This window comes from Gymnodraco acuticeps, unplaced genomic scaffold (assembly GCF_902827175.1).
Source record: "Gymnodraco acuticeps unplaced genomic scaffold, fGymAcu1.1, whole genome shotgun sequence".
Taxonomy (NCBI): Eukaryota; Metazoa; Chordata; class Actinopteri; order Perciformes; family Bathydraconidae; genus Gymnodraco; species Gymnodraco acuticeps.
This window is the reverse complement of record NW_022990432.1, coordinates 122,731-194,819: the sequence shown is the minus strand read 5'-3', so window position 1 is coordinate 194,819 and position 72,089 is coordinate 122,731. Positions and strand designations below refer to the sequence as shown.

Sequence of the window (72,089 nt, the reverse complement as noted above, 5' to 3'; positions counted from 1 at the left end):
TGATAGGAGGGATTATAATACACACACACACTTTAATGGTACTTCACTCCCACACAACATCCTCACTTTGGTTACACCACCCACTCACTTCGATGGTACCACACACACATTCACATGCACACACATACATACACCACCCACTCATTCCGATGATATTGCAGATTGAATAAACAGAGTGAGGGTGGAGGGGATCGAGGTAGAGATGGAAATAGTGAGAGCTATGTGCACATATTGCTTTAAGGCAACTGCTCATTTGGAGTATTGCAACTGCCAAATCGCTAAACAAAACACACACAAACACACCCTCACACAGATCTGTTACTAAAAAAACGTAACTGAACCCTATCCAACCATATGACCTTTACCATACCATCGCAAAAATCAAACCAAATCAAACCGTCAAGTTTAGGGACAGAGAGAAAATGTCCAAAAATACAGATATATCACTTGAAGCAGATTTTTTAAAGTAAAACATTTCAACCATATTCTATGCAATCTTTGGAGAAGGAGGGATACTCACACTTTCCATGATGACGCTGTACATATTAGTGAAATTAATAATGATATTGATACGACAATAAAATGTGTACTTACAATATGCTCAAGTATATTCAATAAAACAAACCTAAAGCAAAAAAAGAAAATGGTTCCCCGAGGATTAATCGCACCACTTGTTTTCATATTCACTTTGATTTTGCGGTCACTAACAGTTTTTTTCTGTGCACATTTATCTTAACTAGTAACTAAAGCACATGACGTCAACACTGATGCAAAAGTAATCCAATTCACTGGTTTTGTCACTGGAGTTTTAAGGAGGGCCAGACGACCCTGAAAAAGCGAGCACTTGTTGGTGTAATAAGTTGGAAACAGTTTTTCCGGGGTTGCTAACAGACACCAGAAGACCAAATATTTGAAATGTTCATGGTGTTATTTATTTAATAGGATCCATTACATTTCAATGACTTGTGCAACCCTGGTTCTTACTTATAATAACAAAATAAAAGCACTGATTACATAACATTTAACTTAGCTGACTCACAATAAGTGCATTCAACGATGAAGAAACACTCATGTCATTTCCTATCTCTAAACCCAACCAGATTAAGTGCTACTGCATTAGCTTCACTTCGAGCCAAATCCTTTGTAAGTGTTAAGATCTTTTTTTCTGTAGGCACAATTACTGTGTGAGAATCGAACAGCTGCAGGTTCTGGTGTCTGCTGTGCTCTGAACTGAAACTGTCTGTCCAGTTTTGGAAGATGCCTCCCCCTCTGCCCTCTTGATGCCCTCATATACTCATCTCAGGCTGACTCTGGTGGAGCTGGTGCGCTGCCAATGTGCCTTAATTATTTATAGTATACATTAAATATCCATGGAAAGCAAACACGCACACAAATGGTTTGATATACATAACACTGGGAACATTTCTCCACATCTTTCTCTGTCATGTTCACCGGTTTGTCTTTTCTATCTCTCCCTTTCTCATCGCTGTGGCAGTGTCCTGGACTCATCATGTTACTGCTGAGGTCAGCAGCCATGTAGTGTACCTGTGGAATCTACCTGTAACAGCGGCTGAGCATTAAGTTACACTACAGGCTGCAGTTAGCACCTCACAGATCTTCTCATGCTGTGTGTTCATTCAGTTACTTACTCCCTTTCATGTCGTGCATTATGAAAACTTGCACACTGTATACATGTCAACTGCGTATAGTCTCAAATCGCATTCAGCTGCTGTGCGCTCTCTGGAAGTGACAATTACTGCTGTTGGCTAGCTATCAAAGGTATTGTTAATTCTACCAAATCAAATGCAGTTTGCTCAATTGAACCATTCAAATGAACAATGGACTTTTTTGGACACAAATATAGTAGTTTGTGTATAAAAAACAAATAAACACATGTTTACTCTAACTTTTATTTGTATATTTCAGTTACATAGCAACGATTGTTGAGTGTGAGACGTAACCATCTGGGTATTCATAATGCATTTTGCCATAGTTTGCATTTGGCTTCACCTATGGCCTCAAAAAAGCACACAAAAGTCTAGAAGTCTGCCAATTGAGACACAGCATGAGCCAACAGGAGCTATCACAGTCAATGTAGTTGGACTGAGAAGGATTAATTGGGCTGCTGAACGATACAAGTTGACACAGAAATTGTTCAATAACCTGCCTTACAATGGCTTTTATGTTAATTCAGTTTCTGCAGAAAAAGTCCCTGAACGTCTCCGACTGCCATCTATTTCTCCGTAATGTTGTGAGCCGTTTTACCACCTATGCAAGTCTTTACATGTTCTCCAATAAACAGTCATTTTCCCAGGACCGAGCATGTACCTGCATGCACAGTTACTTCTGTGGTCCACATGATTCTCTCCTTTACATTTTACAGCTTACATGTACAGTAAAATAACAGGGAAACATTCAGAGCTGTCGATAATATTCATTTTCTAGACTGTCAAATGAGGATTTGCTGATTTGCTGTGTGTGTGTGTGTGTGTGTGTGTGTGTGTGTGTGTGTGTGTGTGTGTGTGTGTGAGAGAGATAGCTGTACAAAGATGTCCCCGATTTAGATACTGTCAAATTCAGTGGCAAGGTCCAATGCTTCAATATATGGAGTGTCTAGTTAGTCATATGTATTAATCTGTAGCTGTAGTAGAACATCACCTATACACACACACACACACACACACACACACACACACACACACACACACACACACACACACACACACACACACACACACACACACACACACACACACACACACACACACACACACACACACACACACACACACACACACACACACACACACACACACACACACACACAGAGATTATTCTCGCAGAACTAAATAAATACACGGGTCTGGGGTAGAGATCTTGAGAATTGATTTGGCATCTCAACCTCCAAATAAACAGTCAGTGTTTGCCATCAAAGTTCCGGCTCTCCTCGTGTCTCTCTGAGTCCTGTTTGCAAATGCTTCAGAAGTTGCCATCACAGTTGGACTGGTGATTGTGTACATGCAATTAAAAACACTGACTGATTGACTGACTTTTTGGCAATTTGAATTATGACCAATGAGAGCCATGGTTACATCTGCTTGAAACAACCATAACTACAGCTGGGTTGGATGGAGGGTTACGCTGCGTCCACACTACAGCTTCGACAGCTTCAAAAACGGTTTCCAACGCGTCTGCCCATTCACTTTGAATGGGGTGACGTCACGTTGCCTCGCTTTTCGCCGAACTGAATTGTGGGTAGCATAGCGGTCCGTCTCCGGCGTCTCCGGCGTCAGAAGTTGAACATTGTTCAACTTCTGACGCCGAACAATGTTCAACTTCTGACGCCGAACAATGTTCAACTTCTGACGCCGAACAATGTTCAACTTCTGACGCCGAACAATGTTCAACTTCTGACGCCGGAGTAGCCAGCGTCAGCCAATCAAATCCCGTTTCTGAAAATCTGACAGCTCAAGCCCTAGCCAATCAAACCGCGTCGAAGCTGGGAGAGATATCCCGCCGTTCATTTCTATATTTCAAAAAAAGATGGAGGAGAAACTATTTATCGCCGTAGCAAATCACCCGGTTTTGTATGACCAGACCCTCTTCACCTACCGGGATACAACCCGGAGGAATCAGGCATGGAGGGAGGTGGCAGAGACAGTGGGTGAAACTGGTAGGTTTTCACCTGTTTGGGGAGTTTATATATATATATATATTGCTCGCATAAAATCCCCGGGGTTTTTTGCTTTGTATGTCGGGGGCGGGAGATTCATGTGATTGGTTGTTGGTCGCGTTGCTCGAATAAAATCCCCAAGCTTCAGACACGCCCAGCTCCAAGATTTTTTTGAAGCTGTAGTGTGGACGGGCCGTTAGGGTACGACTCTACAGTCAGTCACTTCACGTCTTCATATACGTCATTTATTCACTATGTCTGTTTCCATTACTTTGTTGCCTTTATCAATACACCATGTGTCTGTTTATATTTTTCCATGTATTACTTTCCCAGGTGAGATTGATGTGTGTTTTTGATGTTGGTTTGTCTAGGAATTTACCAGAGATGACTTTTTCTTTGATTACTCTCTACCTCCCCTGATTGCATGTGTCACTTGGATACATCCGATACAGCCGTTATCTCATTGGCTGCGTTTTGAAAGGTTGACTGCTTCCAAAGTCAAAGTTAAAATGATTTGGCCTTTAAGCAAAATGAGTCTCGTGCAGAGTGCCATGCCAACAGCTATACCTTTTGCCTAGTCGGGGCTAGTAGTGGATCCGTAGGAGAAAACAGCCAGCACAGAGCAGTTTGATTGTTCATCAGGAGGCTTGAGTTGCTGTAATGCACCCATGATGCGGGAGGCTCGTTCAGCCTCTCATTTGATTTTATACACAATGACACAATGTGAGCAGTGCGTTGGACACAAAACCTGTAACCTGAAAATCAGGACACTGCAAAAGCATAGCTAAGCCATTGAGATTAATAGCAGTGCTATTTATATTACTGTGTGTTTAATGTGCTTACTTTCTTATTGTACTCCCATTGTGTTATTTCATATTGTAGTTATTGCCTGTACAGCACTTTGGTCAACTGAAGGTTGTTTTAAATGTGCTATATAAATAAATAAAGATTGAGATTGAGATACTTTCTGAATAACAAGATCAGCTGTTTTCACACTACTGACTTGACTACATCCTTGAGACCTTCTCCCTGACCACATCCTGGCAGACCTGGCACAGTGTTTAAACAGCGTGGAGAGAGAAAGGTATGGGCGAGCAAGACTACAGTTCCTGATTCTTGCTCTTCCTACTGTCCCTGTGAATAGAACACATCCTGATGAGTGGGGTGAGAGACTTAAAGAAGCAGCTGATGCCACAGAAGGAAGACAAGAAGAAGAGTAGATAAATAAAATCAATAATCTGAACAAAACACGCCATTCACCTTGGGCACCTCCCTTTGTGTGTGTGCATGTGTCTGTAAGGGCTTATATAAGGGGGTTAAACAAGCCTACGCCAAAGTAAAAATACCCACGATGCCGATCTCCAGAGAATCAGGGAGTAGGGTCAGGGAGTGAGTCAGCACACCCATATCACTCCTCCTCTTTTCCATCAATCCATCCTCTCTTCATCTGCTCGATCCTCCTGCTACAGCGACACATCATGTGTCATGCTGTTACAGTGTGTCTCTTCATGGGATTTCACTTGGCCGGCACTCTATGACCTCCAGTGTGAGATGATCGTAAGCGAGCGTAAACAAAACAATCAATTACGCTCGCAAAAAAGACTTTTTAAAAAATGGCACTACTTTGATGTAGAGGTTTTCAGAAGATATGTCATGTTGAATTTTTGTTAAAAGCATTTAAGATTGAAGAACTAGAGTTCTTTAAGGTTTTGTTTTTTTGTCAATGAGTCCATCTGTTCCTTCAGTTGTCACTGTGTTTTTTCATTTCAGAATGGCCCGGAGCACAGAAACGAGGAACACTTGCACATTTCATCTCACTCCTCTCATGACACACTGTTGACACGGACAGACGACATGCAGTATGTTCATTGCTGGTTTGTGGTGGAGTACAGCCTGGATGATGACCAGCGAGTCAGATTTACGTGGTTCTCCTGTGACAAAAATTGTTTCGATTTCTCTCAAAATCTTAGTTATTACATTACATTACATTACATGTCACTTGTTAGACTCTTTTATCCAAAGCGACTTACATACTCAATACTGTGGGCAATCCCCACAGGAGCAATTTGGGGTGAAGTGTCTCAGGGACACAACGACATGCTGACTGCAGTGGGGTTTGAACCTGTGACCTCCTGATCCGAATACCAACTCACAACCCACTGCACCACACGCCTTATGATATATGATTTCCCCAATTGATCATCTCGTTAAAAAAAAGGGGACCTGTTGTGCTTTTTGGGGTTTTTCCTTTCCTGTAGTGTGTAGGATTGTATTAGGGTTGCACGATATATCGTATCGTGACGATCGCGTGGATGTGCGATTTTTGTTATTTAAAAAAAAAAAAAAAAGGAGGCAAATTAACTCAAAACACGTCATGTTACAATTATTTTGCTGCTTGCTTCAAAAGGAAAACTCGCACGGCTCTCATGTCAGGGGTACTTGAGTGAGTGACAGCAAACCACCAATCACAATCACATCTCCAAAGCAACCGGACCCGGTGATTAAAGGTAAAAACACTTAATAAAGTAGTTTCATGTGTTTCTCCAGGGCATGCTAACCGAGCTAGCTCAGCTTGCTGCTCTGATAACTTAAGATCCAGATGTCCGTGACTAAAATCCTTCATCCGGTTAAATATAGGTAATAATATATAAAATACCAATTGTATAGCACTAAAGTTCAAGAAAGGATGGTTTGCGGAAAAAAAAACTGTATTTTCTTCAATTCCTGTATGTTTTCATATCGCAATATCCCAGGGGGTGAAAAAATCACAATGTCAGTTTTTTCCAATATCGTGCAGCCCTAGATTGTATGCATGTAAATGGTCTGCAAAGGCTAAAATCCCAAAGTTTCTCTCCCACCTTCTGCCCCCTCAGCCTGAAACACCTCTGTTTACTTCTCTAACATAGACATCACTCTGTAACACTTGCCCTTCTGTTGGCTAGCGCTCCAACACATTTTACGTGATAGAGATGTCCCGCCCCTTAGCCTAAGTGGTTGACCAATCACAACAGAGCCGGCCAGCTAACCAATCAGAGCAGACTGGGCTCTGGTTTCAGACAGAGGGTGAAAAGAGGTGCTGTAGCACAGGCAGCATGAGAAAAAGCAAGTCAGCACGTCATACAAGGTGCCACTTGCTCAGGGAAACTCAAATTCACACACCATCGGCCTTGCCATCTGGAGCAAATTGGGGTTAAGGACACTTCGTTATGTTGACCGGGATCTAACCAACAACCTTGTGATCGGAGGACAATCTTCTACATCCTGAGCCACAGGCGCCACAAGTATAATCTAGTCCAGGGGTGGGGAACCTCCGGCCTCCGGGCCGTGTACGGACCGCGAAAACATTTTATACGGCCCTCGAGGTAATTTATAAAACACACACAAAAAAGAAAAACATTAAAGAAATCTAGACCGCAACATAATTAAACAAGCGAGTGCCTGTTTGTCCTGGCCAAGCTCAGGGTCCATGAACACAACACTTCGACACGAGCCTAACGTGTCATCACGTGGTATATGTCTCGTCTGACAGGCGTGTAGTTCTGACGGAGAGCACCACAATGTCGCTCCGGGCCGGGACTTCACAAATGGCAGTACCCATAAGGAGCCGTACACATGCTGCAGATTTTGCGTGGCTGTGTCTTTAGTTGAAAGCCCAGTGGCGATCTGTTCATCTGACATTCTGATCATACAGTCAATAACTTTGTTGTTATTAGCATCTGGTTAGCTAGCTATGCTAACAGATAGAAGCTTTTTCTCCAACCAGTGAGGTAAAGGCACATCTTTATATGATCATTATAGTCATAAAAAAATAAGAGAATAAAGTAAACAGGTATAAAATACTATATGACAGTAAAACAAGAATACAGTTTGAAAGGAGAGTGATTTGTAAAATATCCATAAAGACAAATTAAATCTGTTAACAGGTCAGTTTCAAATGGGTGTTGAGAGATGTATCCATAGATCTCCTAACGTTGCTCTCAAAGTGCACCAGATTGATGCTTTTAACTTCAACATTTAAAAACAAATATCTTCCCGGGGGAGCATGCCCCCGGACCCCCCAAGAGGAGGTTAGGTCCCCCCCCACTTAAATCATGTTCACATGGATAGGAAACTAAATACATTTGCACACATCTTGTGTCCAATATCTTTCTGTTGTGGTGTTCATGCCACACCGTGCACGTGCACGTGCGAGTCATGGTGAGATATCTGGATTAAGAGGTAGCTTTTTCTTTGCACAGCATGAAAGAAAGACGAAATTAATGGGCTGTGATTTTAGTTTTTTTAAGCAGAGGTCAATCATTTGTACGGCCCTCGGAGGATGTTGAAAAAATGTAAATGGCCCTTGAGAGGAAAAAGGTTCCCCACCCCTGATCTAGTCCATACATTTGATTTCAGAAAATATATTATCACTAAATTGACAGCTGTTTTAAATATTGTTTCCACATTTCTAACATGGGTGTTTGCTATGACATCCAATACTGTAGCTAGCTAACACAATAGATAACCGGTGAAGAATGAGTGATGAGGTTTGACTTGGAATCTGACATACAGACCTCGAGTCAAAAGTAAAAAATCACGTCTTTGAAGCAATGCAGAATTGTCGGCTGGCAAAGAGCCACAACCCAGCACAGAAGAAGAGGAGGAGGAAAGTGGAGAAGGAAGCAGGGTCAAGTCAAAATCTGACAATATGTGCAACAAACGCTGCCAGAAAAAGGATGTTTGTCTGAACTATTTACTACTAACATCTATTCAACATAATGCATTCACATCTTCAGTATTCCTGTTTAGGAATCCAAATAATTATACAGAAAGTATACTGTACTTATTTTTTATTTTGACTGATCATTTTTGACTTAAGGTCACAATCTATTTGCAAATGAAAATTAGAAAGGTGACCAAGCTAATCACTTTCTGTGAAACTGAATATCAAATATATAATTACATAATAGTAGAGTAAAGATAGGAAGATACAGGACTTTGTTATAGTGTTTGGACCTCTTCATGGCCCGTGAACATCAGTTAATACAGTATGTTACTCCTCTAAATAGTGTACCATCTTACATTCAGTTAGAAAACCAGGAGACAGTCTGTCTGGCTTCACGCTGCTTTCAGTCTCTTCACTGTGCCAGCACTGTGGAGGAATTCTGGCACAAAGCGATTTTACGTGGTCCAACATACACCTCCACCCTTATCCTCTCTCTCATTCACAGCATGCCTCTCACTGTCTCTCATTCACTCCATCTCCATGTTTCTGTCCATCATAGGCATGTCTCTGTCTTTAGTCTTCTCTCTGTCCGAATGTTTTATCCTGTCACTTTTAATTCCATTTCCCTCCTCTCGTTATCACTGGCTGTATCCATTAGTCTCCTGTTCTGTCTCATCTTTTGTGTTTTTTGTCAGCATAGATTAAAACTCACCAATAAAAACATTCAGACTTAATAGCAGCCCTTTGCCTATAGGCACAATGATCCAACTTGAAAGAGACAGTAAGTCCATTTCTGTTTCTTCCAAATGTGCTGAGGGAACAAAACTCGCAACCTTAGCTCACTCTGTAAATATGTACGATATAAAAGTTTGTACAAAAGATCAAATCCAACAGTTGATGAGATATTTCAGCGGTTGACCCTAAAGTAGTACCCTAAAACATGTTGAATTGATGATTACTTTTTAGCTCTACTGTATATGCCAGATTTCTGGTACTTGATTACTTTCGATTCTCTGTACTAAACACATGTTTTGTCTCTATCCCCAAAAGTATACAGATGTTCAATATCCAGTCCTCTTGTATCATTATTTGTAAAGAGTAATAAAATGATGGCTAAAAAACACCACTTGATCTTTGCAACAACAGTGGTTTTCAGTTCTCTGTGTCCTTCTCTCAGTGTGTGTGTGTGTGTGTGTGTGTGTGTGTGTGTGTGTGTGTGTGTGTGTGTGTGTGTGTGTGTGTGTGTGTGTGTGTGTGTGTGTGTCTTTGTGTTTGTGGAGGGCCCTTAGTCTCCTCTCAGAGAAGTACATCTACCTCCACAGTATGACCTGAACGAAAACACACACACTTACACACACACACTTACAGACAACCCTGTACTGTACATCAACTCTCCTTCCCTCCTTCCCCCCTTCACTGCCACTTTCTCTCTCTTAACTCCCCCACAAACAAGATCTGCTGTTTTAGTCCAGACAGCAGGAAATATAACGTGGAAGCGATTTTGTTAGAGAAACAGAAAGCCTAAGTGCACACATTAAACATGTATGACTGTTGACTGCATTTCATTTGCTGAAGAGCATGATCATTCTCCTTGATGTGCAGCTTTATCTGTTCTCCTGATTACCTCATTAATGCAGAGAGAGGGAGAGAGGAGGCATGAGGAGGATGAGTGAGAGAGAGTGGGAGAGAGGACAGAGGGGTGAGAGTGAAGAGCTGCAGATATTGACGAGAGAGTCCATGAGACTAACAGGTTTGAATACCAAATAATGAACCAAATTCAATGTAAAAACGCAAGCCTTCATTTAAACAAATGGGTTGTCTTCTGCAAAGACACTCACTAGATGTGTAGAATCATTCCAGTATACCATTTTGCAATAACTACTGAGTGAAAACCTAATGTTTTCTGAGTAAAAGGGGGGTGGGAAAAGGTGGAGTATTTTTGAGGATCTTATGTTGTTGTTACCGTCAGAGATGGGGTCGTTACTAAAAAAAAGTAATATATTACATATTACTTTAAAAAAAAGTAATATATTACACTACTTCGTTACTCTCTGCATAAAGTAACTCGTTACTTTACTCGCAGGGCCGGCCCGCCCCTCCCTACAGGCAGATCACGCAGACTGCGGCGCACCTACAGTGTAAACGCGCCACAGTTTTGCCTCTGCAAGACTCCACTTGCACCCCAATTACTATTGCATTAAGGAAGACATAACACATGTCTTTCTTTTTATATGCTCTAAAATAGGCTACCAGCCACACAACAAGCTCACAGTCTGTGAAACGTCAAGACACTAATTAATGAAACCAGTTCAAGACGCATTATCCTAATTACTTATTTAGTATTCTATAACTTAGTAACAGAGGTCAAACTAAAGTGGTAGAGACATGGCAGAATTCCTACAATGAAGCGGGACATTGAACTGTTCACCCGTGAGAGGGCGATCAACAAAAGAGAGCGAGCGGCCCCGTTGAGGGAGTTTACAGATGAAAAGACTCAGCCATGTTTATGCAGCACTGCACGTGGAGTTGTGGTCTCGCAAGTCGCGCAGATTACATAGGCCTACGTGTATATAAACCTGCAGCGGGAACCCCTCTTGTCTGTCAGTGAGTGTGATTATTTTATAAAAGTAACGAAGTAACGCGTGTCGGGGCAATGTTAGTAACTGTGTGATTACTGAATTATAAAAGTAACGCGTTACACTACTCCGTTACCGACAGGAGTAATATTATTATTACACCCAACTCTGGTTACCGTGCACGATTTGAAAAACAAAACGCCATTATTTTTGACTGATATTGCGATATAACTATTTACTGTAGGAGCTGCTCTCGACTCTGCTCAAGCTTCTCTTCCATCACTAACAGTAGTCCCCTTTGTGAAAGCTTCTTTTGAAAATGTCCTCATCGAAAAAGCAGTTGTCATTTCTTTGAGGTCCTGCAGCACAAAGTGATGCATTATGGGCTGCATTTCTCCAGTGCCTTCAACCAAAGCGCTGTCAAATTTCCTCTTTTCGACACACCACAATAAAACACCGATGGCATTGAGCTACCGACCTAACCATCAGTGTCTTTCTGAGGACACCTCATCAGGTGGAGAACCAAGTTGTTGGGACTACTGAAGCAGTAGTCGCTGGGGTTGCATAGAAACCATATTCAATACAATTCTCTAATCAATAGGCCTGCACAACTATTTGAAATGTTATTGAAATCTCCCTTCGGACTAGTGACATTTTCTCAAAAGAAGAAATGAAAGAATTGGTAATGGCTAAATATGGTTTAAAATAAAATTGTTAGCTAAGTATTGGTGATCTGCAGAGATATCCCATTCTATAAGAAAAAAGTGGAATCACAGGTGTGTGTAGCTCTATTTTATAATGTTACAATTCAGACTTGTTTGCCGTGTGTGTGTGTGTGTGCGTGTGTGCGTGTGTGCGTGCGTGCGTGCGTGTGGCCTAGCATTACTATACTTGTGGGGACCTAAATCTGTTTACAGTCACGTGTGGGGACTCACCTCCCTTATGGGGACAAATTGGAGGTCCCCTTGAGGGGAATCATTAATTTTAGGGTGAAGACTTGGTTAGGTTAAGGATCAGGGTTAGGGTAAGGTTAAGGGTTCAATTCAATTCAATTCAAAACCTTTATTTATCCAGGTAAAATCCCATTGAGATCAATGATCTCTTTTTCAAGGGAGACCTGCAGAGGTTAGGGTTAGGCATGTGTTGGTTAAGGTTAGGATAATACTCCAGGAAATGCATGTAAGTCAATGTAATGTCCCCTGAAGTGATGTATACATGGTATGTGTGTGTGTGTGTGTGTGTGTGTGTGTGTGTGTGCGCGCGTGTGTGTGCGCTCAATGCTTGGCAACAGACCATTCCTGCCAGACTGCGTGTTATGCTCTCTACAGTACATGTGCAGACATACACATAAACATATTTTGACAACAGATGTAGTCTTGTTTACTCTACCCTTTCTAAGAAATAAATGGTGGAACATGAGAAACATCATTATGGATAATTATAATCATGAATATGTGATGAAACAACAGATAATTATGTTAGATTGAAGATACAGTACAGCGGATGGATGACTTTCAAATAATACACACTCTAAGAGCACATAAAGCCTCCAACTCAACAATTATATTGGCAAACAGACAAATGGATGGATGACATGAAGGAATAAAAGGAAAGTAATGAGGGACGAGGAAGCACTGCAGTTAGAATGGAAGAGGAACTTATTGTTCCCCAGTAAGTGCACTGGACGTTGAAGCAAATGTTCTTAGTGGCCAAATGATGATACTACAACTTCGGTGTCATTCACGTGACATCATCAGACCCCGAAACTCCATTCCTGCAACTGCGAGTCTAACTGCAAGTGCCATCGGACCTCTGCAGCCAATTCAGAATTCAGCAGCGTCATTGGTTTTCAACCTACCAAAGTTCTCCCTCAATACACCGCTCCCCCACTTCCTTCAATGGCTGCCAGTGGCTGGCTGACATCTCTTCAAGACATTGGTACTGTTCTACCATGCTGAGTGTGAAGGGATCTAGTTCTTTCTAAACCAAGGACATGGATAAACCATACACTCCAGCATGTGCACTTCAGTCTGCATCGGCCAATCGGCTTGTTACTTCCTCACTGGGAGTTGGACCCATGTTCCCCTCGCCAAAATCACACCTGTGACACAAGCTCTCTATTGATATCTGGACTGCAGAAAGTCTACATATCTTTGTCTCAAACTACTGAAAACCAACACCTTTCCCTTGTACAGTACCTTGGCCATTAGAATCCAAATTAAAACAAATAAAACGCCCATTTGAAACTAATGCAGCAGCACTTTAATGGTTGAAGCTGACAGAGCCGAAAGAGGAAAAGTGAGAGATGTGACATTAAAAGTGCAAAAATAATTTTAAAAAACAGGACATCCAGTAAAGATGGAGGGATAGAAAAACAGGTCTGAGATCACTGCTCTCCAGTCGGCTCGTGTCCCTGTTGCTAGGTTACCATCTATAGATGAATGGGTTCAAGTATCTCAGGAGTAACAGTGACATAGTTATCTGCTCTTCATCAAACACAAATCACACAGAGACACTGACAAAGAAAAATCAACCCCTTTTTAGATTTATGATTTACTGACGAGTATTGAATACTACGACATTTGTTAAACTTCAAATACCTCATCCAGCTCTGTACAGTAGCCATTTTCGCACCCGTATTATATGGTTCAGTAAACAATTGCTGCTTTTTCTTTATACCAAACCAGTTCTTTATGTGTGGTGTATGCAGTTTGCAGAGAAGAAACTGAAGCACTACAGATGCCTGGGTAAAAATAGACCTTTGCAACCTTGTCTAAGAAACAGACGGTAAAATATATATCCTTAATGGAGGAAACCGATTTAAAAGTCATCCTCATTCTGCGCTCTTTAGTCCACCAAGAAACTCGATGACCTTTTGTTTAAGAAATGATATGGCTGTACATTTTCAAACCCACATCAGCAGCCTCTCTCCCCCCGCAGTTAGTAATCCAGGTGGGCCGCTCCACCTACACATCGTGATTCACGTTTTAGACATTTCGCATATCTCGTCATTTGTTCAAATGGCCACAAGTGCAACAGATCAGGTTCAATGTGTTGATTCTCGCCATTACAAACAACACATACAGAGCGGGGCAAAGGTCATGTGATAGCGGTCATGGAGGAGACAAGTGTTGAGAGAGTGAATAATGACTGAACGGTGAACATAATGTATTAGCGTGGTGAGAGCAACGTGGGTGGAACAGTCAGAAACACACCTTTGGCATCTTTACTGAGACTGAAGTGGTGCGGCAGATTTACACAATCACACAGTATACTGTAACTACAAATGTGTCAGAGTTTGAATGCAAGGCAAAAACATTTAAAATAAAATGTGTATTGAGGTTATGGTGTTAGGAATTACATTGACGTATGAGGAGTATTACCAAATTTGAAGTGGTGTCCAACAAAACCATTGTTACAAGAGCTATTTCGTAAAGAAGAGAAACCAAATGAAGAGGAAACTCATCAGTAAAGTCATGCCACCACGACATCTATCGATCACACACAATCATTTTATTCTTTTAGAAAGTGCTAAAGCAGGGGTGTCAAACTCAAGGCCCGGGGGCCAAATCCGGACCGCGACTTCATTTCATGTGGCCCGCAAGAGCTCTGAAAGAATGTAATATGTTTATTATACGGTTACAGGCCGATTTACAGATGCACGATGTCCATAAACTACATGTCCCACAATGCATCTTACATTAGATTTTATTTTTTTATTTAACTGTAACTTTTTTTCAGAATTTGGCTTTTCTTTTAAAATAATTTTGTGACATTCTCACTGAAGAGACTTGCACTTATTTGCCCTAGACTTCTTCTTTCAGACGTAGTTATGAAGCTTTTACCCTATCCGATAATAATCCAATGCAGAGGCAATAAAGTAATATAATACATTATTTTAAATATATTAAATATTTATATATGTATTTTTATATACTCTTAAAGTTACAACCGGCCCTTTGAGTGCAACCATAATGCTGATGTGGCCCGTGATGAAATTGAGTTTGACCCCCCTGTGCTAAAGGATACTACATTTAGCATCTTGTGGTTGTAAGCCTCTGCCAATTTGCAGTTTACATCCATGACTGTCAAAATGTGTAATTTGACCCTGTAAGATACTTGAAATTGTCATGTTGACCGTATTTGACCACCAAATAATCATAATTATCATCCTCGATGTGATGAAGCTAAAGCGTAGGTTCAATTAGGAAGACTAGCTTTACATTCATTCTCTCTTCAACTACATGTTATAAGCTGATTACGGGCGTCCACTGTAACCAATTACATTTTACCAATCACCAGCAGCCAATCATCGCGCTGCACTCAAACTTTAAACCAGTTCTCCTCTCTCCTGCAGTCAGCTGTCATTTTTTGTAATGCTGCAGCCCTCCGCCACCTCCAGTCATCATATCTAGCACCCAGGTCTAGCTCATCAGAGGTCCAGTCCTTATCAAATCCAGATCCTCTTCATCCCTTCTCCTCATTCAATCCAATCCTATCAACATCACCACCAGTGTCTAGACCCCAGGAGGGTTCCCTATTATGGCTGCACCTCCACCCGAAGATATCACGATTGGGGTCTAATCGCCAAAGACCATTCAAATTTCATTCATCTTGTGCACATCAACAAAATGTTTTATAAGTCTCTCCTGATTGAAATGATATTGAAGGTGAGCTTAGTCTTTCTGTGCTGAACAAAAAGCACCTCGTCAGAAAGATGTCTTTTGTTTTTTGCATCTTATTAGTTAAACCCTAAATTACTTATTAGGCGCGTTCACACCGGAGTACTTTTCCCGTTTAGTTCCGTTAGTACCCCTTATGTCGCGTTCACATCAAAAAGCGTACTTAGTGCCGGGAACTTTTACCCCCATTTTTAGTGCCTGCTGAGAGGTGGTACTCTCCTGGGGGAAAAAAGTGCCCCAGTTCTGATTGGCTGGTCGAATTGCGAACCACGCCCCGTAAAACTCTGAAATGTTTTGTAGAGCCGCCATTTTATTATCCTCGCATTAGCATTATTAGCATTAGCCCAGCGCACAAACGCAGAGAGACTAACTTATGGCAACACAAAAGAAAACATGGGAGCTGAGGAGGTGTCGGCGTTCTGGCGATTTACTCGGAAGGCTCCGAGGACTTCCGGCCGGGGACTTCGGGTGGCAGTATACGCCGTGAAGTTGTTTGCGGCCTGCCAGTAAACCCAAAGCAGAAGAAGAAGAAGCGACGTCATCGGCTCATTTGCGTAATCTTCCCTCAGGGAACTTATTCCGGTGTGAACGCGATCGGCTCTTAATTCCATAGGGGAACTAAGTGCTGGGAACTAAGTACGGCAAAGTACTTGGTGTGAACGCGGCTCTTGTACTTTCTATTATAATACTTTTGGTTGTGGTCATGCGGTCAGTGTCTTTGTTGATGCTGTATGGAATATGTGCCTTCTTGCTTGCCGATAGTGATTTTGTTTCAACTCGCATAGTAAATAAAGATATATTACATGTGCTATGGTGACCCTTTGAGAAAAAACAGCACTGCAGTTCCAATTGTGGTGCTACTCATCCTAACTCTGGGTGTCACCAAGTCCGGAAACGTTCACATTTGACTCATAGGGGCTTTAATGATGTCAGCTGGAGGGGCTGGTGTCGGCCACAAGCAGAATGAACCATTCCCCCGCTGTCCTGCAGGGAGGCAGCTTTTCACAGAGTTAAGTGAAGGTGATGGTTCTCTCTGGGACTGACACAGTTTCACAACGAGCATCTATTAAAGTGCTGCGGCTATGGAAAACTTATAAACAGCCGACTAGACATTGGTTTAATGAGCTGACATTTCCTGACTCCACATTTCTTTAAATAAGGACTTTGTTAACTCTGACAAATAAGCCAACTATAACACAGGAGACACAAGCTAAAAGTCAGAAGTCAACTGCTGCAGGCTGATTATAGAAATAGGTCCTTTTTTTGTGTTTTTTAGATACAAGATGACTCGTATGACTTCACAAGCTATCTTACAGCAGTGTGTTGTTGATGGCACACAAGGTGCTGGCTTTCTCGATCTTTGCTTTTCAGTCATATTACGGGGTTGGGTCTTAAGGGGTAGCAAAGTAGCTCTGTCAGTGGGTTGGTTGAACCATCATAAACGTGCACATTTGTTTTACTTTAGTGCCAAAAGTAAAGATTTTTCAATATGTTGTGCCCAAAATTATTACAAAACTAATGTTGTTTACAAATAGACACACAAGCTCTATGATGGCAGCTGTGGTTCATCCAATATATCCAGAGTGATAAATCATCAAAGACTTCACAATGTGTACCTATAAGTACATGTACATAAGTGTCACACATTTATCAACATTATATCATAATCACTTCTCATCCACATTCAATAATATTGCAGAGGAAAATATGCATTAGATTGTGTCGTTTTTTTTAATTGTTGCGTCAGTATCTAGAAAAATAAACCATTTCCTGTTGACCTCAGATAAACATGCCTGCAGACTTAAAGTCAGATTCCATGTGATAGTTCAAATAATATCTTCCTTCAAATTATTTAAGTGATACTTCACACTTTGCCTACTTCTATATTTAGTTACTGATGGCTTGTTGCATCTACCAGTGTGTGTGTGTGTGTGTGTGTGTGTGTGTGTGTGTGTGTGTGTGTGTGTGTGTGTGTGTGTGCCTTGACACATTGGCTGTCTGATCTGAAGAAGATAGTCTGCAAATGTGTAACTGAAAGTGAGCACAGGACCACAGGACCACACACACGTGTTGCGTGATCAGACTCTTCAGATGTGTGAAAGTAGAATGGAGAAAAAAAAGGAGAAGATGCCCTCACTTACAAGTTAAATTAGACTTTAACACACACACACACACACACACACACACACACACAATAAAACATTTTTTTTTAAAGTGAAAAGTGTAATTAACTCGCTTATATTTCTACACATATACTAAACAAGTCATACACTAATATGCTCTATACCTCAAACATGTTCACACACTGACAGATATTACACACTCACACACATGACAGCTCTTTGACACCCTCCACTTTAAACTGAGAAGAGGTAATGTGAGGAAACACACACTGGGTGTTACTGTCAGGAAAACTACTATAACACACACACACATAAACACTCAGTTTGCTTGGCATGAGTGGCCCAAACTGAAAATGAATAAATACAATTAGTTTTGACTTGCAACTGCACTTCTCAAATTCCTCTTTTCAAATTGTAGCTTCAGATTCACGCTGTATAACATGGTGTTAAATATGGAGCTTCAGATGGTTACAGCAATCAATTTAAATTCATCCTACACAGTGGCGTGGTGTAATCACAATGAGCAAACTCACCGAAAACCTATGATTCATATTATGCTGCTGTGTGCCCTGAGCGCATGCTGTTTAGGATGCAAGTTTGTTGTGTCTGAAAAGCAGCGAGGGGTTGTAGGAAAAATCAATGCACTATAATGCTGCAATATTTCCAGCCCCATCAATAAAGCCGGCTGCGGTTCACTATCAGAGTTGTTCTAGCTCTACAGTGGCGTGGAATGAAAGACTGCAGAGCGCTGTTGTATAACATGGACTCTTGAAAACGCTGGAAATAAAGTCCTTGAAAAAGTGATTGGGCAAAGTCCATGCAACACTGAAAACATCAGGATTTAGAGAGCTCCAAAGTTATTAAATAAGAGCTTTTAGTGCAGACCGTAATGAAGTACATTTACTCAAGTATTGTGCTTTTTTTTGTATAGGTATACTTTATACTCTATAATCCTACTGAACTACATTTGGAAGAAAATATTGTATTTTATTACTACATTACATTTAGTTACTTTATAGAACAAGATTGATACAAAATATAAATCTACTAATATATTAAAAAGGTAAATATATCCAGCAGCAGTATATAAAGAAATTAAAATGAGCTCCAACTTACAGGATGCGACACATTTGTGCATCAAAAATCGTAAATTGCAATTATGACGGATACAATTTTGATGCCAATAATCGTGTATTTAATTACGATTTTAAATGAAGGACTTTCACTTATAACATAGTATTTCTACAAATTTGTATTGATACTTATACTTAAGTAAAAGATCTGAAAACTTCTTCCATCCCATGAGCATTTTTTTAAAACGGGTTTCAAAAGTCTGTTGGTTGTTTGTCGTTAGGACAGAAATATCCAACAACTGTTTTCATGGATGCTGAAACAAGTTATGAGAGATGTTCATAGTAGTGACGTTTCCTGTAACCCCAACATAAGGTTGGATGAATTTGTCAAATCTCCTACTGACATTGTTTTCCTCCTCAGGATGAACTAAAATCACTTAGTTCATCTCTAGTGTTGTTTTAACTTGAGCCATTGTCAGGTCAAATGTTGTGCAGTGCTTTGTTTTAGGACCAAACACCAGTAAGACTATGACCTTCCCTCCTGGAAGATGTATAATAGATGTCTAAATGTGCCAACGACTGTTTTCAAAATCTTCTCAAAAATGTAATAATTCCCAACAATGAATATTTTAGCTAACATGATGGAGAACTATTCTTAATCATTCTTCCTATCTTTAAAATGTTAGATCTCTGTTGCAGTAGTACACATTAGGGGTGTAACGGTTCTCAGAATTCACAGTTCGGTACGGGTTCGGTACAACAAGAAAAACCAAAAAAAAGTCCCAAATGCATAATTCCAGGTTTGTTATTTATTTTTGAACAGTAGTGCAAGTTTCAGTTTACAAATAAGGAACTCATTTTTGAATAATTAACTGTATTACACTGCTAAAAACAAACCACAAACAGCACCACACACACTCAGATGGCCATATTATCTATAATGGCTGATGTCAAACAAAAAGGTTCAATAAGCTGTTAAACTAAAAAGAATGTCTTGAAAATATTACATCATAAATAATAATAAAGTGTTTCAAGAGCGCATAGCCGTTGAAATATATATGCCAATAGCTTCCGTTATTTATTTTGGCCTCTCGGCTCTCACGTCTCTTGGCTTCTTAAAAACAGCGGGGATCAGCTGTTGAACTGCTGCCGGGCTCCGGTGATTGGCAAATCTGGGTGATGCCTTCTGATATGATTTAGCATGTTTGGCTTGTGTTACCATTAGCATACCGCACCGCTGTCTAACAACGCCGACACACCGTCCTCGTCCGATCCACCACTCGCACTCCATCTGTAAAGGAATATTTTAGTCTGATGTCTTTGTTCTGTCTTGGCGGTCCTGAGAAACTTCACATGAGTGACTACTCTTTTCCTGTGTGGGGGAAGGGTTTACTGCCCGACGCCTTTACGGGACAGAGCATCTTTTGTTTGTTCATCTGGAATCGATTGGGGTAAAGGCCCGCGTTTCTAGGCTCCGCCCCTTCTTAGAGACCAGGTTCGAGCGGTTCCGTCTTTGTGTGGGCAGAGTTAATTTGGCAGCTTGCATTCAACAGTGCGAGTTGCTTTGTTAATCCTCCGGCCGTTTTGTCTCTCAATAAATATCAGTGTATTGACTAAGGCGAATCCAGTTTCCCTCATTTCATGATTGGCTCAACATTGCTGCAAAGAAGGTGGTTCTAGCTCCTGTGTGTTATCTGAAATCGCCATACTAACTTTTCTTCTTCTTGTATTTTGTTCGTTTTGTTGTTGTGTTTCTTCTTGTTCTTCATTTGTTGTTTAAGGGCGGCTGGCAAACAGCTTTTAGGCGCAATACCGCCCCCTGGATTATAAATAGTGTAGTGGATACTGCCCTGAATGACACTTTTTTCCCACTCATAAAAAAAGGCGTATTCGTCGCGTGACTGCATGTGCCGAACCGTGACGTCCGAACCATGACGGTACGGGACGAATACGGATACCGTTACACCCCTAGTACACATGTATTCCATAGAAAGAGAAAGCTAATTATTATACAAGATATTTAAAAGTACATTATTTAAACCTGCGGCCTCTAAAAGCCCACAGTTTCGTATCTTTATTCTCGATCTGTTCTCTCTGTTATAACACCTTTTGTCTGCCTCTGTTGCTTTTCAATCCTTTTTTTTATCCTTTCTGGCAATTTCCAATGTTCTCCCTTCACACCTACACACTCCCTCCTCTTCCATCCCCCTCTCAACTCCCCCATCCATCTACCCATCCATCCATCCATCCCATTTGGTGGTGCTCTCAGTGGAACACTTGGGCTATTTATAAAAGCATCAAAGCCCACAGCTTCCAACACACAGCCACTAGAGGGGCCGAGGGGGAGAAGGAGAGTGAGGTGGAGGGAGAAGTGTGGAGCTAGGAATGGTGGAAGGATGAGAGAGAAGGAACTGAGACGAAGGAAGGACAGACGGAGGAGAGAAACATTAAGAAAGACGGAAGAAATGAAGGGTGAGAAAAGGGAATAACGGGCAGGAAGGTGGAGAGGAAGTGGAGAAGATGTGGAAGAAAGAGAAAAGACAGGAGGTCAACAGATATCGGGGATACAAAGAGAACACGGGAGGTGTTCAAACAAAAGACTGGATGACACAATCAGATACGTTTGATCCATTTCCCTTTGGATCTGAGTGATTCACCTCTACATCAGTGTGTGTGTGTGTGTGTGTGTGTGTGTGTGTGTGTGTGTGTGTGTGTGTGTGTGTGTGTGTGTGTGTGTGTGGATACCAGTTTGTTTGTGTGTGTGTCGGTGTGTAGGAGGCAGGGTTTTGGATCCCGAGACCTCTCCACCCACACAGGTTGGAATTACCGAAGCACCTGAGCTGCGTTCGCCACCGCCAACAGACGCAGATGTTTTGCAAATGTTTACTAAGTCATTTGAACCTGAATAGGCGGAAAAGCGTATCATGTGAATACAGAGGAGCTGTGGGCACGGTGCCCAACAGCAGCTGGTGAAAGCGAGAGACACTCGATTAAACCGGCACAGAAAAGATGCCAGGAGTCAAAGAGAAGCTGGGAAATACAAGTCTTGAATTGTGCTTTTTATTTCAAAGAAGAAGTGCTAATAGCTACAGCCAGCAACACCTTTATGGGCTTGTTTTAGGTGCAATCTACTTTCCATGCCTACACCATTTTATCTCCTCTCTCTTGTCTGTTTTTTCCTGTCCATTATCTCCTCTGCATGGCGGACACATCTCACCCACCACCTCTCTGCTCGAGTGCCGCTCCACAATACCTTTGTGGTTCATTTTCAACCAGCTGCCTTGTTTAATATATTCCATTTTATTTCACTGTCCTCTGGCTGCAGGAATGTACCATACATTCAGCTTCTCTTGAACATGGTTGAATAGATTAAAAGCAAACAGACTGCAAAAAGATGCAGCCATTTGTCTTGATGGCGTCATCAGCGGCATGTTTTCATAAGAAGGCCTCATATACATTATAAAAGGATTATATTTAGGATGCTGAACAGAATACATTATGGAGAACTTACTCTCATTTCTGTCCCAATTTAGCCTTCCTCAATCCTGCATGATTTCCTCTTTTTTTAAAGCAAAGCCAGGCCTGTCTTCTCTGTATCCTGTTACTATAGACTGTATGTTTCATATTACACCAGGCTGCATGACAAGCCAACAGAGGAAACAGAACGTCTCTAAGGACGTTCCTTTCATCCTCCCGTTTTTCCTATCAGCTGCTTCCATTGGAATTTCCTAGGATATCACATGAAATCCTTTCCTTCCTACACACTTCCCACTCACTTTCTCCCTCTTCCTCCTCCCCCTATGAATTCAACCTTCACTTTGCTTCTCCCTCCTCATCTCACCATCCTTATATGTGTGCGTCGAAATTCCTTTTTGCCCTATTTGCCACGTTTCCCACACTTCCTGCCTCTCAGTCCCCTCTCAAGCTCTCTGAGGGGATCATTTGTCCATTATGCAAAGTGTGTGAGGAGAGATTTGGAGGACACTCGACAGCCTGTTACACGCTGAAACCCAACTCATTATTAACACACTCAATTAGGAACATGTGCATAAACACACACAGAAAAAACCGACCGTTTGGAAGAACTAGAGCACAAACAACCGCCTTTAACAAAACACGAGCTCATTAAAATGAACACAAGCTCATACCGACACACAGAAACCTAAAAACTCTCACACATATTTCTTAGAAAACACCACGTTACATAACACAAGCTGCTCCCGCCCTTTGAGTCATTCTTTCAAGTGTACGGGAAGCTGCAGAATCTCCCTGAGATCATGGATTGTTAACAGCTTCAACGACACTCAGAGAGCTTCTCTGACCAAAGATACTGAATACATGCACAGAGTTACACAATGTGGGAAACACAGCCTGCGGCGCTGCTTGGATGCATAGTACAAAAACAGCTCTGTTTAACTTCCTTTTTATTACTAATGTGCATTATTCAAACACTCGTCCAACCAATGAAAAGGCAGAGATGAAAGTAGAGGTGTAGAGGAGTTGTTGTGAATTAACACCCATGTTACAATTCATTAATAATACTAGCTGTTAATTCACTACTTTTATATTTTCACTGACTTTATAATGCTGTGACTTTTTTTTTTTTTCCATGGAAGTGAACTTTTGAGTTATGTGTTTGTGTGTGCTTGCCTCTTTTTCTACTATGTTATGGCGCATTTCCACTGCAGCGGGTAGCCCCGTTTAAGCGTCCTTAAATCGTCCTCAAGCGGCCAGGACAGTTTTTGGTGGCCTTTCCATATAGCGTAGCACCGGCTTGCGGGTACTTTTTCAGGCCCCATAAAATCGTGGTTCTATCAGGCCAGGGCTGAACTAGTGACGTCAACACCCTCGACTGCTGATTGGTCAGAGAGAATCATCACAAGATCACGCGCGAGATATGCTCCTTGTGAGACGACTAAAGGGTTTCTGATCCTGATCCTGATAGACATGTGTTTAAAACTCACCTTCATAGACTTCCAATTTGAGTCTGTAGATTTTGTCTCGTAGAAAACTGGTCTGCTTTCAGCTTCAAATGTGTGTGTGTGGAACTAGATTCCAGACCCACAGTATGGAGTGTAATGTGCACGTTGTGTCTGAACAGCAGTTATTGATTGGTGTGTAATGGAAAGTTTGAAGTGTACGGAAATCCAACAAGACAATCCAACATACATTTCAGGCATGAAATAAGAGTTGTACACATCACATGATCTGAGGGTAGACATCCTGCCTTATAACACCTGGTAAAAGCTGCTGGTACCACAAACAACTGTGCAACAACTCATACATTGGACATATTATAACGTGCACTTAGAGCAAAGTAAACTAGTGTATTACAGTGCAAAAATATATCTTTACTTGATGTAGCTGGAGCAAATGTAACTTCCTTTTTTCACACATGACAGAGCAGAAAAGAGACCAAGAGAAACAAGTAGCACACCGTTAAATGCTGCTAATGAAACTTTGCTTTGCAGCTCATGGGCTTGCACTTATAAAGTGTGGTAAGAAACTCACAGAGAAAGCTGAAGCACCTTGTGAGACAGTAATGGCTTGTCCGCTCCCCTAAACTCACATTAAACAGACGAGCTATAATATACACATCCCCAGCGTCTTATTCATGATATCCCCTTTCATTGAAAGACATGTAAACACACCGTCAGTAAACACTATTTCTCTCAAATCCTGAATTATTCATATAATAATAAACAAAGCAGATATAAATTAACCTAATCATAAACTGTGCATCAAGCTGCATACACACAACCAGCTCCATGTACTTGTGTGAGAAGAACTATGTGACTGTCAAACAAACACAACCCCAGAGGCAAAGCACACCTGAAAACTGATTTCACTTTACTGAGGAGTGTAATGGCTCATTTCCACTGCAGCGGGTAGCCCCGTTTAAGCGTCCTTAACCGTCCTCAAGCGGCCAGGCCAGTTTTTGGTGGCCTTTCCATATAGCCTAGTACCGGCTAGCGGGTACTTTTTCCCTCTTTTTCCGGCCCCATAAAGTCGTGGTTCCCTCAGACCAGGGCCAGGGCTGAACTAGTGACGTCAACACTCTCGACTGCTGATTGGTCAGAGAGAATCGTCACAAGATCGCGCGCGAGTTCATCCCTAGCGTCGCATATATATTTAGAAGCAAGATTGCAGCATTTTTATAAACAGCATTTTGTAAACGGATGAGCTACAAAAATGGCTACGTCTAATAAGAAAAGCACACCGTGGTCGACCGAGGAGGTGACGACGTTCCTACATCTCATTGGGGATGATCAAATCCAGCGGGAGCTCGACAGAACAACTCGAAATGTGAACAAAAACAAAGCCGATCGCCCCGCCTACACTGCGTTGCTACCCCAGGTCCTAAACTGTAATGGAAATGCGCCACGGCCTGGGCCGGCCAGCGAGGCAGCCCGAGGCCAGAGCGAAGACGCTTAGGGACGCATAAACGAGGCTACCCCGCTGCAGTGGAAATGCGCCATAAGTGTGTGTGTGTGTGTGTGTGTGTGTGTGTGTGTGTGTGTCCTTGCGGAGGAATTCCCTTTCTCCCCGAGCTCTAGGGAAATGATACCCTGCTCCAGACGGACAAATTGGCTGGAGACTAACTTAGGACACAAGCACACAAGCACACACAAACAAACGTAATGGACGAAGCAAACTGTTGCCTATCTGCCTAGATCATTTTCTCTCTCAAAAACGCATACGTACATCATTTTGGGCACTGGTGGTGCAGTGATGACATGTTTTAGTGTCTCAAGGGCTCCTTCGGCAAAAAAGGGATTTTCCATGGGATTTTGGAATATCGCAGTAAATAGGATTCATGGCAAACAGACGTTTGTGATAGCCGCATATTTTGTTCAGCAGGATAATCTCCACATATTAATACGACTTTTATGATTTTTTTTAAGCATAAATGCAATCCCCAGACATCATAAGCTAAAGTTAGGCTACATACAAACTACATCACATTACTTCACGTCTCCATCGCTAAGCTAAAGGCGGCTAATGTTCGGCTTGATTATTTTATTCATTTATTAGCTAATGCTGCTTTGTAGACAAATGTAGGATTCGGAAATTCAAGTGGGGGTATTTAATGACGATATTGAAAATCTTGTATTAATAAAAACTGGTCTTACTTCATCTAACACATTGAAAGGGAACCTGGAAGTGCTTTAATGCTCGCTCATGTCTGTGTTTAAGGACTCATTCCTGCACCACTGTACTGTAGGGAAATCTGAATAACTCTCCTTTCCTCTTCCCCAGTCTTCTATACACTTCCATCAATGTTTCCTCCTCCCTGGTGTCAGAGTACAATAGGTGCCCCGTCACCTTCACCCACACACCCTTCCTCACCTGAGGGTCCCTACAGTGCAGCGGTTGCTTCCTCTAAAGGACACGATACACACCGGCCAATTACCATCCAACCCACTGCTGAGCTGAACAGCAGCTCGTCCATCCCACAGCATATAGACGGCTGCGTCTTAATAACTCACTGTTGCTAGGAGACGTACAAATCCTTCAACACATGCAGTTGGCTGTTAACACAAGTGGAAAATACATTGATTTTAAGCTAACTGATGCCCTAATGCATTTTTGACAACTTGATTTATTTTTCTGAAAGCTTATGTCATTCCCTGTGGCGGCTCGGGGGTGTAAGAAAATATAGATACACTTGAGTTTTGCCACATGAACTGTATTGCTTTTAATTAATAGTTTATATGCAGAAAGGTTGGCAGATAATGGTTCATTCTATGTTGGGTTTTACAAAGACTGTGAGAAATGCAGACCCAATCCTTACATAATCCAAATGTATTGAATCTAAAGCCCTCTTATACAATACCTACCGTATGAACAGATTGAACAGATTCAATGCATAGCCAGAGTTGCAACGCCCATAAAGAGCAAGCTGAATCGGTCTCAAATGGTGGAAATTAGTTCAGAGAAAAGCTATATTCTCATAAGTGCAACAGTGCCTAGAGTAGAGTTTCATCCGTCTTTTCTGAGTAGATGAAACCACCCACAGCCACCAAATCGGATGTCACGCTAGGTGTTATCATTTCAGGAAGTGATGAAGTGATAAAAAATGAACACTTTTTGTCTCAAGCTTTATCCTCCATGAGGTTAACTGTTTCTTGCTTGCTTTTCTCTCAAGTACACAAGTAGCTAACATTAGGCTATGAACAGACATCACGTTTGCATGGCTGTGCATCTCCACCGCTAAGCTAAAGCTGGACTCATCGTTTATTAAGTCACTTGTTTGCAACCACAGCTTTGATGATGTCGGACATTCACCAGTGTGGTATATTATATCATAGAACAAAATGTGACATTCTCTTAAGCTTGTATTAACCACAGTCCGTATTTCAGGCTTCTTACCACAAACACAAGAAGAGGGACTAGGAAGTGGTAAAGTGCTTTTCTGGGTTTTAGGACTCATTACTTAACCACTCTATAGAGCTGTACTTTTCCTGCTATGAAATTGTGAAAAAGCCCCGATTGATTATACATTTGATGCGTTTAAAAAGAAATGGAGTATTATTATACAGCACTGTTTCATGCCGACTCACTTCCTTGGTCACCCTCCAACTATCGATACCTAAATATAACCTTCAGTATGCTCCACTGAACAAAGTCCTGCCTCCACTACCAGACTTCTTATTCTTCTTCTGCAACATGTGATTCCCCACAGAGGCTCACCACTTATCTTTAATCGCTTTCTTTATATGATAAACCCGCAGGTACATTTATCTTCAACTCGCATTATATTCTCCAAATAAATCATTTTTAATATCCAAGCCTGCACATCTCACCAATATTTTATAACGTAGGAAATTGTCTTTTCTTTCTTTTCAGCATTTCTTTTGGTGCAAGCTTTCAATGTGTTCAGCTTATGACGATTGCATCACGATTTATAGTTTGGGTAAATAGTTGTATTAAACCCAGTTAAAAAGGAAGGACTGAATAAATAATGACATGCCCTCATTCTTCTTAAATGCCTTTTTCTACTTTATTTTAAATAATTTGTGACTTTTGAATCCGGAACAAGAGCTAAGAGAACTCGCATTGAAATAAAGGAAGTAAAGGGAAAGTGATATGTAGACAATAGTAGAGGTGGAGAGAAAGACAAATAAACAGGTAATAGAAGGATATGACAAAGGAGACTATAAAAAAGGATTAGAGCAATCATCAAGCAACGGAGCACCAGCTAATTATGCAAGTGTGTGTGTTTTTAATCCACGTACCTTGACACTGGAATCCCTGCTTGCCAAAACCCCTGTGGATAAAACATACACAAAAAAACAGGTTGAACATTGTGTACACACACACACACACACACACACACACACACACACACACACACACACACACACACACACACACACACACACACACACACACACACACACACACACACACACACACACACACACACACACACACACACACACACACACACACACACACACACACACACACACACACACACACACACACACACACACACCACACACACACACACACACACACACACACACACACCACACACACACACACACACACACACACACACACACACACACACACACACACACACACACACACACACACACACACACACACACACACACACACACACACACACACACACACACACACACACACACACACACACACACACACACACACACACCTTAGAAAATGAATCCTACAACTCTCTCTTTGCCTCAAGACATGTGCGTAGAAGCAAATGTCAGATACTGTCGCTAAAGCATTTTCCAAAAGAACCCACCTAAACACAAACACACACTGAAGTATGCAGGCAGGGAGGACTTTTGATTGTTGTGTGAACAGTAGAATAGATGCACTGAGGTTGAGTTATGTCCACAAACACACCATAAACTGTTCTGTGAGGCAGGGCTGCAGTTGCCCCAGGGCTATATGGTCAACCACACCTACTCTAAAGTATGGGGAATACTGTGAGTCCTTCAGGTGCATGCATGCATGCCCACACACACACATACACACACACACACACCCACACCCACGTAAAGAGACAACCAGCATTGCTCATTTTCATATTGTGCCTAGAAATAGAACTTCTAGGGGTGGGAAATCACTCACATGTTCTTTTAATTATAACTAATGACCCAGATAAATAGACTTTGATAATGTGAACGGTTTAAGAAATACCCCAGTGTTCATCTATTTAGTTTATAACAACCAGTGAGATCATCCCATAAGATTCCCATGAACACACAAACACACAATCTTTTAGGTCATATCATTTAGCCATTCAACAAGGAGTTAAATAATGGCCATTTTGGGAATAGTGCACAGCACAGATAATAATAAACGGGACAAATTAGGCCAACCTAGAGCCGGAAATTAATTTGATAACCCGGTGCAGTCACTGTTAGTAAACCCTGGTGGGTTGCATGGTGACATGTCTGCACAGGTTATTAAGGGGAGAACATATAGAGAGAAGGAATAGGAGCAGGAAGAGGAAGGCTCAAGTTGAGTTTTGACCCATGTGAGACACTTTTGGTTGCTGGCCGCCATTCAATGTTTGTTTTTTCTCAGTTCCTCTGCCTTCCTAATACCATCAAACATTGGCCAGCAGCTTTCCCTTTCTTACACTCGTGCAGCCCACATATCTCTAGGTCTTTCCTCCAGCCCTGCCTAACACACATAGCATCAACAAGTACATGAAGAACACTGAAATCAAAGTTTATTTTGAGGAATCTGCAACCAGTGAAGAACCTCCCACTTTCTTTATCCTTGCTAGACTACTAACAAACACTACAGCCATTTTGTCTTCTTTTTTAATATAAATAGGCCTAATCGCTCCATCTCTCAAGTTGTTCTATTTAAATTGTCATTGAATCATGAACAAAACATAACTTTATATTCAATTTCTTGTTGCACCTTCTAATAAATATACTTGAATAATCTACTGTTTGAACTATTTCAATTTAAATTAGCAACTATTTAGCAAGCTTCAGAATGAATATATCTTGTATTTATAGCATATTTAGTAGTAGGTTAGTCTATTATAGTGTATTCTAACTTATTCTGTATGTGTTTATATTGTGAACTCTATATATATATATCTTTCTACTGTTAACATGAATATATTTACCTTCTTTAAGTTTATTTTTAATATAATTCAAAACCTAATCTATATATCTATAGATTAGACTATATATCCAACATCTTTCTATTTATTTACCTACTTTATTCCATGACAGCACCAACAATAGCAATAAACTAACTGAAATGAAATCATGTTTCCTCCCCTCACTCACCAGATGAAGTCGGTGCAGTGGCTGCAGAAGGTGGGCTGCTTGAAGAAGCGCGCGATGAATTTGTGGTCCTTCACCTCGTGCACGTTCTTTTGGCGGAGGGCTCCCTGGCGCGCGAAGCCCCGCATGGGCTCCTCGCGACCTCCGTCCTCCCCGTCGCTGCTGGCCGCCGCCGAGTCTGCCATTCTCCCGGTCTGAGAAGCTGTCTCTTATTTCTGACTTTAACGAACCGACGCTAAGTTAGTTCGCGCCTCTGGGGTTGCAGAAGTATTTTCTCCGGGCGCTGCTCCGAGTAGAGAGGGTAGAAACGGTGGAGAAGCAATCAGCTGGTGGTTGTCTTTCGGTAGTTTGTTTGGCTTTTCAGACGAGCTGCCGCCGCGCTGCTCTCCCTCCGCTTCCTCCTTTTCTTCTGAACGCTCACAGACCCAGCGACTACCGGGGTGGGAGAGAGAGAGAGAGAGAGAGAGAGAGGAGAGAGAGAGAGAGAGAGAGAGAGAGAGAGCGGAGAGCGACAGAGAGAGAGAGAGAGAGAGAGAGAGAGAGAGAGAGAGAGAGGTGTGTTGTATGAAGGGTTGAGAGGGTTACTTTTGTATAACACAATGCAATTGAATTCAAGGGGAAATACATATCAATACCTAATGTAAAACAAGAGAACAATGTCAATTTAAAACAGAGGAAGTCCCTTTATTAATCCCCACGGGGAAATTCAGTTTTTCATTGTTGGTTGAATTCACACAGTATACACAGTAGCCTACTAATACACACATGCAATCTGAGAAAAACACATGCATTTTTTATAGAGGTGCAGAGCTTCCAGGTTTTCCTGTAATAATAATAATACATTTGATTTTTATAGCGCTTTTCCTAATGCTCAAAGAAGCTTTGACCATAACTGCTACTGTACCAGGTGGCAGTTATGGTGCCTTGCTCAAGGACACCTCAGCAATGCAAGTGTGTTCCGAAGTGTGCCGCCCCATTAGACATCAATATGTTTATTCTATAGACCAACAGTTAAGGTAAAGTTTAAAAAAGCTAAAATAATCCATTACCCGCCAAGCCTGATTTGTATTATCAGTAATATCCTGCACAATAACCAATCATTTGCTTATATGATTTATGTTATTATTTTGACCACATTTATGTTTTTCTCAACGGCCTGAACATTTCTACCTTAAAGTGCAGTTAAATTAAATCGTTAAATTCGACTTTGAAAGCTGCTTTTCTGTATCAAATATTTAAATAGAATATTTTTAATGGAGAATTTATTTTTGTACCTTATCAATTGCGTATGTCATACTTACAGTGAATGCAAAATGTTAATCTGAAGATCATCCATTAATGCAAATGCATGTAGAGGTTTTTGTTTATACATAAATGGCTTGCCTTCACATGCAAAAGTGATACATGCTCCATTTTGAGATTCATTTTTATCTGGAGCAAGTTATGCAAATGCTGTATACGGAACAGCAGAAGGATCATCATTTCATAAACCAGCACTATAGCAAACACTCAACACAGAGAATGACGTTCAATATTTGAATTTAAAGTGTGTTCCTTTCCAAAAAGAGATAGCTCCCATTTGGGGAAGAAAAGTGCTGGCATTGAAAGCAAGCACAGTTGCTGAATTCTGACTCATCTTAAGACTTTTGCTTTCAAAGGGATTTTGGAAGATCATCATCTGCGATTCTTGGATTCATTTCATTTCTCAAAGTTATCCAAGATGCATTTAAGGTATTCAATTGTATGACTTCCTGAGTCATTTGATCTGAAAATATAGAAAGAGCGAAGAGACCTCCATTTAACCATCTGCATCTCTTAGTATAGTGTAGGAATGAATATGGAATGGGGTGAATGATTGTTACTGCGAGTATGAAACAGGACATCACTGCAACGACTATAGCACATGTCCAGCTAATTTAAAAACAAGACGTGTTAACTACTGACGTGGTAGTATTGATTTTCCACCTGTTTTAAGGCCCCAGCATCTCATTTACAGTGATCCATGCTGCACACACACACCCACTCACACACACACACACACACACACACACACACACACACACACACACACCACACACACACACACACACACACACACACACACACACACACACACACACACACACACACAGGGCCGCCCCTCCCTACAGGCCAATCACGCAGGCTGCATGGGGCCCCGCCTTGCGCAGGGGGCCCCGCCCAGAGGGCCTCAGCTGCTGTGCGCAGTTCTCCGCTCAGTTCTCCGCGCACCCCCGCGAGAGTGAGAGTGAGAGGTGACAAGAGGAGCACGTCTGTAACCCGACACCGTTGCAATGAATCGACATCTGACCAATCACGGCTTTGATACGGCCACTAGTGCAGGTGAAGAGATGTCGGTGAAAAGACAGTTTCAGTCCGGCGCAAAAAATAAAACATAAAGAAACTAGCGCATCACTCGAAGGTGGGTTATTGTATGAGTCAAATGTACAACTTACGAATGTTGTATAAGTCAAATTGCCAATTGCCATCTTAAAACATCAGCTGCAATTCACGACATGAAGAAGGCAGTCTCTGCAGAGCATATAGGCTAATGGAGATGCAGTTATTTCCAGTATTCTTTATTTACCATTCATTATGTGATGCCTTTTATCTGCTAATGTACAGGAGGAAGAGAGATACTGTCTGTCTACTTGGCTTACATAACAGTTAAAGTTTACAGCCTAAAAAACATGGAGCATTTGTTCCCCTTTTATTCATTTTTATGTCAATTTGCATATTTCATGGTGATGCTCAGCCTCTCCCCTTAACTCCTAACAGTCATCATCATGGTGACGCTCAGCCTCTCCCCTTAACTCCTAACAGTCATCATCATGTCAACCACAACACAGAGAAACACTGATAGAAATGTGTGTGTAGTTGTTGATACATTGCTGACAGAGGGAACTAGAATACAGATTTAAGAAATATCAGTTTTTGAGCATGTCATAAGCATGTTTTGTCTTGACTATATCACAACTATATTATAATAAAACAATATAGTATTTGTATTATTGAATTGATTATGATTATTATTATTAGTAGAAGTAGTTTATTTGCATTAATTATGTTTTTATCTTTTTGATGCTAGTATTTGGCAGGAAATGCAAAATTCACCTGTAAACGCATACTGAGCGACATACATGCACATTTACCATTTACCTCACTGTATAAAAAAGTAACCGTTGATAATAATAATAAACAGGAATTATATTTGCAAAGTAGCCTACTTTGTTTCCAAAAAAAAATGTTCACTCCTGTCGGTTGGGGGGGGGCCTCATCTCACAATGTCGCTTGGGGCCCCAAGTTGGCCAGGGGCGGCCCTGCACACACACACACACACACACACACACACACACACACACACACACACACACACACACAGACACACACACACATCGTGGCAGTCAGCTGGCAGTGAATGACCTAGATGAGATTGATTTAGCTGCAGGACAGATAACAGTGGGTGTGTTTCAGCCTGTTCTCATCAATACAAGGTTTACTGTAGATTTAGCCACCAGCTCAGATATCATTTCCTAACATTTCTGTTCCCTATTTCCTTGCTTCTTCGTTGATAAAACCTACAAAATTAGAGGAAGTGTTACATAATCGCCTGTCTCGATGGCCGCCAGACTGTGAAATGATAAAATCGGATTAATTTAAAATGGTACCAGGAATCGAGAGACACAGGCTGTGATGTAGTGACACCCTGCTAGTACCTGACTGGGCCTGTTTGTATGTATCGACTGTGACACAGTGACCCATCGTTTTGTACCATAAGCCACTGATCTCTTTCAATTTCATCAATACACCAGATGTGATGTAACTTTTCCCCTCGGCTATTAAACTAGGGCGAGCTTCTATGTGGGCGAACGAGCTCAGATGTCCAATAAGATGTGGATGACAGTAGGCTTGTCACTGGTGTTGTCATTGCCAAAAATCACATCAAATCAAATTCAATCTTTCTGGCGACAAGATTAAAAGACTAAAATAATTCTAGCAGCGGTGAAGCTACTTGAGTTTTGAGCTAACGTTAAATGCCTGTTTGAACCATAGACTGTTGGTTTGAACACACTCAGAGTGACAATATGTTGATGTTTTGCAGGTGTAATGTTAACAATGTCCATCATCTCAGTTTAGCGTGTTAGCATGCTACCATTTACTAATTAGCTCTAAACAAAAAATAGAGCTAAAGCTGAAAATATTATTAGTTTTGCAGGTAATTGGTCACAAACCAAATGCTAGCATGGCTACAAATGTAAGCAAGGTAATTTACGACCTGTTGCCACTGAATTCCCAAGATTGTTGTCTAACTATATAGGCTACCGTAAATGCTAAATATCAGAGTTTTTCTTAGCATGTCTTAAACTCACCATTTTGGGTCGACCTCTAGTTACAGTATGCTACCAGGAGAATTGTATCGTTTAAAAGGAAGGTATCTTCCAAGTATCTTCTCGCAGTGAGCAGCTTAGATAACACAGGTGTAGCTAATTACATTAAAGGTCCCATGTCATGGCCATTTCTACTGATCATAATTCCATTGTTGAGGTCTACTAGAATAGATTTATATTGTGGAATTTTCCAAACTCACATTGGTTTCTCAAACAGCATCTCTGTATAGTATGTGTATTCACTCTCTGTCCTACACGGCTTGTTGGAGCTCCTGCCCCCCCTCCCTGTGAGCCCACTGTGCTCTGATTGGTCAGCTCGCCCACTCTGTTCTGTTGAGTCTACCACCGTTACAGCGGAACATCAGTGATTATGTGTTACAATGGCGTTAGCAACCAGAAAATGACACCAGTAAGGACAAACAGATGAATTCTGCCGTGTTGGCGGGACGTTGCGTGGCTCGCTGCTGCGGACAGTGTGAGCTGGGTTCATTTCCTGCTTGCTGCGTGGGGTCTGCGAGCCATCGCGAATGGACACAGGAAGCAGGGGGGGGGTGCTGAGGGGGCACCCATTTCGCCGCTGAGAGAGTATGAGTTTGTGTGTGTGAACGGATTGGTCCATTTGGCCACATCACTGTACCCAGGAAGAAAAAGATAAATCTCCAACGAGGCGTTCTGGGGCAGCATAGACAGGTATTTTCTGTGTTAGAGTTTTAATCGCTACAGGGTGTACTTTGAGGGTTTGTGACTTTGCAGACCATGCATTTACATGCATAAAAACCTTCATAACACACAAGGGGACGGGTAATAACCTATGGTAATAACCGGAAAAGAATGGGACCTTTCAAATGGGCTAGCCAGCTGACAAAGTAAGATGAAAGCCCTCGTTAGCGTTATCCGTTGCACCTGTGCTTTGATTGCTTTGATCATTTAAAAAATGCCTCGTTTAACTGTAACTGTACCTCTTGTGACCTTTCCAGCAGCAGTCATTTTCATTTTGACTTTGCATAGTATGACCATTGATTGATTGTTTAACCGCTTCAAGATGTCCTAAAATGTGTTGCAGCGATGGCCAATAGAAGGGCGAGTGTTACGTAGTGATGTTCTGGAAGGAAAAAAAGTAGTCCAATGAAGGCGTGGGGGGGAGTGTGTGGGAGAGGAACTACATGCAAAGGGACTTATAACACACTACAGAAAAAAAAGAAAAAAAGAAGCTTATTATGGCACCTCGAACTTCTCATTTTTTGCTCTCTCCTAATCCTCCTTAAGAGTTTAACCCTGCTCTTACCTCTGTGTCTCACTATGACCTCCTCATTTCCTGTCTCAATGCACCATCTCCCTCCCGCTGTCTCTGAGCATATTTCCTCTACCATCCCATGGTCCTTTTTTCACATGTTTTTTCTCCAACAAAGGGAGGGAGTAGTTATATAAACCTGTTGTCTCCATCGTCACCCAGTGACTTCAGCACAGAACACACTCTGACGCACAAATACTGTCACACGGTGCTTGCACACACCCTCACACACTAACCATGCTGCTTTAGGTGCATTGAGTTTTGATCGCTTGTCTCGACTCGGTTCTTTTACCTTTTTTTTTCACCTTTATATAAAACATAATTCTTTCATCTGGGCATCTCTTTACACACACACACACACACACACACACACACACACACACACACACACACACACACACACACACACACACACACACACACACACACACATACCATGTATACATCACTTCAGGGGACATTACATTGACTTACATGCATTTCCTGGAGACTTATCCTAACCTTAACCATAACCAACACATGCCTAACCCTAAACCTAACCAAGTCTTCACCCTAAAATGAATGATTCCCCTCATGGGGACCTCCAATTTGTCCCCATAAGAGAGGCGAGTCCCCACACGTGACTGTGTAAACAGATTTAGGTCCCCACAAGTATAGTAATGCTAGGCCACACACACACACACACACACACACACACACACACACACACACACACACACACACACACACACACACCATTAGCACAACTACACCACTTTGAAGCTATAGCCCTTTCAAACACACATAAACACACACTTTGCCTACCTATTCCCACACACTCTGTGGCGTATACCACACACACACACACACACACACACACACACACACACACACACACACACACACACACACACACACACACACACACCCACACAAAGCCACACTTACAGTCAAATTACCTCACTTATGTAACTTTGAGTCTCTAATTTGAGACTCTGTTCTATCTCCCCCTCTAATATCCATTCTCACTCTCTACACCTCTCACCCTCTCATTTTAAGAGTTTGTTAAATATGGCTCAAACATCACTGATTTGAAACCACAGAGAGCTTATTATTCTGCTTCCACATCCATTTACATATCTGCGCTTCTCTCTCTGGCTTCAGCGTGTGTGTATGGTTTCACAAATGTGTTTTATTTTGCATAATTTTTGAACAGTGATTATTTTTGCATGTGTGTCTCGCTTCTCTTTGACGCCTCCAGTAGCACAGGCAGGCAGCATCGGGATGGATAGTGTGTTCCAGTAAACAGTGTGTCAAAAATGTTGAAGACTGAATTGTAATGGATTTTTTACAGTCGCTCTGGCTCTCTTTGTCTCTCTCTGTGTGTGTGTGTGTGTGTGTGTGTGTGTGTGTGTGTGTGTGTGTGTGTGTGTGTGTGTCAAGATTTTCCATCAAATAGGGGACTCGCATGTCCTTGGATGTTGAAATGATAATATTTAGCTAAATGCAGTGTAATATGAGTGGTTAAAGAGGCCCTATTATGCTTTTTGGGTTTTTTTCCCTTTCCTGTAGTGTGTTATATTTGTGTACATTTAAATGGTCAGCAAAGGCTAAAATCCCCCCCCCCCCAGCCCAAACGCCTCCATTGGACTACTTTGTTTACCTCCGTAACATAGTGACCTCACTATGTAACACCTACATATGGTATAATGCATCTTTTCACTGAGCTGATTTATATGTTTATTCAACCTCTAATTTCAATACTGGATAACATGGCGTGCTGCCCAGTTAATGCAATCCAAAGCTCAAAAAAAGGCATTTCAATTCATACTCGCATAGAATACCTCCATAGATATAATCCAGATCCTCAGCCCTCCTGTTCCATCAACACATTTGGCAGAACAGCTTGATTTCAAGGAAATATTTCTTAGACTCATTCATGGTTTCAGATTAAGTGGCTTTCAAGAAAGGCAGCCCTGGTTCTTAGCAACGCTCCAGTTTAGATTTGTTGGCAGAGTTTGACAGCTTCATTACTAATGAGGTCAAAGAAAGGGGCCGCAATGTTGTTTTTTCCCTCTGAGCAGCACAAACAGGTCAGCGCTTGATCCGTGCTCAAGTGTAATATCACCTTCTTTTTCTTGTCAATAAAGGTGCAACATGAGTGCCGGTCACACACACACACATACACAACAAAATATGTAGACAGTTAAGACTCATAGGGTTTGTATCGTTCAACTTAAGCCACTTAAGTGTGTAGAATGAATGCGTTATAACCAGTATTTTTCAAGTTAATGATGGGCTTTTGGGTGAAAATCTGCTAAAGGCAAGTTTATTTTTCATTTTCTGTCAATCTAAAGTAAAACTAAATTAACTTCTGAAGCAAAACATGGGTTTAAGAACCGACACACATCATATCTGCAGTGGTCTATTACAAAAGGACAGCTGGAAATAAAAGTTAAGCACAATTGGCTTGTTGTTAAAGTCATGAGTCATCCAAAGACCTTTGCTTACATAACAGCTGTGTTCATGAGGGTAGAATCCATCTGTTTCAAATCTCAGGTGGATGTATCGTTACATTAGAGTTAAACAAATTGAAACCTTCAAATGTTGATGAAGACACATGACACATGACAGCCGTGTGGGTCACTGTTTACCTTTCAAATTCTCCATTAAAAATGTTAGTGTTTAGGGTTTTATAATAATGGAAGACAATGATGGCCATCCCCAGGCTCTACTATGTTTATGTTTCATTGTTCCAGCAATGTTTGGTTTGGGTGAATATCTGTCACGACCTCGACACAAACTGGAGAACCCAAATGCACGACCCAGAGACAAAGTCTTGAAGGTAACAAAAATGTCTTTTAATTTCAAAGAACAGATAATCCCTCTCAACAGAGTAGGTACTGGATTTAACAAAAAGCGCTCACAAGGAGGAAAACACAAAGCGTAACAACAAGAGAACTTAAGAATAAGTCAACAACAATAACAAAACCTGACATGAGTGAAAACGATCCTTTCTTTGCTGAGGCTTTGGCACGACCATTCGGGGAAACAAACCAGACGAACTGACACAGGACAGGGGAGAGACAGGACTATTTAAACAAGAGGTGAGTGGGAACAGGTAGAAACAAACAAGACGAACTGACACAGGACAGGGGAGAGACAGGACTATTTAAACAAGAGGTGAGTGAGAACAGGTGGAAACAAACCAGACGAACTGACACAGGACAGGGGAGAGACAGGACTATTTAAACAAGAGGTGAGTGGGAACAGGTGGAAACAAACCAGACGAACTGACACAGGACAGGGGAGAGACAGGACTATTTAAACAAGAGGTGAGTGGGAACAGGTGGAAACAATCAGGGGCGGGGCAGACGCTGACGATGGCGGGAAAACCCACAAGGGGAGGAAGTAACAGGGCCTGAAATGAGAGACAAGAGGTAAGTACAAAATAAAACAGGAAAAGGCAAAACGAGACACAGGGACTGACTAGAGATGAATGACCTAAATAGACAGACATGATGTGAAATAACCTGACTCGATATAAATACCTGACTAAACATGAAATGACAGACATAATACATAACCAAAACTAACACATTGGACGAGACACAACAATCTAATTTGTAACACAGATTGTCACATTTGTACCCCTCAAGTTGAATACAAAAAACGTAAGAAATTCCTCAATAATTAAAGATGATGTATTATAAGAAAGTATTTTGATATTTCGAGATTTCCACAATAATTATATTTACACCTTGTACTATTCACAATAAGCAATGGAAATATGCAATGTACGATGAAACCATAATACCATATTTGTACTACATGCATTCTACCCCAAACTGCATTCAATTAGCATATCAAAACCAATTTTATTTTAGACATGTCCAGTTTTTTCCTCTACAAAATTCAAAGCTCAATGCTCTGCAGCAGCAGACTATCTGAATTTGATGTCCAACTTTAAATTAACTCCCTCCTTTCTTCCTTTCGGTGTCACTTTTATTCAATCAAAACATTTCCTCGAGCTTTCATTTGATTTTATCCACAGAAAAACACTTAAAAACTCAGTTCAATTGAACAAACACAAGACAGAAACAGGTATTGAAATTATAATGGAGAATTGTCAAGCTGTAGGTGAAAAATACAACAAAATCATTCAATAGACTGTGTGTGTGTGTGTGTGTGTGTGTGTGTGTGTGTGTGTGTGTGTGTGTGTGTGTGTGTGTGTGTGTGTGTGTGTGTGTGTGTGTGTGTGTGTGTGCGTGCGTGCCTATGTGTGTGCATGCATGCCTATGTGTGTGTGTGTGTGGGTGTGTTTGTGTGTGTGTGTGCGTGCGTGCCTATGTGTGTGCGTGCATGCCTATGTGTGTGTGTGTGTGTGTGTGTGTGTGTGTGCGTGCGTGCCTATGTGTGTGCGTGCATGCCTATGTGTGTGTGTGTGTGTGTTTGTGTGTGTGTGTTTGTGTGTGTGTGTGCGTGCGTGCCTATGTGTGTGCGTGCATGCCTATGTGTGTGTGTGTGTGTGTGTGTGTGTGTGTGTGGGTGTGTGTGTGTGTGTGTGTGTGTGTGTGTGTGTGTGTGTGTGTGTGTGTGTGTGTGTGTGTGTGTGTGTGTGTGTGGCTGGTATACGCCACAGAGTGTGTGGGAATAGGTAGGCAAAGTGTGTGTTTATGTGTGTTTGAAAGGGCTATAGCTTCAAAGTAGTGTTGTGCTAATGGCTGGTTGTGTGTGTGTGTGTGTGTGTGTGTGTGTGTGTGTGTGTGTGTGTGTGTGTGTGTGTGTGTGTGTGTGTGTTTGTGTGTGTTTGTGTGTGTGTGTGTGTGTGTGTGTGTGTGTGTGTGTGTGTATGTGTGTGTGTGTGTGTGTGTCACCTAACTGTCTCAATACACCTGTGTAGAAGAACACAAGACAGTGATTTGCTGGAGGACATCACACATTCTTTCTTGTGTTTTTCCTGCACATTTTCTCTTTTTTGCTCCCACATTGGAACAGCCAATTCCCCTCACACCACGCTTTCCATGCTGCTAACTCCCACTGTTGGCCTGGGGAAGGTGTAAACAACATCTCTCTTTTGATGCGGGTGGACTCGTGCCAGCTGTTTAATTCTTCCTGAAAATAACATGGAGCTTCAGATGAACCCCTTCCCATCCAGCTGCAGTCTCAAGTGCAACGACAAGACCAACTACTGTCTTCCCATAAGGCATCACTTCTGGTGTGTTGGGAAGCATGCTAACCTTTTCACTCTAGGGATGTGACATTATCCCCTTTAAAGACAGGTAGATCATTGCATAAGATCACAATGTAAAAGTCACACATGAGCGGCTTGTTTTGCAGCTGTGAATGTGATGGAAAGCACTTTTTCACACCATGTCACCCCCACCCACTCAGGAAGAAACATGTGCTCTAACAATAATTGCTACACCTCCTTGATATTCGAACATCAAACGATCAATGAGGACATTACTGTACCTTGTTTACTGTACGGCTATTTATAAAAAAGGAAAGACTGGATTTCATGGGATAGAGGAGAAGAAAGAGGGATGGAAATAAAGAAAGGTATAGAGATGGAGGGAGAAAATAGTGAGACTTTCTACTCCAGCATGGTGGCGATCTCCATCTCTCATCTCGCACAACACACCCACGCAGCACCTTTTTATAACCTCTCTCTCTTCCTCAGACCCACAGTCGCTTTCTCTTTTTCTATCTCTTGATTGAAGACTATAAATTCATACAAAATGAACAAACGGTGCACTCTAGTGGCCGTCATTTGTAGTTTTGAACCAATAATCTGTTCCCTTGTCACTAATTCTTTCTTTCTTTCTTTCTTTCAGTCTTTATTTCGAACAGATTAAAAAATTATAAATAACAAATGTGAAAAACAGAATACTGTATTGTTATAATACAGTATTTATCCACATTCATGGTAATATTTGTATATTCAACCAAAAAAAGAAAAAAAAAGTCTTCATATTAATAATAATAATACATCATATGTGTCCGAAAGGAGTAGGAGGGAGCAAATGCTTATTAATTCACACCCCTTACTTGATCAATGATTGTCCTTTAAATCCTTATGCAAGTTATTCCTACTTACATTTATACATATACAATAATTTCTCATCTCCAATCACCTTTCTTCATTCTCATATTTTTCCAAAAAAGTGTTTCTGTGCATCCTTTTAAACTGAATTATGCTTGTGCTTTGTTTGAACTCCTGCTCCAAACCATTCCATAAAGTCACCCCACAGATTGTTAAACTCATACTTCTCAGAGTTGTTCTGACCTTGAGTTGTTTAAAATGTAGATTTCCTCTCAAATGATACCCACCCTCTCTGTCTACGAACAATGTTTTTAATTTCCTAGGAAGTAGATTATGTCTGGCTCTGTACATTCAAATCTAAACAAGCTTTATAAGCATGCTGCTAACGCCTATTGTACAAGGTGGTACAACAGTAAAACATAAATAAAAACGATGTTAATAGTATAATGTAGCGTACGATTAAGGTAACAAAAAACATAAACATAATTATTGATAATGGATATAATCAATAATATCTACATTCTATGAATTTACTAATTTCTCAAATTCTGTAACCTTTTGTACTTTCCGGTACAACATGACTCCAAAAATGTATGTTGTCAGAAAAATAGATACAAAACAGTTTGATTCCTTCATGTTTAATTTGGTAACAGAATGTGCACATATTTCAGAAAAACCACAGATACCAAGGTTTATTCATGTATTTATTTCTATTCCATCATGTTTTAACTTACATAATAACACATGGAGTCCTGGTGCTCTTGGTTTTGGGACTCTCTCCTACCGATAGAGGGAGACAGAGCTATATCTTTGTTGCATTCATGATGCTGAACTATAAACTGACACTAAAGGTGACACCACAATCAAACAATAGCATATTATAAGGTTCCTCCTTGAAGCTACACGAGTAGACTTTTATCAGCGACCGAAAAGAAAAATCCCTCTTTTTTATAAATGTCAACCTGCAGGATTTTTTCAAGATGATACTGACATACTATCAATGATATTAAATACCTCTTAGTGTTGAGTAGGGGATGTCAGGACTTCCAGAGGCCATTTATATTGGGCCTGTTTCTAATTGGACAAGCTTTTTTTTTTTTTTAAAACACCAGCAAACACCAGTCTGATCCTGTCCACAGCAGCTCCACCCAAGCTAGTAATTCGGCACTTTAAATGCACACCCACAGTAAATGCGGCAGTAAGCAGTTGCAATAATTTACTGATTGACAAGGTTAGGCACCAGTCCAACTGGACCGGAGTGCTTTGTGGCAACACCCTAACCTAAACACTTCAGAACTGGTTTGTACTGGGATTCTCGTAAATCATTTTACTCAGTGTACACATCCATCATTAAAAAAAGTATATCGTAATCCAATGTCCAAAGCAAACAGGTACAGTAAGCTCTCTTTGTATTTCCTGTAAAGTGGAAGGAAAGAAGACAGACACAAACCTACAATTACTATATGATGGCACACGATTACACAATTACATGTGTGACTCCACCAAGGTTGAGCTTTCGTAACTGAATACATTCCAATAAATCTTTTATAAATACACTAACTAATAAATAATACCAATATTTACCCTCTTTTAGACAACATTTTCTAAGCATACTCCATACTTAGACATGTATTCTTAAAAGTAAAACATGTAAGAATACATGTAGGTTGTACATCATCCAATGACCTGCCCTTGTTTCCAAGACATCATATTTTAAAATCCCCCCCAAAATGCCCCTCTGTTCTCTGGAATATTTATTAATTGACACATCTTAAATGGCAATTCCAAAAATAGCTTGAGGTGGGTTTTCCTATCAGCAAAGGTTACAGTTATGACCAGTTTTATTGTAATCAAATATACGTTATAATATTTCTAGGAATGGTTTCACTTGGTTTCTTGTTATGAAAATAAGAAAAAAGGAAGTGTTTAAATGGTGTTGAAATGACATGTTTTGATTGTATAGGGGTAATGAGCAGGACTATTTCTTGACCTTAACCAGTAACTTCTTGAAATCTCCTCTTGTTGGAAGTAATGGAAATACATTTTAGAAATAGAAGTTTGTACGCTTCAATTTGTGTACTGATTGAACAAACGAGATAAATCGTGTTAATAAGTGAAAATGAAATTAACTTCGGTAAATGGATTTTATTACGTTCAGACAGAGCCAGGCTAACAAATTCCCCCTGTTCCAGTTTGTGTGCTCTGCTTAGCTAACTGCCTGCTCGCTCCACCTTTATATACTACACTGAACAAAAATATAAACGCAACACTTTTGTTTTTGCTCCCATTTTTCATGAGATGAACTCAAAGATCTAAAACATTTTCTATAAACACAAAATAACCATTTCTCTCAAATATTGTTCACAAATCTGAAAAAATCTGTGATAGTGAGCACTTCTCCTTTGCCGAGATAATCCATCCCACCTCACAGGTGTGGCATATCAAGATGCTGATTAGACAGCATGATTATTGCACAGGTGTGCCTTAGGCTGGCCACAATAAAAGGCCACTCTGAAACGTGCAGTTTTGCTTTATTGGGGGGGGTCTGGGGGGGTCCGAAAACCAGTCAGTATCTGGTGTGAGGGGTAGGGGTAGGGTTAGGGGTAGGGTTAGGGGTAGGGTTAGGGGTAGGGTTAGGGTTAGGGTAATGTTGTGAATCGAGTGGCCCATGGTGGTGGTGGGGTTATGGTATGGGCAGGCGTATGTTATGGATGACGAACACAGGCCACTCGATTCACAACATTACCCTAACCCTACCCCTACCCCTACCCCTCACACCAGATACTGCCTGTGCTGCAGCACCTCTTTTCACCCTCTGTCTGAAACCAGAGCCCAGTCTGCTCTGATTGGTTAGTTAGCCGGCTCTTTTGTGATTGGTCAACCGCTTAGAGATGTCCCGCCACTTAGCCTATCACGTACAATGTGTTGGAGCACTTGCGGATAGGGGCGCAAGTGTTTCATAGTGATGTCACTGTGTTACCGAAGTAAACACAAGAGTCCAATGGAGGCGTTTCAGGCGGGGGGGGGGGGGGGGGGGGGGGGGAGTGAGGGAGATGAATTCCTGGAGGGAATTTTAGCTTTTTCAAACCATATACACAAAAACCTATAGAACACTACAGGAAATAAGAACCCCCCAAAAGCATTATAGGGCCCCTTTAAAAATGCAGGTCCAGTCCGGAACAAAGGGTTTTCTTGGAAGTTTTCCACCTTTGACAAACAATTTAAGGAAATTTCCACAGCAGACATGTTGAATGTATTAGGAAATCGTAGGAGTAACTATTAATAACACTGATGTCTTTGTTCTGTAGAAGTGGAGCGGTAAAGTTGACACTGTGACAGTTAGCTGGCATCACGTCTTAGTTTAGTGAATTTAACAAAACTCGAAACAGAACGTGAAGAGGCCTCAACTTCTGAAACATGTTTTGCACAAATATTAAATAAATAAAGTTTAGCATTATTAGCATTTGTGTTATTGTATTCTGTCCCATAATCATATTTGAGTGTTGAATAATAGACTACGCATTATCAGCTCTTAACGATGCATGACTTTTCTGTCACCACAAGCTCTCTACTTGACAAGAACTGGTAGCATTTGATTATCTGGTTTATACCAAACTGCAACCGAAACTCCAAAGAATGGTCTTCTAGAAAGTTATAACCTTTTATTTTAAATCAAAGTTTCTGTAGGTATGTGCTTGTTTCTCTGCGTCTTATTTTACTGTAAATGGTTTACATAGATCCTCTTCTTCTGAAATGCTAAATTACAAGGAGAAGTACCATTTCCTTATTTTAATGCCGTCACTAACCCAAACAATCACACACTGTAGGTGTAGGCTATGCAGTCTTGGGAGCAAATATTTACCACCATAAAGAGTCATTGTTATAGGAACAGTAACACCCTATTCCCTTTTTCTGTTTGATAACCACAATGGGATGCTGACATCACTTCAGTTTCATTTCTTTGTAAGTGAGATAATCGGGATCCTTTAAAAAAAAAAAAATGGCTGCACAATCCATTGTATATATATTTTTTTCTCTGTAGACTGTTATTTTAGACATCAATAGGCATCAAAAGTGACATTGTTGTTGGAATAGGACGAGATTTGCAGTATTGAAGTGTGTTTGTGCAGACATCTGTGTTTTTACAGTACTTTAATAGTTCAAGGTGCATAATGCAGGCTTCAAGGTTCAGATGCACGAACACACACATGCTGACGTGCTCTTCTGATTTATTTGGGAACAAAGTGCCAGATACCACGTTCATAGAAGGTCACATGACTTCACTAAACTGTGTCAGTGCCACCACAGGGATGTGGTGTGCCATGGGGGCGACTCTGTATGTGGGTTTTCATATCAAAGGGTAACTTATGACTGAAAGTCTTCTAGGTGGAAAGACTAGAATTAGAAATAGGACAATGTACGGTAAACCTGTACGTGTGTGTGAGTGTGTGTGTGTGTATGCGTGTATGTGTGAATGTGCACGTGTGTGTCTTCCTGTAAGTGATTCTTTTGGTGGTCTTTAGCGGAGGCAGAACAACGGTACTGATGCTGCAGCACACATCTGAGAGTTCAAATAAATGTCTGAGATAACTCATCATACAGAAACAGCAATAAGAATAAGGACATGTATTTATGTAGCACCTTTCAAACAGAGGGACAAAGGGCTTTTACATAAAAACATGCAATTAATTAAAAACCAGCATCTAACACATCGTAAAACACAGAGGGTAAAGGAACAGTCATAAAACATTATAATACAATAAACCACTGAATAACAAGAGAAAGTAAGATGCATCCAAGAGGATTATATTTGCCAATAAACGCATCATTTTAACATTGGCTTGGAGCAAACACTCCCTCACACAGGAGCAGCTCTCACGCACTGTACTTGCATGACCTTGAAACGTGATAGTCTGTGGAGTGAACACGTTACTATCAATGAAACACAGCACTGCAGAAACAGGAGAGGTGAAATCCAGATCTTGTCGTCAGTTTTAAATTAATAAGGTGTTATATTCATGAACAAAGGGCCGAAAGGGATGAATCATTGAGCCATTAAAGGTGGGGTAGGTAAGTTTCAGAAACCGGCTCGAGTGCACTAGAATTTGAAAGTACACAGCCGAAAAGAATCCCCCCCTTCCTTCAGACTTCCTTACAGAGCACCTCCTCCAACACACATGAACGCGCACATGACGTCAGCAGACTGGTGAGAGTGGCCGCCTGTTGCTGGCGAGTCATTGAAGTAACTGCCGCAATGCACGCCCAATGACGGCACGAGATACATTTGTGCATGCACGAGATGGAAGGCTGACAGACAGGGCGGCAGTCAGTGCTTGAATTGGAATGAAAAAGGTGCCAGTACTCTAAAATCAGCAACTTTTTCAAGTCAATTTTATATATACAGCCCACAAACAAGAATTTGGCTACTATAATGCTGGTGGGTTTGTCTCTTTACTACTGTATATTTTAGAAAGGTTCACTGTACTTAACATTTTTTATGATAGGCAGCGGATATGGCTAAAGCTCAGTAAGGTCAATATTAACTGAAAATATAGCAATCAAAGTCTAGATCTTCTGCTGAAGACACATGAAGCAGAGACCTTTCAGGTGAGAGCCCCTCTGGTGGTGTTCAACATTAATGACAAGGAAACAAAGCTCTGGTCAGAAGCATTTTTTATAAAAAGCTTTAACAAAATTAAGTATTTGTGTACATTTTGAATGCAATCTAACTTTCCAACTCAGAAAACGAAAAACGAAAAAGTGCCAAAAGTCTTCTCACATGGCTGAGCTGCTTTGCAATATACTTCACCACTGAAGAATACAAATATGTATAAAGTAAACTATGATGCAATCTAACTTTCCAACTCAGAAAAATGATAAAGAGCATGAACAAAGAACATGTAAAAACAAATGCAAAATTTGCACAATCTAAAATGAGAAACTGTAACTGCAAGTAACAAAGTCTGAGCCATGGTAAAGAGTTACATTGAACACCAAGCTGATCAGATAACTCCCTGGTTGGTCTGAAGTCCTTCTATCTCCAGGATCTGTACAAATCGGCACATTATGCCAAAAGTCTTCTCACTGGGTGAGCTGCTTTGCAATATACTTCACATTGTTAGAAAAGGCTCCAGAAGGCCTTGGGGACATCAGTATCAGGGGCTGGAGCTGGACAGGCTCTTTCATCAGCACTTCTCCTTCCCTTTGCCAGCCAGGACCTCACATACTGTTCCGGATTGAACTGTCCTAGTGATGGTCCATTACATTTAATGAAAACCAGGCTGAACAGTCGGCTGACAGAGAGAGCATTCCTTTTTGCAGTAAGGATATCGTTCATGCAGCTGAATGCCCGCTCACACTCACTAGTGGAGACAGCGATGGTTCGGACTGCTTTCAGTAGAGGCTCCATGGCAGCAGGTGTACGGGATGCCCTGGTTTCCTTGTATTCGCGAAAGCCCTGAACAGTCTCTCTTCTGTCCACTTTCAGCACTTCGCACAAACGTAGCACCTCTACGTCCCCATACTGTACGTCTAACTCCTCTTCAGGCCAACTTCCAGGATGGATAACTTTCATGTCCTGGATTAGCTGATTGTCCCGGGCCTCCCGGCCATGTAATGGGATTTCTCTTGTGCTGACATGAGAGGAGGTTGTGGAAGTCATTCTGTGTCTCAGATTCTCTACCATACTGCGGAAAAACTGACCTGCATGAATCTGTACAAGCCTGCCATTCTCACGCAGGGCAACACCCTTGAAGGACTTCTCAGCTAGAGCTGTATGAACTGTAGTCATGTGTGGGCCAGGCATGGTGACCATGGATTCAAAAACTCGTATTTCTCGAGTTAAGAGCCTATCTGCTGTAGGCAGTGTCATCTCTCTTTTTTGGAGTTGCCGAGAGAGGTCGCTGAGCTCTGTGAGCGCATCGTACATCAGTCCCAGATTGCTGACAAACGTTGCAGATGTGAGCACATCATCCAGGCCCTTGTACTTTGCTCTGTCTCTGGAATCCCTGCTCGTGTCGTTTGCAGCATTTGTGAAGTGATCATGAAGCACTCGGTAGTTTTCCCAGACTGCTCTGACGCTCCTTTCACTTGAAGCCACCCAGCGGATGGACAAAACACGCCCTATCACCAGGAGACGCTGTCCGACTGCTTGCGCACACTGCGCTAACTGCCTCTGATTTTTGGGGGAGGCATGGAACAAGGAATAGAGTTTGTCAAAAAAGATCTGGAAATGATTGAGCCCTGAGACCTCCTTGACCACATCCCCAACTGCCAGCTCTAGATGATGATTGGAGCAGTGCCACACAAACAGGCTTGGGAATTTACTACACAACTGGGTAGCAACGCCTGTTCTCTTCCCTAGCATGACTGAAGCCCCATCACATGCAAAAGAAATGAAACACTGACCTAAAAAGTCCTCGTTAAAATCTCTTCCAAGACACTCCATTAACGCCTTTGTGATGTCATCAGCCGTTGTTCCATCCAACTCGATCAGCTCCCAAAAAAACGTTTCGGGCTCAGCATCAGCTAATGCTGAGCGTAGACACACAACAAGCACCGTTTTACCACTAATAGTGGTAGATTCATCGACCAAAACACAGAGTTTTCTTTGGTTTTCTGTAATGTTTTTTGCCATTTTTTTCTTCAGCTCATGAGCTATGTGGTCGATGATTTCGCCACAGGTTTTATTGGAGTGCAAAACCCTGCCCACGTTCAGCCCATTCAGTTTCTGTACATTCAAATCAATTGGCATGTCTGTGAATGGCCGGCTATGTTTGCCAATTTTATATGCCGTTCGAAAAACTCTGATAGTGGTGTCTAATTCAGATTTATGCATAGACTGCACTTGATGTTGAATAGTTTCACGTGAAGCAGATGTAAGGATGTCAGCAGCTTTTACATGGGCTTGTGATTCTTTATGTTCTTTGATTTTTTTTCTCAGGCTAGCTTGTTGTTTGCCCTTGTCAACACCGAAATGAGACACTACACACTCACCCCATTCAGTTGACAGTTTCAGTCCTTGTCCAGTGTGTATTCCCAAAGATTTGACATCTCTGCATATCCGACATCCTAGCTTCTTATCTTTAAGAAGGAGCCATGCATTGGTCTTGCAAAAATATTGCACCTGGTCCGTTGTCCAGCAGTCAGGTGCATCGCTTTGCCCGGTGTTGGTGGTGGCAGTTGCGCCAGCAGCAGCTAACGTTAGAGGCTCTGGAGGAGGCGGCGGAGCTAGTGCTAATGCTAATGCACTAGAACTTGGAGCAGGAGGATCAACCAAAGAAAGCTCCCCATCAGACACAATTTCCAACACAGGCACAGCATTCTCTGTATTTGAAGTTTCTTCCGGCGACAACCGCTGTCTTTTTGCACTTTTATTAATCCACGCTAACATTTTAGAAATGCTAATTTGTGACGTGACTTGCTTTCCTTCTCTCGGGGGCGTGCCTGCTCTGTTCTATCACTCTACATAGCCACCCACTGGGTGGGAGTTGCACTGCATAAACACAACACACGTGCATCTAGGTATGTAAATTGTAAAGCATTAAAACATGGTTTTACTAACAGTTTTCAGTATGTTGTTACTTCGGCATTATTATTATTATTATTTTGAAACGTGTATTTTGACATAGTCGTTTCCACCACAGTATTTACATGGAGAAGATAAGCCCCGCCCCCTCTCCAGCACGTTCTGTTTGAATGACAGGAGTAAACAGCTGACAGCCGCTGTGAAACTCCAGCGGTTAGAGCGATGAGAATGTCCGTTCGGCACCTCATGACGCATCTACTGAGTACCGGGCGGCTGTATATATATATATGGATGTATAATAAGAACGGCGGGAGAGTGTTGAGTACTGGCACGGTGCATGAGTACCGGAGTACCGCCAGCATGCCGGTACTGAGCAAGAAGTGCCGGTACTCCATGGGTCAGAACCAGAAGTGCCGGTACTGCGTACCGGTGAGTACCGGCCCAATTCCAGCACTGGCGGCAATCCAATCCGTTTAGCCAACGGATTGGTTGTACTTTTCACAGCGCCACGGCTTCCACAGATGACATTTTTGTATGGATTTTTTGTCAAAGCACTTCAGATATTCATTGCTATCAGGATGTTAAGAGCATTCCATGGAATATAACAACAAGTGTATCTCGAGCCGGTTTCTGAAACTTACCTACCCCACCTTTAATGTGAACTTTCATCACTTTTATGAAAGAGCAAATGTCTTACATAGTGTGCAAAACCAGAGCAAGATAAAACAAACTAAGAATGATGGGAAAACACCCAAAAGTTGTCAATTGCAACAATATCTTGTACTATTTTAGTTTTGCATTTATTTTTATGTTTCCTTTTGCTGTATTTTGAATTGCTTTATGTCTGATATATTTTTTGACATATTGTAGGAGGAGCTTTGGACTTCACATTTTCTTTGCCAAAACTGAACTGTAGCGATAAAGCCCTGTGGCGATAAGAGCTGAGCGGATGATGAGGACATGCCACTTAAAAAAACTGATTTTAAATCAATCTTTCACCACCTAATTTGGAAACACAGTTGAGCTCATGTGACACACAAGCACGGTTTTCTCAGATATCAATCTTCACAGATGTTCCTTCTCTTTAATGTTTCTGCTGAATTATGATTTTGCGAGAACTTTTCCAAAGAATCTACAATTCTTTGTTTTTTTTCCTTTGCACGGATATGTTAAATCCCCCAAAACTACCTTGGTTTCAACTCACTGTTCCACGAAAGTCTTTTAAAAAGAAACCCCCAACTTCCCTTTAAAACATGTCCTTAATTTTCAACGCCGAAATTACTCAGGTCTGCTTTGTAATTCCAGGAAGAAGACATTGATAGTAGATGAATGGCACTGGCATATAAAACCCTTTTTGAAGGTATTGTATGCATGATTTAAAGAAATACAATGTATTTAGATTCCAACAGTGTCATAAAGTAACTAAGTACATTTATTTAAGTACTGTACTTTGGAACAATTTTGAGATACTTCTATTTCCCTTTTATGCTACTTCATACTTACTACAATTCTGAGGTAAATCGTGTACTTTTACTTCACTACATTAACTTAATACCTTTAGTTTATTTAGCATTCGACACGGTGAATCATCAGATCCTCCTTCGCACTCTCCAAGAACTTGGAGTTTCAGGCTCTGCACTTTCCCTCATCACCTCATACCTCAAAGACCGCACCTACAGGGTAACTTGGAGAGGGTCGGAGTCCGACCCTTGTCAATTAACTACGGGGGTCCCTCAGGGCTCTGTTCTTGGTCCCCTCTTCTTCTCCTTGTACACAAACTCGCTCGGATCAGTCATTAGCCCGCATGGTTTTTCATACCACTGCTACGCTGATGACACCCAATTAATTCTGTCCTTTCTCCGCTCAGAGACCCAGGTCGTCGCACGCATCTCTGCTTGTCTAGCTGACATCTCAGTGGATGTCTGCTCATCACCTCAAGCTCAATCTTGACAAGACTGAACTGCTTTTCCTTCCGGGAAAAGATTGTCCCACTCTTGACCTGACAATCAACATCGGCACCTCAGTTGTTTCCCCGACTCAGACTGCAAGGAATCTGGGTGTGACCCTAGATAACAACCTGTCCTTCACTGCAAACATCGCTGCTACAACCCGCTGCTGCAGATACACGCTTTACAACATCAGGAAGATACGTCCCCAGCTGACCCAGAAAGCCACGCAGGTTCTGGTCCAGGCTCTTGTCATCTCACGCCTAGACTACTGCAACTCCCTCCTGGCTGGTCTACCTGCATGTGCCATCCGACCTCTGCAGCTCACCCAGAATGCAGCGGCTCATCTGGTCTTCAACCTTCCAACATTTTCCCACACCACTCCGCTCCTCCGCTCCCTTCACTGGCTTTCAGTAACTGCTAGAATCCACTTCAAGACACTGGTACTTGCGTACCATGCTGCGAATGGATCTGGCCCTTCCTACATCCAGGACATGGTTAAACCGTACACCCTAGCACGTGCACTTCGCTCTGCATCGGCCAAACAGCTCGCTGCACCCGCACTTCGAGGGGGACCAAGTTCCCATCAGCAAAAACACGTGGGTTTGCTATCCTGGCTCCAAGATGGTGGAATGAGCTCCCCATTGACATCAGGACAGCAGATAGCTTACACACCTTCCAGACTGAAAACTCATCTCTTTCGACTCCACTTCGAGCGATATAATTACTAACAAAGCACTTATATACTAATAAAGGACTGGCTTATCTAAAGCCAGTTGAGTAGCACTTGAAATGTTTTTGCTCTATGAAACCTGATGTACTTATATGATTCTGTTTTCTTCAAGTTTGTATTTTGTTGGTCGAACGCACTTATTGTAAGTCGCTTTGGATAAAAGCGTCAGCTAAATGCAATGTAATGTAGTTACTTTGCAGATTTGATTAATGAAGTGCAATATTAATCAACACTTAAATCAGACTTTAGTTGCTGCAGTATACAAAATCATTCAAATAAGCTGCACCTTTACCAGCTTTGATAACACTGTAATGCATCAATAATTATAATCAAAACATATCATATATATTATCCTGAAATGGACCAATCTGCATAATGAGTACTTTTACTTTTGGTACTTTAAGTATCGTTTGATGCCAATACTTTTCTACTCTTACTTGGGTACAATTTTGAATGCAGGACTTTTACTTGTAACAGAGTATTCCTACATTTTGGTACTTCTACTTTTATTAAAGTACAAGATCTGAGTACTTCTCCCACCTCTGGTTTCAAACAGACTTTGAAAGCAGCATTGAGAAAAAAGAGCCAATCAGGATTGTTAAGGCTCTGTTGCGTCATCTGTTGCCATGTGGCTGCAGATAGGGGGCCCTGCAGGAGAGATTACTTTCACTTTCGTCTTCCCAGAAGAGAAGCATTTCCCTTGCAGCCTGCATGCTAAATTGGATACAGCCCACAAATGATATACAGACACAAACATCAATGCTGCTTAGCACGCTCACACACTTTTTGGCATGCATGGGTATGTTTATGCAGAATAACAACCGAGGGAAAAATGATATGTTTATTTGCCTATAATGATCTGCATATTTGTGGGACTATTTTGTAGAAACATGTACGTTCCTGTTTGTGATTTGAATGAAAGTTTGCATGCAACTAATTAGGTGGGTCACTGCCATTGTGCTCTAAATGTTAAATTAGTATGTTTGCATGTAAATACTGATTGCAAGTCAGCTAGTTTTGCTGTCAGCAAGATGTTCTGTGTCTCCTCCTACTAACAATACATCGTGTTCTGTTTCTAAACGCGTAGCCTATTTCCTAGGAAAGAGGAGGAATAACAGGAAACTAAAACACAACAGGATTGAAATCCCAAACAACAAGACTCTGGTTGGTCTCTGAACCCTTCAAGGAGTTACATTTCAGTTTCATTCTGACGACTTGTTTTATTGTGGCTGGATTATCACATTTACATTTTTATCTTCTGTTTTTGAAGCAGCTGGCTAATGCTATATTCTACGCTGATTATGTACAGAATGCCACTTACAAAACAAGCCACTTTGAAACTGTGAAATGGTTGTTTTTGCCCCGTTGCCAGGCTTGGATTTTCGTCATTTTAGGGGCAAGGCCATTTGGCCTTTGGTGTCACACATTCTTTCAGGGCGGAAAGGCCATTGAGGAAAAAATTAGGATTTGGAGCTTACAAATAAATAACTTCACTTTCTAATGACAAAAAACAAATCACTTTTTTAATATCAATAATCGTATCATCATATAGGCCTATGCCTCCTTAGTATTAACGTATCTAAAATGAAATACTTTACTTTGAATAATTAGTGTTTGGTATGTTTTCCATCTACTACTACTCCCATTCACAAATCCAAAAAAATAATCAAAAATTCTATTAATATGTAACAAATAGATTCCATTTCAGAGCAGAAGAAACAGCCTTCAAGGGTCAAACTCTGCACATACATCATTCAGCAGTGCACAGTGAAGCTCCAACATCCAACTGTATGAACAAGCAATACTTTGAAATGCAAAAGTGTGTGTGTGTGTGTCTCTTTAATCAACTCCTCACAGCTCCTCATATCTGTTCAGAAACTGGACAAAAGTTAAAGATGTACAAACTACAGACTGTCATGACGAATACAGTCGCTGTTTTAATTCTGCTTTTAGGACGTTGTTGTGAGTTTGGACGGAGCAGCTACAACGTTAGTTTAGCCTGATTGATCCAATCTCCATTCACAAAACACGCATTTTAAAAGGTTTCGCATGTCTTGTCTGCACACTTGTCAAAGCATTAAAGCATGGTTTTTACTAACCGTTATCAGTATTTAGTTACTTCGGCATCATTTTGAAACGTGTATTACAATGAAATCACGATAAAATAGGTTAATTTGGTCGTAGTTGGTTTCCACCACAGTATTTACATGGAGATACGCCCCGGTAGGGCTGTGCATCTTCACTGGTCTCACGATTCGATTTGATTATCCTGTCAACGATTCGATTCAATTCGATATCCCGATGCATCACGATTCATACCAATGCGTTGCATCCTTAATTTTCTATATTACTGCACATGGCTTATTTTTCATCAATGCATACATGCAGTAAATACATATGAACTCCATCCATCCATCCATCCATCTTCTCCCGCTTATCCGTGGTCGGGTCGCGGGGGTAGCAGTTCCAGCAGAGAGCCCCAAACTTTCTTTTCCCTGGCGACATCAACCAGCTCTGACTGGGGGATCCCAAGGCGCTCCCAGGCCAGCGAAGAGATATAATCCCTCCACCTGGTCCTAGGTCTACCCCTTGGTCTCTTCCCAGCTGGACGTGCCTGGAACACCTCCCTAGGGAGGCGCCCAGGTGGCATCCTAACTAGGTGCCCGAACCACCTCAACTGGCTCCTTTCGACGCGAAGGAGGAGCGGCTCAACTCCGAGTCCCTCCCTGATGACCGAACTTCTCACCTTATCCCTAAGGGAGACACCAGCCACCCTGCGATTATCCTGTCAACGATTCGATTCAATTCGATATCCCGATGCATCACGATTCATACCAATGCGTTGCATCCTTAATTTTCTATATTACTGCACATGGCTTATTTTTCATCAATGCATACATGCAGTAAATACATATGAACTCTCTTTTTATTATTTAGAAAAGTGCTTCAGAAATCAACAACATAAATATCTTGACATTAATTTATAAACCAAAATAAATGAAATGTATAGGTCTCGCCTCCCTATATCTGTGTGTGAAGTTGTTCCATCCTCAAAAACAAAAAAATAATGCTTCTGCAGTCTAGCTGCAGCTTCTAGCAACGGTCTTCTGTTTAAAAAAAGGACACTGAATGTCCTGAATGAGGCATCACACACAGGACTTGGGTCTGAACACAGCAGACAACAGGAGTATTTACAACAGCATATACAAACAAAAATACTGCATGTGGGTGCACACTTACATTCTCTGTCTTACTGTTACTTAAATCCCATGAATGTATGAGATTAAGGGTGCGTTCACACCTGCCTTGTATAGTCCGGTTGAATCGAACCCTGGTGCGTTTAGCCGCTTGGTGCGGTTCATTTGGGTCGGTGTGAACGCAGTCCGAGACCTCTTAAGGCGAGACACCCCAGGTGAATAGGGTAATTTTTTTAACTTAAAGGTATCAGCTAGAAATTTCTCCAGTTAATTACTGACAATAAGGCAATTGTCTTTTGTATTACAAGTTTTCTGAAATAGCATGTTTAAATATGCAAATTATCCATTATCTCATTAAATATGCACATATTTTAACACATTTCAGGAATCGAAATCTGAACTTTGGATATAGCCAGATTCAAAATTCTTGTTTCATTTTGTAGTCATATTAGTATCTAAGGCTTTTACAGAAGGGATATTGGATATCTCTTTTTATCATTCCATAAATCAGAAAATACTGTCAACAGCCCTAAAATATCCATTTTCGCCATGTTTTTAGGTATACAATGTTGTATAATTCAGGCTATGAATTATATATGAACAAACCCTTCTGTAAAAGCCTTCATAATATTGATAGGAATATAACTGGAAGGTTTGGTGTATGTACGTGCTACTGAAGTTGAAATTTCGAACTCAGAGTAGGAGAAAAAACTCATTTTGAGAAAACGACCTTTAAAGATTGCAGTGAGGCGCTAGCTAAACCCTCCTGTTCTTTGAATGACAGCTTGCACATCGACGCACTCCGTGAAGGTATTTCATGTTCAGGGTCATTTTTTTTTATATAACCTTGCTTCGTGCAAGTGACAATTGTTGTCGTCTTCTCTGTGAACGTTTTTTTCGCCGTTCTTTTGGCATTTTGAGATTTCAATTTTTAGCTGAAAGCTAACCAGGAAGTGTTTTAGCACACCACGTGACGCATCTGAACGAATCACGTTGTCAGAAATTGACACCAGCCAATGAGATTTCGTTTCTTGGTTTAAGACCCCTTTGTGCTTTCACGATTGGTTGCTGATACAAAGGAAATGACCATATTTGGATCCGATGAGATTGTGCAGGAGAGACGGAGCTTTCCAGCGATACCTCTGTTGACATGGTGCACACAGCGGTCGCGGTACTTTATGTTACGTTAGAATGCTAACTTTTGGTGAATTTAGGAGAAATCTACAGACGCAAATAGACAAACTATAGTAAAATAAACACTTAAATGTGTATTTTGTACGTTTTCCTTCCAAAAGCCTGAAAGAAAACATGTTATGTAATCAAAATAGCACAAAATCTCAAAATTGACCAGTACTTGAAAAACGATGTTTTTGCCTGCCGTGTCTCGCCTTAAGTGAACTAAACAACCGGACTCTGGTCCGCTAAAATAGGTGGTCTCGGAGCGCTTGCTTGCGAACTCTGGAGCGGTTCATTGCTGGTGTGAACGCAGTCCGCACCAAAACATAGGAAGCGCAGTATTTACGTGTCACAAGAACGCGGATATCTTCAAAAATCTTTAGCGAAAGAGTCTTTCAAGACATCCGCGGTTGTTTAGTTAAAGAGTAAAGCAGAATTAAGTGTTAAACAGTGTCGTGTAAAGTAACAATTCTCCGTCAGCTACATAAAAGTAAGAACACCTGTCGTCGGTGAAACGCCCCTCCTCTGCAGAACGTCTCATGTAACACTTATTACATGGCCACATTCTCAACAAAGTAACGACATGACTCCCAATATTAATTGAAATGCTTTTGTGGATTTAGAAAATGATTTTATTGATTTAAAAAAATAGTTGTATAATTTAAATTGACATGCATCCGCTAAGAAAAATAGTCCGTTGTTACTGTTTGAACTAACGTAGCAACGGCAGGAACTGCTTCGATAGCATTTTTGAGGAGCTTTTTGATTACAGATTTGAAAACATCGTTGCTTGCTTTAAAAGTAGCACACTTCATGATGTCAAACCTTGGAAAGTATCTAGATATCCCTGCCCTAATGCCAAAGTAACTGCACACTGAATATGTGTCGCCGTCTGATGTCTATGTCTGGACCGCTGCGTAAAAAGGAGGGTTTCTGCCCGTTACTTCTCCGCTGTTTTCTTGTCGCTCTTGTCTTGTCAGTTAGTTTCAGCCAAACTGTATACAGTTAAATCGAACGGATTTATTTGTGCAGATGTGATAGTCCTTAACAACGGTCAATAAATCCTTGACATCGGTCTGCTGTTCTGGATTAAAAACGTGTCACGTGTTTTGAATTGACCAATCAGAATCGAGTATTCAACAAAGCCATGTAATAATGTTTTTTAACGGACGTTGTCTGATTATATAATCATATGCGCGGGCCGCTAGTGTGTATTGATCTCCAGACTAACAGCAGCATGAGAATAACCTGCCGAAAGTGCCGATGCGCCATGGCGGAGTCTCCGCTAGAAATTGCCGGGATTTAAGTTTTTACCCCCTTAATGTGTGACCAATGGTTGAACAGCATTTCCGAGCACATGACTTGTGTTTAAAGTTTATAGTCCGTTTGAGTTTTGCCCGTGTGAACACAAACCGAACCTTCTGAAAAATGAAACAATGTAACAAACTGTGGTCTGGTGCGCACCAGAGAGCGGACTATTAGGTGTGAACACACCCTAAATTAGCTTCATTATATCTCAGTGATTAAGTGAATAATAAAGTTTCTATTGGGTCACTATCAGCCTGTCACTCATTATTTTCAGGAGGGGGCGGGGTTTGGAGGAACGGAGAGGAGACGGTGATCGCGGAAGCTTTTTTCCTCCTGCCTTCACAAACTTTACACACGTATATATCGTCTGAAAATTGCTAGAGGACATTCATACTTTGCAATCCAAGACTTAATTAAATCCACCAAAAACCTGACATGATTGTAACGCGATTATTTTTGAAAAACATAAATCCCTGTGTCTCTGAGCCGCAGCGACACGGAGTGATTCAGAGCGGGTCCTTCTGCTGTTGGTTCTGGACTGGTGTTCTTGTGTTGGTGGATTGACTGCTAACCAGACTGCTCCGTGTTTGGTGTTGCTGTGCCGCTGTCACGTCTGTTCCCTGATCTCTGCGTCACCGACCGATTTGATATTAAAGTGACAGAAAAAAAAACGTTATAGTAAAGTCGCGGCCAGAAAATCAGGAAGCAACGTTACTACGCTATAATCGATTATCTTCCGTCACTGCATCGATAGATTCGGTATCGATGCAGTGACGGAAGATAATCGATCGTCCACGTCCGCATCGCAATGCATCGTAGAAACGATTATTTTCAACACCCCTACTCTCCACCCCCTTTCCAGCGCGTCCCGTTTGAATGACAGGAGTAAACACAGCTGACAGCCGCGGTGAAACTCCAGCGGTTAGAGCAATGCGAGTATTCGCATCGCGTCCGTTGTGAACGCAGCATAATGCAGTTCAGAAACTGTTCTGAAGCTTTTAAAGCAACTTTTAACAGTGCGAGGGGCCCAAAGGCCATGGTGGCCGTAGGACGTACACTTATTTGTGGGGCATAACGGCCAGACCGAGGGGCTACGACGGCCATGGCCGTCATGGCCGCCGTGAAAATCCCACCCTGCCCGTTGCCCTGCAGCTGAATAGCTTTAGCTCAGCCTGTGCTTTTGTTAAAAAATAAAGAGTATTGGGCGCTAAAATCACGTGAATCCGAGCAGACTTCATCTCTGCAGACAGATTGACGCTGAGCAGATTAACATGTTTTCACAGCACCCACATGCAATAACTCGTCAAATATTCTCTATTGAGTTTTCAGCACTATCTATCTGCTAATCTTCTGCTGGGATTGTTGGAGGGGGCTTGTGTGTCTGGTTTATAGAAGCAGGGCAAGAGGCCAAAGTTTGACATAACAAAGCAGTGTTGCCACAAAACCAACGCTTGATAGGAGCTGATGGCACAGATTTACAATATGACTCTGTTGGTTGACGTTATAGCTCAGGATCAGACAGGTAAACCGGGATTAACCACATATTTTTGTAAACAGTGTGAAACCTACCTGAATTCATGCATACCGAATCAAACAATGCTTCATCTTTCCTCACAAAGAAAAAATGTACAACATTTAGCAATATTCTGTTGTTGTGTAATGTCAGAAACCTTTCCACATCCAGGACTCACCAGATCCACATACTGTAATACTTACTTTGCTAATAAGGCAGATCAGGGGATTAATTGCTCATTATTCATAGCGATACTTCAAAGACTACATGAATAGAAAAGCAGCGGAGAACAATGAAGTGAATCAGGGCTGTACATGGTAGGACATGCAATGTGAAATACAGGAGATTAATTTAAGCCTGTCATGGTATAACTTTTTGTAATGCTCGTCACAAAAAGGAAAAATTGCACGGTTGGGAGATGAGTAAAAATACCTTTTTGAATATTAAAGCATGTAAACATGTCACAATAGAGGCACAACATGCAAATATAAACCTGAACATGAGCACTTGGATTAGGACTACTGTTTTGTTTTTAGTTTTCTTTGTACTGTTTCTGTTCTGATTTTATGTAAAGCGTCTTTGAGCATTAGGAAAAGCACTATAAAAATCCAATGTATTATTATTATTTTATAAGATGAAGCCCTATCCGGTTTGAGGCGGTGGTAAAGTGCAGCGTGGAGACAGATGATCCTCGGCTGGTTAATACTCTACAGGAATAGTACAGTAGGAAACTTGACCAACTGAAGGAGTGCCCAGAGACTCATCCCTAAATACTCTCCAGCTACTGAGAGCCAAATGGAATGGAAAGGGTTACTGCCATGATAACTTTCCACAGTAGTGAATTGTTTGAGTATAATATGATAAAGCACTCTGGCATGTTCTGCATCCTTAACTAATGGATCTACTGTATGACTCAAAGGTCTTCTTGAGAGGATGTAGACAGCATGACTCCTCTGCCAAACAATCACAAACATGTGAGCAGTCATTGTCGGTCTGAAGTGTATTGAATGTTCAAATACAATCATCCGGTGTACCGTCTTTTATTTTCACTTCTAAAATATTGTACTTTTCCACTACATCTATCTAAGACTATAGTAATTTTCCGATTTAGATCTTTACATAGTGACATCACTATCTTACACTCACCCTTCTATTGGCTAGCGCTCCAACACGTTGTATGTGAGATGGTAAGGGGCGGGACATATCTACGCGTTTACCAATCACAACAGAGCCTGCCGGCTAACCAATAAGAGCAGAGAGTGAAAAATATAGCACTTTTTGAACATTAAAGCATGCACAAAATACAAATATCATCTGAAAATGAGCATACAGTAATAGGGCCCCTTTAAACCTCTGGTGCTAACCCTTTTGACCGTGTTTAACATTATTTTTGTTATAGTTCCTAATAAAAATAAAAATATGTTTTCTTTTTTGTATTGAATAAAGAGTACTATAAAAAAAAATCAGTTTAGTAGTGCTTTTCCAGAGGTCATTTAGATTCAGATTAGATACGTTTCGACTTTGTCATAGTCGACCAAAATGCTGTTAGCATCCAAACAGAAAGTGCTAAGAGTAAATACGAGCACGAGGTTAAAGTATATTTCACATATTGATCACAGTTGATTGCAAATGTGGGGCAAGGAACAGACACTTTTGTTTAAATGTGAAATAAAGGTTTAAAAAGAAATAAAGATGTACAGATAAGGTGCCGGGTTTAGGCATATATTAGTTTTAAACAGTTGTAATAAATATTGATTACAGATAATAAATATGTCACAATCATTTAACCCTTGTGTTGTGTTCGAAAGCTGTTCATGGTGTTCGCGGGTCAAATTTGACCCATGATTTATCTCAGTCCAAAACACTCAAAAATAATTAATATCATCCAATATTGTTTTAACTACATCATAACTAACTTATTATGCATTCATAACCATACAATCCTGTTGTTATTGTATGGCCCCAAAAAACATTACACCACATATTTAAGTAAAACGTGTGATTCAATTCACTCATATTTCCTATAGTGAAGACAGTGGATCATTACGTTATCTGACTATAATAGACTATTAGAATACAATCCCCCAAAAAGTTTTAACTTATTGTTACAGTGGATGAATTGGGTGGGGGTGGGGTGTCTAAAGTCAAAGGTGAATCTTGATTGGGCCAAATTGAACCCCGAGTCACCCACAACAATGCTGCTGGGTCTCCCCAGACCCGAACACCAAATGATACACTTTATTTTTAGAAACCTTCAGACTTGGCTAAAATGGTCAAAATCAGTTGTTTAGTGTTTATATAGCTGTTGTGGAGGATATCATGAAGCCTTGTTCCGTTAAAAAAAACTAGAGCGTAGTTATTATATAATTTTAACTTGAAACGGGAGACCCGAACACAACATAACGGTTAACAACATCATACTTCTGCACCGCTTGTAGTGTTTTTAAATTGTTTATTTTTTTACCTTTATTGTCTTTTATAAATATCCTTTTCATTTGTTTTATTCTTTTTGTCGCTGTATTTACTTTATATGTGAATGCTTATGGCCTTTTTGTACTGTATGTAATGTGATTTATACATACACTAACCTACATCTTTCTACTATGTATAATTCAGGTATATTTGCTGCTAACACTGCTGTACCCTTAATCACTTAAGGGTTATATTTATGAATTTTACTTAAAGTATTTGTTTGATGTGGCATGTGAAGTTTTACAAAAGAAATATCTGAATATCTATTCCACCACTGTTCACATAAGACAATAACAAAATGACCTATAGCTTGGTTTTAAGGAAATTGGTCCTAAAGCTCATACAATTCATTTCATTTCATTTCAAACCTTTATTTATACAGATGAATCCCATTGAGATCATTGATCTCTTTTTCAAGGGAGACCTGCTCAAGTAGTTCCACATGAAACATAAAAACATAAATAGAACAACAAAAGGACATCATACAGCATCATTTACATAATTATCCACATGAACAGGTACCAACAGCTTCCGATTGACTAGCATCCAACCGAGCTTTAAAAACATTTAGTGGCACCAGATTGCTCAGTTTCCATTTAATTTGCAGACTATTCCAAGACAGAGGAGCTGCACATCTAAAAGCTGTCTTCCCTAAGACAGTCCTAGCAGTTGGCACATTTAATAAAACCACAGCATGCGATCTCAGGCAGTAGCCACTTACAATTTTCCGTGAGATCAGGGAGCAGATATAAGATGGAAGTTTCCCTAACATGGCTTTGTATATAAAAATGTACCAGTGACTGAGCCTCCGTACAGTTAGTGAAGGCAAACCAGCCCTGGCATACAGGGTACAGTGATGGGTTAATGCTTTACAGTTTGTCACAAATCTCAGTGCACTGTGATACGCAGCATCTAACTTGACCAGGCAATTGGCAGGTGCATTCATATACATCAAATCACCATAGTCCAGCACAGGTCAAAAGGTCACAGTGACTAGCCTTTTCCTGGCCTCAAGTGAGGTTGTGCGAGCCTGTAGAAATTGCGACTGCCTCCAATGAATTATGCAGTTGATGTGCTCCCGGTGATTATTAATGTTGATCACTGACAATATTACACACAAAGTATTTCCTCTGAACTTATTCTATGTAATGACTCTGTTAATAATCCCACATCACCGAAGCATAACACACTCAGTTGTTCAATTAGTTTCACTCATAAATATGTACTTTTCTTTGTAAGGGCTTTTTCAGTATTCAAAACACTTATAACGAGATTCTGATATCAATTTATCAATCAATTATAAATTGTGGACCTTGGCAGCGAACTGATTCCTTTTTTTTGGAAAAGTGTAGGCAGTGCATTAGCAGGAAATTCCCCAGAAGACACTTAATGAGAAGCCCTGCGTCATGATGGGAAATCTCCGGTTTATCAGTGCAGCTGTCCTTCGGATTTCTAAGAGCCACTATGGCTTTTCAAGATAACCTGTGGATTCACTGCCTATTACTGTAAGCTGTTAACTTGCTCCATGGACTTTGTGTTTCAATAGAATGGCCATGAATTATAACTGTTGTGTAGGAAAGCTTCTGGGAGAGAATGGATCTCCTGACTTCACCCCGTGAAGATGTGTCCTCGCCAGTGAAATCGATTCCAGAGCACTGCCCACTTTTGGAAGTCACAACATGGCATTGTTTTGTCAGAGTGCACAGGAACAAAAGGCTCTACAGTTACTGAAATGTGAGTGAGGGACAAACAGCAGGATGCAGAAACAAGGGCACAATGATAACATTACTATATAACAATTTAAAGTATTTCTGAGTGAGATTACAAAATATAATCACATTAATAATCTGGTATAAATCATGGTCAATCACAAGTTTAAAATACTGGTATTTAGTTTGTGTTAAAGAGGCCCTATTATGCTTCTGGGGGTTTCCTTTCTATGTAACTGGCTGCAAAGGCTATTTGTAAATATGAACATTCACTGGATCATTGCTTAACTCCCGCTATTTGTTAATTCTATTAATACTGTTAAAACATGCTATTTATTGTATTTTATTTTACTTTTATCATTTTTATTTCCCATGTATATTCCATTTGTATTATCTGTGTTCCTTATTATTCTATTGTTGACTTGACAAGTGAATTTCCCTACGGGGATAAATAAAGGTCCATCTTATCTTATCTTGAATCCTGTTTACTTCCAGAACATAGTGACATCACTATGTAACGCTTGCACTTCTATCGGCTAGCGCTCCACCACACTGTACGTGATTAAAGGGTGGGACATCTGTAAGTGGTTGACCAATCACAACAGAGCTGGCCAGCTAACCAATCAGAGCAGCCTGGGCTCTGGTTTCAGACAGAGGGTGAAAAGAGGTGCTGCAGCACAGGCAGTATGAGACAAATAAAGAGCTTTTTGAACATTAAAGCATGGAGACATGTCCCAGTAGAGACACTACATACTGATATCAACCTGAAAATGTGCATAATATGTCTTCTCTAATCAATTGAATGTATCAGTTTCCAGATTATTTGCGAGCGTTAATGTTGACAGCCCTACTTTGAACACTACTTTAATGTGTACTCTGTAGGAACTTGTCATCAGCTTTGACACTGAACAGAGTTTTTTTTTAATAATATTGAATCGAAAATGATTTCAGCAGAGGTTTTCATATTCAAATTTAATAGCATTTCAAACCTTAATGGATTTTATTGTCTAGCCGTAAAATGTAAAAATGCTTTACTGCTTCCCATAAGCGTCATTCATGGAAGAGAAAGATTGTACTTTCACATTCAAAATGAGGTGCAACGCCTGATACGTCTTCATATCATGCGGTTGTCTTTGTTTACCTTTTTATGTAAGAACGAAAGTAATAAATGCCTGAGTACAGTTCTACACCCTCCTTTCTATAACCAGTAGAGATTCATATAAATGTTACTTCTCATTTCACCTCAACTGTACTTCCACTTTTCTTCCCAACTCAATTGTGTTTTGACAGACTATTAATAATCGGTTGAAGTTCGCTGCACTGGAATTTGAGCTGCCGAGGCAAGCAGCGTCTTGTCTACGGCCTCTTTCATACAATCGCATCGAGTAAGGAGATCAAATAAATCATTACAAAGTCCTCTGGCTGGGTTTGATATTAAGGTGCTTTGGCTGCTGGTCAGAAATACGTTTTGTTGTGCTGAGAAATCACAAAATGTATAAACATTAACTATTTTATGAGATTTCATGGTGGTTGGCAACAACCAAAAAAGGCTGGCTGCCAAGTTCACTTACAGGCAAAAGCAAAAGTAGCATTGCTTTTTCAAAGTATCCAATACATTTCCCAGAATGCACATCTCCAAATCAACCAACCTTCCTAGCCTTTTATTTAAAGGGGCCCTTTTATGCTCATTTTAGGTTTCATATTTGTATTTTGTGCTTCTACTGTGACATGTTCACAGTCTTTAATGTTCAAAAAGCTCTTTATTTTTCTCATGCTGCCTCTTTTCACCCTCTGTCTGAAACCAGAGACAAGTCTGCTTTGATGGTTATCAGGCCGGCTCTGTTGTGATAGAGACCGCCCCTTAGTCAATAGATTTGTGGCTCTATTTCCTTCTTCTTTTTTTCCTTCTTTTGTCTACTTGTAAAGCATAATAAAACAATTACAGGTTTGAGATAGTAAACCACACAAAATGAAACTGAAACACACACACACACACTCACTCACGCACGCACATTACATTACATGTTACTTATTAGACACTTTATCCAAAGCGACTTACCGTGGACAATCCCCACAGGAGCAATTTGGGGTGAAGTGTCTTGCCCAGGGACACAACGACATGCTGACTGCAGTGGGGTTTGAACCTGTGACCCCCTGATTCCAACACCAAGGCTCTATCCACTGCGCGCGCGCACACACACTTATGTGTAATATATTATTATCTTATCAGATATGTTTGCTCAGTCATACAGACTTGAAGATAAGCGTTGAATGTGAGCCTTATTGTCTGGGTCATTTAGTATTTATCAGAAATGCTTATCACTGAATAAACAATATATAAAAATGACAGTATAGAAAAGTGAAAGTGGAGCCAGAAGACGATAACTTAACGTACATGTTTTCTGATTGTCCTCATATTGAAAGGTCATTCTGGTGTGGAGCAAGGCTGGATAACTGTATGTGGAGGAGGGATGATGTTTTATAGTAAGAACAGCGATTAGAAAGAACGCGCTGTCTTTAAACAACTCTCCTGTTATCTCCATCAGAACAACCTTCTGGATCCGCACCAGTCTGGTTTCAAGGCAGGTCACTCCACAGAAACTGCCCTCCTTGCTGTCACTGAGGAACTGCACACGGCTAAAGCAGCCTCCCTCTCCTCTGTCATCATCCTGTTGGACCTGTCTGCTGCATTCGACACGGTGAATCATCAGATCCTCCTTCGCACTCTCCAAGAACTTGGAGTTTCAGGCTCTGCACTTTCCCTCCTCACCTCATACCTGAAAGACCGTACCTACAAGGTAACTTGGAGAGGGTCTGAGTCCGACCCTTGTCAATTAACTACAGGGGTCCCTCAGGGCTCTGTTCTTGGTCCCCTCCTCTTCTCCTTGTACACAAACTCGCTCGGATCAGTCATTAGCCTGCATGGTTTTTCATACCACTGCTATGCTGACGACACCCAATTAATTCTGTCCTTTCCCCGCTCAGAGACCCAGGTCGTCGCACGCATCTCCTGCTTGTCTAGCTGACATCTCTCAGTGGATGTCTGATCATCACCTCAAGCTCAACCTTGACAAGACTGAACTGCTTTTCCTTCCGGGAAAAGATTGTCCCACTCTTGACCTAACAATCAACATCGGCACCTCTGTTGTTTCCCCGACTCAGACTGCAAGGAATCTGGGTGTGACCCTAGATAACAACCTGTCCTTCACTGCAAACATCACTGCTACAACCCGCTGCTGCAGATACACGCTTTACAACATCAGGAGGATGCGTCCCCAGCTGACCCAGAAAGCGACGCAGGTTCTGGTCCAGGCTCTCGTCACCTCACGCCTAGACTACTGCAACTCCCTCCTGGCTGGTCTACCTGCATGTGCCATTCGACCTCTGCAGCTCATCCAGAATGCAGCGGCTCGTCTGGTCTTCAACCTTCCTAAATGTTCCCACACCACTCCGCTCCTCCGCTCCCTTCACTGGCTTTCAGTAACTGCTAGAATCCACTTCAAGACACTGGTACTAGCGTACCATGCTGCGAATGGATCTGGCCCTTCCTACATCCAGGACATGGTTAAACTGTACACCCCAGCGTGTGCACTCCGCTCTGCATCAACCAAACGGCTCGCTGCACCCGCACTGCGAGCGGGACCCAAGTTCCCATCAGCAAAAACACATTGGTTTGCTATCCTGGCTCCAAAATAGTGGAATGAGCTCCCCATTGACAGGACAGCAGCTTACACACCTTCCGGCGCAGACTGAAAACTCATCTCTTTCGACTCCACTTCGAGCAATAGAATGACTAATGAAAGCTTTAGCGCAAGTTCAATAAGGAAGACCTAACACGAGTCACTTACACGTCACTGTATGGCTCCCTTCCCCCTCATTAAATATGAGAGCGTCACCCCTCAGCAGCCAATAGCTGCACATGCTAAATGCCTTAAATGCCTGCTCTTCCTCCCTGTCAGTTGTCATTTGCAGATGACCGCAAACAGTAGCAGTAATACTACTCCTCCTCGTGAGAAAAAACAAACAGAAAACTAGTGCAAGATGTCCAACTCGGACAATTCAGACGAACCTGGCATGGATATCTTTGATCCCGGTTCGACTCCCCAAAGCGGCCTATCATCGGAGGTAGACTTCCTCATCGCCCGACTCCAGCAGCAGAGCATCCCCACAGCTCCAGGCCTCACTCTCTCGCAGCTCCGAGAGCTCTCGGATCAGGTCTCCAGCACAGCTCCCCAGCCCGAGAAAGCAGCCCCAAGCAGCTCCCCAGAGAGACCAAGGCGAGGACGCGGCCGAGGCCGCGGAGGAAAAAGGACCAGAAAATCGAACCCTCCAGGACCCTGTCCGCCTCCCAAGTCCACCCCTTCCCAGGCTCACCAGGCCGGGAGCGGGGAGAATAGCGTGGCCAGCGCCCTGCAATCCCTGAATAGCTCCATAAGAGCCATCGATGCTCGCCTTCAGGCCATTGAAGACTCCGGCACAGGAGCGTCAACGTCTGTCGCACTCAGAGCAGCGCTCGCTGCCCCAGTCCCGCTGGGGTTTTCAGGTCAGGGTGTTCCACGCATCCCAGCGGCAGCTAATCCTTATTCTCTGGCTTCGGCCCTCCCAGCCCCCCCTGCAGGTAGGCCTTTTATTTCCCAAGCCGCTAACATCTCCACACGGCTCAGGTAAAAAATTCTTGAAGGGAAGGATGTTAACCTGCTTAGCCTTATTCTGCCCTCCCCGGAGTGCGATAAAGCCATCGCCACAGGAGGAAATATCACCACCGTCTTTAAGACCGCAGACCCCAGGCTCATCAGAGACATCAGCGTAGGGCAATTCATGGTAGCTTTCGGCATTTTCCGTGACGTAATCTGCTCCGTCTACCCTGAGAGAAGAGCAGAATTAGATGCATACATGGCCATTATCGGAGATATCAACCTTAGATACGGGAAATCCATTTTCTACCAGTATCACAAGAGCTTTTCTAGTAAAGCAGCGCTTCACCCAGCGCATAGCAATATCCGCCTCGACTGGTCAGTGATGGACATCGAGCTGCTCGTGATGGCTACCGGCGGGCAATCCGCTATTTCCTGCAACAGCTGCGGAGTTTAGGGCCACATCGCTGCCCTCTGCCCATCAGTGCCTTTCTCCGCGCCCAGAGCCTCTCACATGCAGTATTCCGGAATCGATAGACCAAACCGTCAGGTGCCCACGAGATACGAAGATAAACTCTGCGCTAGATTCAACGAAAATGTTTGTACTCACCCCTATTGTTCATTTCTCCATATCTGTAGTTTCTGCAGGGAGGCACACCCGAAGTCCGTATGCCCCAGGCGCAACCAAAACCTAGTAGCTCTGCGCCAAAAACCTCGTGGCGGAAAAACATTCTGAAACATCACCCCTCCACTCCCATTAACATCCCTCAGCTAGCAGCTGCGCTATCCACCCACCCAGATTCCGTGTTCGTGGACTATCTCCTATCAGGGCTCTCCCAAGGCTTCAGGGTAGGGGTCCTCTCATCTCCCACAGTTACTTTCGTAGCAAAAAATCTTCAGTCAGCCGCTAAAGAACCTAACATAGTCTCCCAGCTCATCGACAAAGAACTCCAAAAAGGATATATAATCGGTCCCTTTAGCTCCTCCCCCTTCCCAGTGTTCCGTTCAAATCCCATCGGAATAGCCACACGCAAGTACTGATTTTCGATCTGTCCGCTCCCCGTTCCGGCCCATTTCGCAGCGTCAATAGCATCATCCCTTCAGAGCAGTTCTCCCTTCACTATGCCTCAGTGGACAATGCAATCAAATTGATTAAGTTCACAGGGCACGGAGCGTGGCTCTCCAAAGCGGACATTACTGACGCCTTCAAAATCATTCCTATTCACCCGTCCCAGTGGAATCTGTTCGGCATTAAGTGGGAGTCCAAATTCTATTTCGCCGTTCGCCTAACCTTCGGGTGCAGAAGCAGCCCCTGCATTTTTAACTCCTTCTCGGAAGCGCTTTGCTGGATCCTGCTGAACATAGTTAGAATCCCCTCCGTCCTTCACCTACTGGACGACTTCCTCCTCATAGATCCGCCACAGGACAGCTCAGGGACCTCACTAGGCAAACTAAAACACTGCTTTCAGGAGTTAGGCGTCCCCCTCTCCAAGGAGAAAACGTTAGGTCCCAACACAAGCCTAGAGTTCTTAGGCATCACCCTCGACTCTATAGAGATGAAGGCATCTCTCCCCTCAGACAAACTGCAACGCATCCGGGACATCACAAAATCATACTGCGAGCAACACATCATCACAAAACAACAGTTGCTCTCCCTTCTAGGACACCTCAACTTCGCCATGCGCGTCATCCCCCAGTGGCACTCGTTCATCTCCCGCCTCCTGGACACAGCATCAGCGGTCGACAATCTTCATGACCGCGTTCTCCTAGACGAAGGCTGCCGCTCAGACTTACGTTTCTGGTCTCTCCTGCTCGCCCACTGGAACGGAGTTACTTTTTTCTATGATGACCTCGCGTGTTCCTCCGACTCAATCAGGTTTTTCACGGATGCCGCCCCATCCGTGGGTTTTGGGGATTTCTTTCAGGGCGAGTGCTTCGCAGGGCCCTGGCCCCCGTCATTCCCTAATCATGCCTCATCTTCCGCTCTGCACGAGATATTCCCAATCGCTGTTGCATGCCACGTATGGGGTCACCTGTGGTTCCGTAAACGCATCTCGGTGCTGTGCGACAACCAATCAGTGGTTGAAATAATCAATAAGGCGCGCTCCCAGTGCAGCGACATCATGCCATTCATGAGAAGCATTACGCGTTCCTCCATAATCCACAACTTCATCATCACAGCTCGCCACATCCCCGGTCACCTCAATGTCGTCGCTGACTCCCTCTCTCGCTTTCATTTCCATACATTCCAGAGCCTCTGCCCGGAAGCCAGCCCGCAACCAGTCGGAATCCCTCCACTTCATCTCCTCTCTCTGCACTAATCAAGAGTCCCCTAGCTCGGCACCTCGAGTCCGCCAGATTCTACATGAGAAAGGGCTTAGCCGCATCCAACCTCAGATCCTATGATTTCGCATGGAGAACGTTCGCTTTCTTCTGCCGCTCAGTAAACAAGCAAGTCCTCACTAAATCCGGCCTATCACCTACATCATACTCAGGAAATTCCTTTAGGATAGGTGCAGCCACCTCGGCTGCTAATCAAGGTCTCTCCACCTCATCCCTTCAACAACTAGGACGGTGGACCTCCTCCGCCTTCGCAACCTACATTCGCCCAGACATCAGCACCGTACTGGCTCCCCAAAGATCTCCCGGACCCTAACTATCAATCAATCAATGTTTATTTATATAGCCCAATATCACAAATGTTACATTTGTCTCAGTGGACTTTACAGTTTGTACAAAATATCAGTATGACAATATGACACCCTCTGTCCTTAGACCCTCACATCGTACAAGGAAAAACTTCCGAAGAAAACCCACAGTTTAAAGGGAAAAATGGGAGAAACCTCAGGGAGAGCAACAGAGGAGGGATCCCTCTCCCAGGACGGACAGACGTGCAATAGATGCCGTGTGTAAATTGAAAAGATAATACATTTGCAACATAGGTAGTCCAAATGTTTGGAAATGCATGTGTGTATAATAGGAAGATGAATCCACGAGGATATCCATCCAGGACCTATGAT

The 72,089-nt window shown here is 41.8% G+C and overlaps 1 protein-coding gene across 1 annotated transcript; it reads right to left on the bottom strand.

Annotated features, from left to right (window-relative positions):
* Positions 1 to 20,046: 20,046 nt before the first annotated feature.
* Positions 20,047 to 30,573, bottom strand: LOC117551972 (protein kinase C beta type-like). The gene is made up of 3 exons (XM_034225078.1): positions 30,136 to 30,573; positions 28,072 to 28,103; positions 20,047 to 20,123 (listed from the first exon to the last, which is right to left on the bottom strand). The coding sequence occupies exons 1-3, from the start codon at positions 30,315 to 30,317 to the stop codon at positions 20,074 to 20,076; spliced, it is 264 nt and encodes an 87-aa protein (XP_034080969.1). The 5' UTR covers positions 30,318 to 30,573; the 3' UTR covers positions 20,047 to 20,073.
* Between the last annotated feature and the right edge of the window lie 41,516 nt (positions 30,574 to 72,089).

What these genes read in the sequence shown, in the direction of transcription:
- LOC117551972 (XM_034225078.1), bottom strand. Translation starts at nt 30,317, where the DNA reads ATGGCAGACTCGGCGGCGGCCAGCAGCGACGGGGAGGACGGAGGTCGC. An exon ending in CACTGCACCGACTTCATCTG is followed by an intron (nt 28,104 to 30,135) that starts GTGAGTGAGGGG and finishes TTTTATCCACAG; the next exon opens with GGGTTTTGGCAAGCAGGGAT. An exon ending in GCAGGGATTCCAGTGTCAAG is followed by an intron (nt 20,124 to 28,071) that starts GTACGTGGATTA and finishes ATTCCTTTACAG; the next exon opens with ATGGAGTGCGAGTGGTGGAT.